This window comes from Salvia miltiorrhiza, chromosome 7 (genome assembly GCF_028751815.1).
Source record: "Salvia miltiorrhiza cultivar Shanhuang (shh) chromosome 7, IMPLAD_Smil_shh, whole genome shotgun sequence".
Lineage (NCBI taxonomy): Eukaryota > Viridiplantae > Streptophyta > Magnoliopsida > Lamiales > Lamiaceae > Salvia > Salvia miltiorrhiza.
The window spans coordinates 43215254-43287342 of NC_080393.1; the positions used below are offsets into that span (position 1 = coordinate 43215254).

General features: G+C 41.0%; 2 protein-coding genes and 2 long non-coding RNA genes across 4 annotated transcripts; 1 reads left to right on the forward strand and 3 right to left on the reverse strand.

Moving 5' to 3' along the window:
* The first annotated feature begins 10075 nt into the window (after positions 1-10075).
* Positions 10076-11186, forward strand: LOC130994567 (uncharacterized). Its single transcript, XM_057919609.1, has 3 exons — positions 10076-10519; positions 10600-10644; positions 10753-11186. Exons 1-3 carry the CDS (start codon positions 10273-10275, stop codon positions 10881-10883), a joined length of 423 nt encoding a protein of 140 aa, XP_057775592.1. The 5' UTR covers positions 10076-10272; the 3' UTR covers positions 10884-11186.
* A 20320-nt stretch (positions 11187-31506) lies between these two features.
* LOC130994252 (uncharacterized) lies at positions 31507-33265 on the reverse strand. The gene is made up of 4 exons (XM_057919291.1): positions 33209-33265; positions 32715-33062; positions 31976-32623; positions 31507-31818 (listed from the first exon to the last, which is right to left on the reverse strand). The coding sequence occupies exons 1-4, from the start codon at positions 33263-33265 to the stop codon at positions 31507-31509; spliced, it is 1365 nt and encodes a 454-aa protein (XP_057775274.1).
* A 24227-nt stretch (positions 33266-57492) lies between these two features.
* Positions 57493-59973, reverse strand: LOC130991185 (uncharacterized). Its single transcript, XR_009091095.1, has 3 exons — positions 59786-59973; positions 58203-58266; positions 57493-57657 (listed from the first exon to the last, which is right to left on the reverse strand). It is a non-coding gene; the product is annotated as an uncharacterized LOC130991185 (long non-coding RNA).
* Positions 59974-68571: 8598 nt separating this feature from the next.
* Positions 68572-71119, reverse strand: LOC130996254 (uncharacterized). Its single transcript, XR_009092464.1, has 3 exons — positions 70876-71119; positions 69294-69357; positions 68572-68748 (listed from the first exon to the last, which is right to left on the reverse strand). It is a non-coding gene; the product is annotated as an uncharacterized LOC130996254 (long non-coding RNA).
* Positions 71120-72089: the final 970 nt, after the last annotated feature.

The window sequence follows — 72089 nt, forward strand, 5'->3', positions numbered from 1 at the left end:
GGTCGCCCTTTCGATCGATACCATGGATGGCGTCGTTGTCTCCTCGACCCATATCCGAGCAATGAGGTCGGTCTCCTCGAGGGTGTAAGAGTAACGACCCATCTTATCGCCTTGGTCCGCCGAAAGCGCATTTTCCTTGAAGGCCTGGGCCTTCCGCCGACCATGTGGATCTGCCGCCACCTCGCTTTGGACAGTCGCCGCCGCTGCCGCGCCTTTGGTCATGTCGGGCTCGTCCCCTAAGTTGAACGTCGATAGGTTGGGATGGTAGTCACCTCCCAGATCACCAGTCCAATTTGGCGAAAAATAGTTCGGAATATTTGGGTCGTTGGGATCCATTTTGATTTGTGGAATAATTTGAGGGATGAAAAATAAGATGAAGGATGAAGGATTGAAAGTGTGGATGAATGATTTTGGAAGAGGATTGAAGGAGTTTTTATAGATGAAATTACAAAAAAAAATGGCATAGAGGCGTTGATCACTATTTTATTAGTAACAAAAACAGCAACTAAACAGTGTAATTGTAGTACGCAAATAGCAAGCAGAGTATCGTATCCACAGGGACTGTAAGACGAAATCACTCTATCTATCTCCTACACAGACTCTCACAATATGCAAGTAAAACGATTATGAAGGTGAATTAAGAACTAAGATTAACTAAATAAAACTAAAGAGCATATAAACTATGATAATTAACTCAAATATATGGAAAACTCTGACCCTAGGGATGTACTTTTACTAAGCAACTACATGCATTTAACCTATTGATTCAATTACCAATTTTAATCCAACCCTGATGAAAGATCACTATACTATCCACAAGCGTCTCTAACGACCACCTATGAACGTAGATTAATTAATCCCTTTTCGCATTCAAGACTCCAAGGAATAATTTAACTCCCAATAGCACATAAAGAATAGCTTCCTATAGCTTCACCTATCGCATTCAAGACTCAAGGCTAACACTATATCATGCATTCCTGAATCGGCTGAACAATTATCGCATTCAAGACTCAAATTGAACAGCTAGACATGTAAATCATTGATCAGATAATTCACAAGAGAACAGGCACCAGGAATCATGAATCATAAGTTGGAGGGCAAATTGATATCAATAAATCATACACATATAATTAATCAGCTATGTACAAACCCTAGGTTCAGATTAAAAGAACTAGCCAAACATAATAAAAGAAAGCAAAAACATAATTAATGAGAACGCAATTGAAAGAACTGAATTAAATAAAACTCTGAATAAAATAATTGTAGCGGCTTGAATCTTCAATCTTGTGGAAATCCAATCCAAGCTGTAAAAACTGGAAAGCAATAATAATCTAAAGCTATGAAACTGAGAAAATAAAGTTGGAAACTGAAAAACTAAAGCTGGGACCCCTAGATAGGTCAAAAGAGGACCTATTTATAGTCTTAGGGTGAAAAACCAAGTTCTAAACCGAAAATAACTTGAAAAATCATAAAAACGCGGAAGGAAACGGAAACACGCCTAAAAACGGCGACCCGTTCGGCGGTCGCCGAACTGGTCGCCGAAAATGGCCTAAAAATCCTCCAAAAACGGCGATCGCCGTTTTTCTTCCTCAAGGCCAAAATCTGAACAGGGAAAACGGCGACCCGTTCGGCGGTCGCCGTTTTGGTCGCCGATTTTGCTCATAAAATCTCCAAAATTCGGCGATCGCCGTTTAGGTCGCCGAATTTTGACTGCTGCGCGCGACGTTTTTGTTTTCGGCCATAACTTTCTCGTCCGAACTCCGATTTATGATCCGTTTGCGCTCACGAACTCGTATCGAGACAATCTACAACTTCTATTTCAGAATATTGTTCCAAATTCGAACTTAATAAATCTGCAAATTCCTTCAAAGTTCGAGTAAGAATCATGTTTCACAAGATAAAGCAAATTAAGCACAAAACAATCATTCAACACTCAATTTCCTATAAAATTAACATCATATGAATATTAAAAACCATGGAAATATGAGTGTTATCAACTCCCCCAAACTTAAGCCATTGTTCGTCCTCGAATAATGGGAAGAATAAAATCAATAACACGAATGGGTAAGAAATCTAGCTCATCGATGCCTCCGAAAAATAAAGAATGATAGAAATCTCAAATCCTCAATAATCAAGCACAAAATTCACCAATAAACATAACCTATAGTAAAATCAACCTCATCATTCCAAACAATTGAATCTCACAAGGTATGTGTATCACTCAACTCTCAATTTGATGGAACGGGACGTGTATACTCTCATCGAATTCAATGCAATATAGATCACTTACCATAAGCTTGCCAATCGTCTACAATCTCCATCGCTAAAAGTGTGCCAGGACTAAGATCAAAAAGGTCTTTTTCTTCGGGTTATAATGTAGGGACATTGGTTAAGGTAGGGAAATATAGACTAAGTGACTCAAATAAATCAAGAACACCAACCTTATGACTTCACAGATCAAGTATGGAATAAATTCCATCTTCCACCCAACTATATCACCATAATCAACACAACTCAAGGGATTTAATCATCACAATGCAGAACTAACCACTCTTTTATGCTCTCCATTTATTTCCAACAAACAAAGTCGATTTTCTAACCAATTTCTCAATAAACACTCGACTTTACATTTTTTTCTCTTTCTTTCTCTTTTCTTTTTTTTTCTTCTTTTTTTTTTCTTTTTCTTGAACAATTTTTTTTTTCTTTTCTTTCCACAACTTTTCTAGAGCTCATAAGAGTAAATAGTATCATAATATCATCCCTTCTTTTTCATGAACCACTATGATATTCACCACACAAAGATTCCCATATACTTCATCACCCCCTATCATCCGGCTAAAGAATAAAAGCTAAATAGGCTCAAAGTGGATAACAAAGGATAAATTTTTTTCGTTAAGGACAGTGTTTGGGAAAATAATGAGGCTAACAAAAGATGGCCTAAAATCATCTCCTAATCCTGGGCACAACAGCAACCTCGACACAGAAACCATGGCAAGTTCTAGAAGATCACCACATGCATGACAAAACTCACAACAAAGAATAAACTGTGTATGATAAACAGTTATGGCTCAAAATCTCACAGATTTATTCAACGTCCAAAATTCAAGGTCAAAATCACTCTAGAATTATGCAAATTAGTTCCAATTATGCTTAAATCATCAAAGAAAATCAAATTCAATTTTTTTTTCACAGAAATCATCATTGGCATCTCACCAGAAATCTAATGGAGTAATAACTAACTCAAAAATAAAACAAACACACACCACCAACCAAGCAGGATAAAACAATAAAGCCAACAAAAAGATAAAAGTGATACACATATCTATTCTCACCCCCCTCCCCCAAACTTATTACAGAACATAAGTTCGAAAATAAGTTTGGAGGGATGATGATATGTGTGTCACTACTCACAGAAAAATACATGCTCCATGGTGGTGGTATGAACAAGGCGCGAGTTCCCGCATCTTCCAAGCTCAACACTGCACTAAACAAAGAAAACAAAGAAACAAAAAGAAACTAAACGAAAGGAAAACAAAACAAAGAAAAAGGTTGGGTTACCTCCCAACAAGTGCTTAATTTAACGTCTAGAGCTCGACGATACCTCATGGTCTCAATGAACATCAAACGCAGCGGGCGTGACAGACCGCCTAACACGAACAGAGACAGAGGACTCATGCGCATCAGCTGCGTGAAAGATAACTCTTCCATTTGGCACATCTATCATAGCTCGCCCCGTAGCTAAGAATGATCGACCAAGAATCAACGGCGGATTTGCATCTTCAGGAATATCGAGGACCAAGAAATCCGTAGGGAAGACGAGCTTGTCAACCTTCACAAAGATGTCTTCAAGCTTTCCTCTCGGCTTCACTCTTGATCTATCCGCCATTTGAATCTCCATCGAAGTCGGCTTGAGATCTCCAATTCCCAACCGCTTGAAAACAGAGATGGGCATCACATTGACACTAGCCCCTAAATCACAAAGAGCCTCGGGAAAGAGCTCTCCTCCAATCTCGCACTCAATGGTGAAACTACCCGGATCTTTCTTCTTCGATAGTAGCTTCATTGGCAGCTCAGTGCCCACAGCTGTCGCCTGCGGGGTTTTCTTATCCTCATCACCCATCTTCTTGGTGTGAACAACTATATTTTCTTCTTTTTCCTTGGGATCCTGCAATTTTGAGAGAGTTTGAGGCTGTGCACGCCGGTTCGATTCTTCGAGTAGCCTCTCTAGCTCATCCACTATGCGTCTATGCTCTGTCTCCTCGGGATTGGCAATTTCTTTCTCATTCTTGCAATTGGAGACCTTCAGCTTGATTTCCTTGGCATCCACATTTTTGCTCGGCTTCACAGCATATTGCTCTTCAAGCACCTCTCTTTTCATCAGCCTACGGGGGAATGGAGCCTTTGGGATGTATTCCCTAAGTGGAATAGGAGCCTTGTGTGGTTCCTCAATCAGAGATTCATGCTCCTTGCTCATCCTCATCTCTTTTGTAGACAAAGTGCCATCAAAAATAGCATTGCATTGGCCCTTAGGATTGACAGTAGTGTTGCTTGGGAATTGGCCCGGCTTGTGCTGCGCCGCCGCTTGGTTGGCAATCTGACCAACTTGATTCTCTAACATCTGTACCTGCTTAGATAATGCTGAGAAATTATTCTCCATGTTAGAGATTTTATTTCCAACATTCACCTCCATCCCAGTCATCTTCATGAGCATCTGCTTCATCATGTCCTCCATCGAATCCTTCTTTGGCTCATTGATGACTCCCCCACTAGAAACAGAAAATCCTGGTGGAGGTTGCACAGCATTGTTTGGGTTTCCATAGGAAAGATTTGGGTGCGGACGTGCTCCTGGCTGAAACTGCTGCTGACCCTGCTGATATGGCTGACCTCTGTTATACATCCCTGGCTGTCCTTGCTGAAAATTCCCATAATTTCTGTCATTGATATAATTGACGTTTCCCAAGCCTGATGGGTCTATCACAGCTTGCTCATGACGTCCAGCATTCAATTCACCAATTTTTGCAGTCAGCTCTGCCAGCTGTGTAGCCATCGCTGCCTGTTGAGTAACCATAGCTGCCATAGGATCAGAAGTGGACGCAGCTGCAACCTTCTTCAATTGCATACGCTCAGATGGCCATTGGTAGCTCGTAGAAGCCATACTATCAATAATGCTCCATGCATCAGAGCTGCTTTTCTGGAGTAGAGAGCCGCCTGCAGCTGTATCCATGTGCATCCTCGTACGCTCCCCGCAGGCATTGTAGAACATTATCACGAGCGTGCCTTCATCAAAACCATGGCCTGGGCACTTTCTGAGCTTCTCCTGGTATCGCTCCCACGTCTCCGCTAGCTTCTCTCCCTCGTACTGTTGAAACTGCACGATGTCCATCTTCAATTTCAACGTAAGGCCAGGCGGATGAAACTTGCGTAGGAATGCATGAGCCAAGTCCTCCCACACGATATTGTCTCCCAGCTGCAGTGTATGATACCACGACTTCGCCTTATCCCGCAGTGAAAAGGGAAAAAGACGAAGACGGATAATGTCATCAGGGACACCATTCATCTTTACCGTGCTACACAGCTCCAGGAAATGCGCCAGGTGCGCATTAGGGTCTTCGATCGCCTGTCCACCATATTGGCTCTGTTGGACCATCGTGATCAAACCCGTTTTCAGCTCAAAGTTGTTGACGTTCACTCGTGGGGGCTCCTGGTACACATACTGTGGTATGAACGCTTCGTTGATGGCTGGTTGTTTCTGAGCCTCTCTCGTCTCCTGTGCATCAAGCAGCTTCTTCAATTGCTCTTGTAGAGCTCGAATTTGGATTTGCTCAGGAGTAGCCATCGTATCTGTCTCAAATTGATCGTTCTGCTTCTTTAGATTGCGCAGGGTCTTGTCGATTTCAGGGTCAAACTCAACGAGAGGATTCCCGTGAGATCTTGTGTTCATATGCAACCTACAGAAACACAACTTATAAAAGTTATAAAAGAAAAATAAAAACAAATAAAACTTGCAATACTATAAAGTCCTATTGGAAATATTAAAGCAAAATCTAAACAGTCCCCGGCAACGGCGCCAAAAAGTTGATCACTTTTTTATTAGTAACAAAAACTGCAACTAAACAGTGTAATTGTAGTACGCAAATAGCAAGCAGAGTATCGTATCCACAGGGACTGTAAGACGAAATCACTCTATCTATCTCCTACACAGACTCTCACAATATGCAAGTAAAACGATTATGAAGGTGAATTAAGAACTAAGATTAACTAAATAAAACTAAAGAGCATATAAACTATGATAATTAACTCAAATATATGGAAAACTCTGACCCTAGGGATGTACTTTTACTAAGCAACTACATGCATTTAACCTATTGATTCAATTACCAATTTTAATCCAACCCTGATGAAAGATCACTATACTATCCACAAGCGTCTCTAACGACCACCTATGAACGTAGATTAATTAATCCCTTTTCGCATTCAAGACTCCAAGGAATAATTTAACTCCCAATAGCACATAAAGAATAGCTTCCTATAGCTTCACCTATCGCATTCAAGACTCAAGGCTAACACTATATCATGCATTCCTGAATCGGCTGAACAATTATCGCATTCAAGACTCAAATTGAACAGCTAGACATGTAAATCATTGATCAGATAATTCACAAGAGAACAGGCACCAGGAATCATGAATCATAAGTTGGAGGGCAAATTGATATCAATAAATCATACACATATAATTAATCAGCTATGTACAAACCCTAGGTTCAGATTAAAAGAACTAGCCAAACATAATAAAAGAAAGCAAAAACATAATTAATGAGAACGCAATTGAAAGAACTGAATTAAATAAAACTCTGAATAAAATAATTGTAGCGGCTTGAATCTTCAATCTTGTGGAAATCCAATCCAAGCTGTAAAAACTGGAAAGCAATAATAATCTAAAGCTATGAAACTGAGAAAATAAAGTTGGAAACTGAAAAACTAAAGCTGGGACCCCTAGATAGGTCAAAAGAGGACCTATTTATAGTCTTAGGGTGAAAAACCAAGTTCTAAACCGAAAATAACTTGAAAAATCATAAAAACGCGGAAGGAAACGGAAACACGCCTAAAAACGGCGACCCGTTCGGCGGTCGCCGAACTGGTCGCCGAAAATGGCCTAAAAATCCTCCAAAAACGGCGATCGCCGTTTTTCTTCCTCAAGGCCAAAATCTGAACAGGGAAAACGGCGACCCGTTCGGCGGTCGCCGTTTTGGTCGCCGATTTTGCTCATAAAATCTCCAAAATTCGGCGATCGCCGTTTAGGTCGCCGAATTTTGACTGCTGCGCGCGACGTTTTTGTTTTGGCCATAACTTTCTCGTCCGAACTCCGATTTATGATCCGTTTGCGCTCACGAACTCGTATCGAGACAATCTACAACTTCTATTTCAGAATATTGTTCCAAATTCGAACTCAATAAATCTGCAAATTCCTTCAAAGTTCGAGTAAGAATCATGTTTCACAAGATAAAGCAAATTAAGCACAAAACAATCATTCAACACTCAATTTCCTATAAAATTAACATCATATGAATATTAAAAACCATGGAAATATGAGTGTTATCAGGCGTTAGATACCAAAATAATAATAATAATAATAATAATAATATAGCCGTTTGAAATAAATTAATTTTTTAAAAAGAAATAAAGATCGACAAAGAGCCGTTATTTTCAAAACAATTAAATTTTCATTTTTTTTAATTCGGCGCGTGCGATGTACGCACCCTTCATTTTGACGGATGAGCTGAGCTCGAGTCGACGATGGCCTACATCGGTCGACTCATCGAGAAATCGACTCGAGTCACCCCGGATGAGTCGATCGATGTAGGTGCTCTTACTACATGTTTCAAGAGCTTATAACATGTAGTTTCTTAATAGCTTATAAGTTGTTAAAATATTTTTGTAAAATTGAACTTATAACCTAACTAGAGAATTTTTAGTTAATGAGAGAAAATTTTTGTTCGAGAGAGAAAATTGAATAAAAATGAAATTAGACTGATATATTATGAAAATAAAAAATTATAGTTTAGTTATTTTTGTAAAATAAGTGTTGATCATAAGATAATGGAAAAATAAATTGGGGTAGATGAACTTATTTTTTTGGGAGCTTATAAATTTTTAGAGCTTCTTTTTACAGTTGATAAACTCTTTAGGAACTTATTTTTCTAAACACTTTAAAGGAAATTATAAACTCATAAACAATTTATAAGTTGTTTTAAAGAGCTCATAAGCTCAGACAAATACCCTCTTAATCTAACTAAATTTATTCATTAGAATAAGATAAGAGTGGATTTTTAAAATGGCCACTTTCATATTGTAAAGATAAAAAATGTCCACTAAGATAAAAAACTTAAAAAATGTCCACTGTTACCAAAATACCCTTCACATTAAAAATTAAAAAAATGTCCACTTTACATCACCCCTTTAAAAAATCCCGCAATTCACAACCCGTGTGAATTCACAACCAAAATTTTTTGGTTGTGAATTTACACTAGTTGTGAATTGAGAATTCACAACCAGTCGAATTCACAACCAGAATTTTTTGTTTGTGAATTCACAACTAGTCGAATTCACATCCAAAATTTAATTCACAATCAGTCGAATTCACAACCAAAATTTAATTCACAACTAGAATTTTTTGGTTGTGAATTCACACCAAACGAATTCACAACCATATTTATGTTGGTTGTGAATTCACAATCAGTCGAATTCACAACCTGAATTTAATTCACAACTAGAATTTATTTTGATTGTGAATTCAAGTAGTTGTGAGTTTGAGTTTTTAAAGTTTGAATTCACAATTAAAACTGTAATTTATTTTGATTGTGAATTTATAGTTTTGGTTGTAAATTCAAAAATATTAAGTTGTGAATTCATCGAGCTACAACTGAACTGAAACACTAAATTCACAACTAAAACTAAACTGAACTGAAACATTAAATTCACAACTAAACTGAACTGAAACATTAAATTCACAACTAAACTGAAACCCTTTTCTATAAAATAATCTTGTAGCCAATCATAATCAAATGGCAACAAAGATGAGTTTTCCCCTCACTAAAAGGTTGTATTCAGCAGCTGTCTCGAGAAAGCATTTTTGCTTAAAATTCATAAAGTTGACAAAACTTGAAAATCTTGCCTCCATTTCAACTCCTTCTCCGCAAATGAAGTTCTTCTATGCAGCTCTCTATCTCTTAACCATTTCCAAATTCTCTTTTGCAACTGATACACTTTCTGCAAACCAAACTCTTGCTGATGGAGAGGTATTAATCTCTCCAGCCCAAACATTCTCTCCAGCCCAAACATTCGAGCTCGGATTCTTCTATCCGGGCTCATCCACAGCCAGATTCTTAGGAATATGGTACAAAGCTACACCAGACATCGTAGTTTGGGTTGCAAACAGACAAAATCCAATCACTGGCCTAAACGGAGGTCCCTCTTCCTGGCTAGATGCAAACTCTACCAGTAACTTCAGCGGCCCGCCTAGCGCCAAGACGGCGGCCAAATCGTACAATGCCAGCGCCACCAACACAATCCACGTCGTCCACTCCGGCAGCCGCGAAAACCACGCCGCCACAATAATCCCCAACACCACCACAGTGCTCTGCTTCACAATTATAGGAATCACATCCGAGAACACGGAGATTGAGTGGCGGCGGCGCGGCGGACGGGCGGCGATAGGGAGAGAGAGAGAGAGGGACGGGCGGCCGCCTCGGATTTGAACCCTAGATCTACCACTCCACGCCGCAGGCGATGAGGCAGGGGCGGCGGTGGACGACGTAGAGGAGGTCGGCGGCGTGCGGGCCTCACGGAGGAGGAAGGTGGTGGCATGGACGGCGGTGGAGGAGGAGGTGAGGAGCTCCGGGCACATGTGGAAGATTCGGCGGAGGTCGGCGACGGTGATGCGTGGAGAAAGAGAGAGAAGAGAATGAGAGAGGAGAAAGATGCGTGGAGGGAGAGAGAAGAGAATGAGAGAGAGAAAGAGAGAGTACATGTATTTAAGAGAGGGTATTTCTGTCTTTTCAACTACAAAGTGGATAGATTTTTTAAAAATAAAATTTGATAATTAATTATGAGCTAAATAAAATTCAATCAAGCCGCCGAATTCCAGCTATGAGAATTGGGTTACAGGAGCCCTATATCCCTACAACAAATCGTGAACCACCAAAAACAAATACTCGTAGCTCTTACAAAAACAACAACCCACACACCCACACACTCTCTCTCTCTCTCTAAAACATGCAGAGGCAGTCGCTGGGTTCGCCGTCGTCGAAGCTGGTGAAAGATGAGCAGCTGCAATCCCAATCTGCTTCATCATCTGCATCATCAAGTGTTGGCTGCGGAGAGGAATGCCGGCAAGAAGAAGAGCTCAAAAAGCTCAAGCCCAAATCCGCCATGCCTCACTCCTACATTCACCTTATCCCTCTCCTCACCCTCCTCTGCTTCCTCATTCTCTATCTCTCCTCCCACAATCCCTCTCTAAACGGTACTCTTCTCCATTAATTACCATCCTATTTTCATCAATTTGCTAGTTTTTATTTAACATTTTGTTTTTGGTGGTTTCAGATTTGGCCGAGTTCAATGGCGTCAAGCCTTTTTCTGACACTGCTGGTAGGGCATTAATTAATTACTTGCTGATTAATTTCTCCTTCCATTGTCGATTGATTTTTTCTCTAGTTTGAAGAAATTTCGGGTGTTTTTGTTGATTTGTTGATGTAGAAAATAATATTTCGGAATTGCAACGGATATTGGAGATTGGGAAAGGCGATATATTGGCCGTACGGAGCTTGAAGAACTTAAAGCAGGAGGCCAAGCACCGGCGCCTCCACCGCAAAATCGCCCATTTTTAGGCCTCCCTCTCTCTCTCTCTCTCTCTCTGCTCAATTTTTTTATTCACAACTCTCTCTCTCTCTCTCGTGACAAATTTACATCATTTGGATTTTAGTTTTCCTCATGGCTCCATCTGGGGGGACTTCTGTCGGTGGCATCTCTCAATTGTGGCTTCTTTCTTCTTCTTCTTTTTTCTTTTTCTTTTTCTTTTTCTTTTTCTTTTTCTCTCCATTTCTAATGTGAATTTGATGGCGATTTTAACTATTTGTACACGTGTATTAATTTTTGTGCCCATCTCTAGTTATGAATTATTGATTCCTCTATACAGGTGTATATAATTTGAGAGCTACGTTATATGAAAAGACAATAAAAATAGTTTTTTAATAATGCGTACGTCTATGGATTATGTTTTGATTGAAATATCTAATTTCTATTTTGCTCATTCATTAGGCATAACGACAACAATAGCTTTCATAGTCTCATGTCACGAGGATAGTTTTATGTATATATAAATAAAGAAAATATGTAAAATATATTAGTAACGTTTTTTTTTTGAGAATAGTAACGTTTTTTTTTTTTAGGTTGAACATTTAGTAATGTTTATTTAGACATCTACTCTTCCTTTTTTTCTTTTTTTCTTTTTCTTTTTAATGTGAGGAACCATCTGTAATCGTCATGGACTCATGGCGGAGGTTGGGGAATTATTGTAATGTAACGAATAGTTTATCGATAGCAATAAATACGTTCATTATCCACAAACTTAGTTCTTTTTTATATTTTACTTGTTTTGCAAAAGTATTTTCTAATTGACATGATATGTGCAACTTTTGATAGCTCTATGTCGTCGGTTAGAAAGAGACACATCAATAATTGTTTTAGTATTCTTTTTACTCTTTTAAAATAATATGGGAATGAATAATGTTATATAATAAAATCCTTTGTGGAGTATATATCTTGGATGAATAACTTATCTTAGAAACTCGAACTTCTGCCAATTTATCTTTCATCCATATAATATCATTTGATCTTATAGAAAAGCATATGGTATCATCTTAATATTCCCAGAAAAAATAAATGAGAGGTGAGGATATAAATATTAGGGGTGGGGTTTGAAAATGGAAAACAGCTGGAATAGGACCGTTACTCAGTGGCAGGCCCTCGTGGTGCGGTTGGACTTTGCCAGCTGGGAATATAAATACAAAAACTTGGCACCAATATTAAGGCTAATTAACGGTTTGCACCCCCAAAAAACCACTAATTTCTACCATTCCCCATAATTTATATTTTGGCTTGAGGTACTAAACATGTATTTAGGGGGTAATATCACTTTTTAATTTGTTTTTTTCTCCTCCATTTTCTTTAAAATTATCGAAAATAGAAGAATTTGCACAAACTAGTTTTATCCACGACCTCACAACGGTTGTGAGAATAAGACAAATGCTTTGAACAAAAAAATAATAATAAAATATTAGTTTTATGATGACCGGTTGTGTCTGCAGGGTGCAGACCAACCTTCAAACCAACTTTTGCAAACAAATTACTCCCTCCGTCCGCGATATCGTTTCCACATTTGCCATTTCGGTCCGTCCGCGATATCGTTTCCACTTCCATTTATAGAAGTAGGGTCCACAAACTTCCACTCACAACAATTGTGGGACCCAAACTCCACTAACTACATATCCACTACTATCCACCACTTTTCTTAAAACTCGTGCCGTCCACAATGTGGAAACGATATCGCGGACGGAGGGAGTATATCATGATACTTGGCATTTTATAATTAAAAAAATACAATAATATATAATAGAAAAAGATAAATATTTAGGCTGAAGTGAGTTATTGATAAAATAAAAGATTGTAGAATTATAAGTTATGTATATAGAAAAGAAAGAAATAAATTTTTTAATAAAAAAATTAGATTGATGTAGGTTATGAATAAAAATAGTTAAGGGAAATTTTATTCTTATAATCTAAAAGCAGGTAATTTGTCAGTGTTTTTATATGGTTGGAAAATTTTGTCTTTTGTATTACAAAGTAGATATAATCATATAAACTACCATTAGCTCTTAAAATATTTCGTGGAAACACTGGAAACCTATATTAAAATATCGGGATTATAATTAGAGTGGATTGTGAAAATACCCTATCTTTTTTAGTAAAATTAAAAATTAGCTACTAAGATAAAAAATTTAAAAAATAGCCACACTTACCATTTTACCCCTTCAAACACTACCCTTTAAAAAAATTTCGCATACCAAGTGGAATTCATAATCAGAATTTTTTGGTAGTGAATTCACGACCAGTTAAATTCACAACCAGAATTTATTTTGGTTGTGAATTCAAGTAGTTGTGAATTTGAGTTTTAAAGTTTGAATTCACAACTAAAAACATTAGTTGTGAATTTACAACTAGCAATAGAGTTGGTTGTGAATTCGAGATTTAAAATTCGAATTCACAATTAACACTAGCAATTCTAGAATTCACAACCAAAACAACTAGTTGTGAATTCAAGCTTTAAAACTCGAATTCAAAATCAAAATTTATTTTGGTTGTGAATTCAAGTAGTCGTGAATTTGAATTTTAAAGTTTGAATTCACAACCAAAACAACTAGTTGTGAATTCAAGCTTTAAAACTCGAATTCACAACCAGGATTTATTTTGGTTGTGAATTCAAGTAATCGTAAATTTGAATTTTAAAGTTTAAATTCACAACCAAAACAAGTAGTTGTGAATTCGAGCTTTTGGTTGTGAATATTTGGTTGCGAATTCAAGTAATCGTAAATTTGAATTTTAAAGTTTGAATTCACAACCAAAACAAGTAGTTGTGAATTCAAGTTTTAAAACTCGAATTCACAACCAACACTAGCAATTCAGTCGTGAATTCATCAAACTGGTTGTGAATTCAAAAAGTCGAGAATTTGAATTTTAAAATTTGAATTCACAACCAAAACAACTAGTTGTGAATTCAGATTTTTTAAAAGAGTAAAATTTTGAAGTAGTCAAAATGAAGCATAAAACACAATTTATGGCCACTCATTGAAAAAACATAAAATTTGGCCATTTTTATTGATTTCGGACGTTTTTACCCTTAATGAGGAGAACCGGGTTGGATCAGGCACGCGGGTCGCGTGCCGGGTCGGGTTAGGCACTTATGGCACTATTAGTGCCATATATGACAACGGAAATCCAAAATAAAACCAAGTAAAATGGTTCTTTTGGCACTTATGGCACTATTAGTGTCATAAGTGCCTACGAAAATCCAAAATAAAATCAATTAAAATCTTGGCACTAATAGTGCCATAAGTGCCAAGGAAAATCTAAAATAAAACCAAGTAAAATCTTGGCACTTATGGCACTAATAGTGTCATAAGTGCCAACGAAAATCCAAAATAAAACCAAGTAAAATGGTCCTCTTGGCACTTATGGCACTATACGTGCAGCATAAATACAGAAACAACAACAATAGAATCAAGAAATCATGATATAAAGAAGATGAAGCACATGAAACAAAAAAACAAACAAAAACTCCTAAATGAATCATCTAAACCTTAAATGGATAATCTAAACCCTAAATGGAATATATAAACCGTACGAGAAAGTGTTTAAAATGGTCCTTTTGGCACTTATGGCACTAATAGTGCCACAAGTGCCATACATGCAGAACAAATACAGAAACAACGGATAGTTATGTTTTAATTGTGTGGCTCCACTAAAATTTAATATTATTAAATGTCTTAATTAATGAAATTAAAAAATTGGCTTCATCTTCTTCCGGCTTCCAAAACCAGACACCAAATCGACGTTGCCACCTTTACGCCCTCTCTCGTCCTTACCCCCGCTCCAAAACACCGCCAGCCACTACGTCCCTCTCTCATTTTCTATCTGTTTTTTAGTAATCGCTGCCCGCATATGAGCGGCGGCGCCACCTCCAAACCCTAGATCCGCAAATCCAGCCCCCCATTTTCCTTCAATTTCATAACAACAGCAGCCCAACACTGTCGTCGCCGTCATCGCCTTCTATCCCACTCAACACACATGCATCAAGATTCACGACGACCTCTGCTCCTCCGCCCCTAACGGCGTCACCTGCGACTACTTCTCCAAAATAAGACACCCAAACCAGATGCGAGAGGGAAAATCGGCGGCGCTCGCGGCGGCAAAGCCCTAGCGCCAAATCGGCTGCGGCGGCAAAGAGCAAACCCGCGCCGCCGATGAGGTGGGCGGCAGAGCCTTCAAAGAGAGAGAGAGAGAGAGAGAGAGAGAGAGAGAGAGAGAGAGATAGATCTGCTTCAGTGAGCAATGAGGGTGTTGTGTTTTTGAAAGGAGAAGATGTGAGAGACGAGAGAAGAAGTTGAGAGGGTGACGGGCGATGGGTGGCTGGCGGTTGTGGCTGATGGCTGTGCTCTCTACTGGGGAAGAAGGGGGCAGCGTCAGTCTTGGTGTGTCTGCGTGTGTGACTCAGTCTCTCTCTTCTCAAACTCAGAACATGCTCCTCGGTCCTCTCTCTCTCTCTCGATCCGCCTTCAGCCGAGGTGTCTGCCGCTGCCGCTGGTAGTCCGGCGAGTCAGTAGGTCATCACTTTTGTCCTTCATCACTCTCAATCTATTCCTCCCTCTCAATTCACAGATGAATACAAAATAAAAAGGGAGCATTGATTTCCTCCCCAAATCAGAAATCACCGCCGCCACCTATGGAGGGACGACGAACGGTCGCTGGTCGTCGCTCCGTCCGACTCGGATGCCCCCTCCATCCGTCTCTTTCCCCTTCAATTGTTCTTTCTATTTCTCAGTTTCAAAGCAAGGAACGCAAAAGAAAAGCCCTAGTTTTCTCTTCCAGATATATTGCCGCCGCCGCTGTAACTGGATGGCCGGTGAGATTCGCCGCTGCTTTCGACCTTGCTCACTCCCAGCCACATCTCTCTTACCGATTGAAGAAACGACGAGAAGCGGTGGTGAAGGCAGTGGCCGTGCCACTCGGCGACGGCGCTGTTGAACGTCGGCGGCCACAGCAGGTGCTGAGATAGAGAGGGGGGTCGATCGCGAGAGAGAAGAAAGTATTGAGTTTTGTGTGTGTACTGAAAGTGTATTTAGTGTGTGTCAAATTAGGTTAAATGATAGTGGGTATTTTTTAATTTTAATCTAAGGGGCAATTCGGTCTTTTCGCGTAAAAAGTGGGTAAAATTTTATGTTTTTATCCTATATGCTAAAATTTATTTTTGCTATATGAAATTGGGTATTTTTATATATTGACACTTATAATTACTCTGAACTATACTCTCTCCTTTCATGATAAATTTTCTAAGAAAATGTGACGCAAATTTTAAAACGAAATTATTAACAGTATATAATCTAAACATCTAGTAATATGAATTCTTTTTTTTTGAACATCCCAAAAGAAAAGTATGAAATTTTATCATGGAGAGATAGCAAGTATCAATTTTTAATCAATTTTGATTTAGCATAAAAATTAAAGGGTTGATGATTCCTTTACTCCACTCTCAAAGACAAAAAATAAAAAATATTTAATAGAAGAAAATTATAGAAATTATTTATTTTGAGCTTCAAAGGATAAAATTGCTCTTACTTGAATAGTAAACTTCTCGACATGCTTGACTAATGCAAATCGAGCATTAATGGTAAATGCACTAATGCTCGACCAATGCAAGTCGAGTATGTCGAGCATTGATGTATTTATGGTAAATACATTAATGCTTGATATACTCGGCCTCTGCGAGTCGAGCAATTGAGTAGTAGTGACCGAGCATTGTTAAAAAATGCAGTAATACTCGACAAACTCGACCATTGCAAGCAGAGCAGTCGAACGTCAGTGCGAAATGCAATAATGCTTATGTTTATCAACAACCAACCAATTATCTAACCATCTTCAATATTTAATTAATTTCTCCCTCTTCCACATCATTAATATTCATCTCAACCCAACCAGTTCTATTTTTGTTGAGTTATCAATGACCAGCCTAACCACCTAATCACAATATTGCGTATAATTATTTTATTATTACTTTTAATCGTAATAATTTTAGTAATATTAAATATAAATTAAAATATTGTAAAAAAATTAAGAATGAAAAAAATAACAAACTAATAAAACTTCAAATCACGACAAACTAAAAACAAAAATTACAATAATCCAAACACAAAATTGAAAGAAAAAAAAACATACTAAGCATTTAATTACCATCGCTAAACTTTTGCCATATACTCCTTCCGTCCCATAAAACTATGCGTAGTACGGGACGACGCTGATTTTAAGAAATTCTATAAAATGTAGTGTGAGTGGTAAAAAATTCCCACGTTGATTGTGATGCTTAGTGGAAGAATTATTACTATAAATGGACTATGCATGTTTTTATGGGACGTACGAAAAATGAAAACTATGCATGTTTATATGGGACCAAGAGAGTATTTCGATCAAGTCATGTAAGAGCGTTGTGACAAATGTTATATGTAGAGAGGAATTATATGGGACCAAGAGAGTATTTCGATCAAGTCATGTAAGAGCGTTGTGACAAATGTTATATGTAGAGAGGAAAAATAGAAGAATTTGAAGATGTGTTGAAATATAGCAAGAGTGGTCTCTATCTATAATAGAGAATGAAAAAAAAAACCTTTTGACATTTTTATTTTATTTTAATATTTTATATAAAATATATAATAAATTTATCTATTTATTTAAACAAAATATCCAAAATGAGTATAATAGAGATAAGTGTGTCACTATCATTGGTATATTTTAGAGAAGAGAGAGTGACCATGGTGGTCTCATTTCTTGGCTAGTTGAACATCTCTAAATCTGCGCATTTGAATTATTATTATTTTTTAAATTTCATTTGTCTCTGTGATGGATGACACGGTGACATGCACCTGTCATATGCTACGATCAAAATACCTGTGTATGCCCTAGACGAACAGTACATGCTCCTATGCCCAAAATTAACTGGCTAGTCTTAGTTGTAAGTATAGGGTCGAATCCTACGAGGAGTGAGGAACCACTTTGTTTTCAGTGTACAAATTGGGGTGTCACAATTCTCAACCTGTTTATACCTGCACAATCAAACTAGACAAAGATAAAATATAACAAGGAGTAAGATTTAAGTTAGGTCCCGACTATTGTCGATATTTGGTTTCGGTCATAAGCATACTAAAGATCCGTCCATGCTCTGTATGATCTCTAGGCATGGCCCAAAGACATTGGGGTGTTTCCAGAGATTACACTTCACACTTGGGATGGTTGAGTCCCTTGTAGTCACTTGGTACGAAGGTCACACATTCCCCGGTCACAAGGCAGTGCTTCACTTTTCCTTAGGCAGTAGTCATACCCGTTATCCGCCAAGTATGACCCTCACTAACCTCTCTCCTGAGGTCCCCGGTTCCGCACCTTCGAAAGGTATATCTCCTGGGCTATTTGATTTATGCTTAATTGTGCTAAATTTTGGGGTTTGAATGCGTATATTTTTAGTTAATCTTCTGGAAATTGGTGTATTTTATGGTTTATTTGATGCTTTGCAGGAGATTTAGGTTTTATAGATGGAAGAATGCAATTTTGGAGATTTTTGGGCTAAAAATGGCATTTTTAGCATAGCTCTGTCGCCAGAGCTGAGCTGCGAGCATAGCTCTGTCGCCAGAGCTGAGCTGACTTGAAAACCCAGAGCTAACCAGAGTTGAAGGCCCGCGCCAGAGCTGCGAAGATAGCTCTGTACCAGAGCAGAGCAGACATCTCCAGAGCAGAGCAGAGCTAAGTGCCAAAGTCAACCACCAGAGCTGACTTTTCAGCTCTGTACTTTACAGAGTCAAACGCCAGAGTAAAACGCCATAGTCAAACTCCAGAGTCAACTGCCAGAGCTGACTTTTCAGCTCTGTACTTTACAGAGTCAACTATGCCAGAGCTGACTTTTCAGCTCTGGACCTTCCAGAGCTGAGTTACTATCGCCAGAGCTGAAGAAACTTGCAGAGAACGCCAGTTGGACTTATCTTCTCTTACACGATTTTATTCCTTTTAGAGTCCAATTTTATATGGCAACTTTGATAGTGATCAAGAGGGATTTGAAGTCTATAAATAGGGCTTAGTTATTCATTGTAAAGATAATTCTTTTGCCTCCAAGCGTGTAGTTAGATAATTTCCTTTGCCCTAATCTCTAGTTTCCACCAAGTTAGCTAAAGCTTAGGTTTATTGCTTTTCTAGTGTTAGTTCGATTATTGTTCTTAGTTAGTTTAGTATAGTTCTTTTAATTCATGTTTTAGATTAGTTCCCGTTTAGAGTTGTAATTACGTGACAGATTACTTCTCGAGACGATTTACGGTATTTCTTTAATCAAGTTTATTTATTTGCTTTTACCTGTGTTTTCTTTAAATTCTACAATTTAAATTATTCACTTTAAATTATGCAATTTAGTTTCTGCCTAGTTAGATTAGATTAGAAGTTTTAATTAAATTTATTTAAATTTGATTTGCCTAGTTAATTCTTTACTTTAAGTTCATTTAATTCTTGCCTAGGGTTTAATAGTTTCACGCCTAGATAATTTTAAGATTAAGTTTTTAGTTAAGTTTAAATTACAAGCATTAGTTAATAATTCCTTTTTGCCTAGTTAAGTTTAATTCACGTTAATTTACTTTCCATGTTTTAGTTTAATTATCTTAAGTTTACAGCTTTCCTGTGACATAATTAATTGCCCTTAAAGATCTTCCTTGAGAGATGACACTGGGTCAACTTATCACTGCTAGGATGTCCTTGTTCTATTGCAAGTCAATCTAGAGGTGTTTAGGTTGAGTCACTATTCATTCCAACCAATCATTTGATATACCTACGGATGTGTCGGTGCTTTCCTCGATCGATAATCATGGCTTTATGCCTCATCACAGTTGGTGGGTAGTTACTAGAGAAGCCAAAGACCAACAAAGGACAGTGTATCCCATCAATCCTTTCCTTACCTTTCGGATCTACAACACATTTTGTTGATGTTGCTCAGCTACTCGGCCGTGGGCATACCGGTTGTCACTCTCTGGTATGCCTAGCCTTTGCTTGACATGGACAACCTTTTACCGAACTGAGATCACCCGTTAGGCCCCTACTATCCATGATTCGGCACAAGTCCCTCCGGAACTACTAGACTCAACCGAAAGCAAAAATGCCTCACGAATGGTTTACATATTGAGAACATTCACTCAAATCTCACCAAGGAGACTACTCACTCATAATGAAATACACAAACATAAATTGAAATGAACTCATGATACAAAACAAAATGCAAAGTAGTAATAGATAGTAAACAATAAAATACATGGATAAAAAATGCCCGAGATCGTCGTCCTTGCGATGACAAAATACTTAAATGATAAAGTGTTTAATAAACTAAAACAAACTTAAAATTAAATTGTTTCTGGAACACAATGAGTAATGAAACGGGGATCAAAAGTAAAACAAAGTTCTAAAGTTCGCAAAAAGTCCTTTCCCCGCTGCATTTCCTTCTTCTTAAATACTGCAAATTGGTGGAGGGCTAACCCTAGCTGTGTTGGCCTCCATATCTTCATTTTGATCTTCTTTTCTTTTTCGGCTCCTTACTTGATTGATTTGATTGAAGATCTGATTGAAGTCTTTCTTCCAGCTACAGATTGAGTCAACTCTCCAAGTTCTCGATCCTTCTAGGCCTTTCCATTCTCTTCTGATGAGGAGTAATGTGTGCAGAGCAGAGAAGGGACATAAATCAGAAGAATCATGTGGAAAAATGGCCATTGCCAGAGAAGCCATCGCTACCAAAAGAGTCATCCTCGTCAGAGGAGTCACCTTCGCCAGAGGAAGTATCCTCGTCAGAGGAGTCATCTTCACCAGAGGAGGTATCCTCGTCAGAGGAGTCATCTTTGCCAGAGGAAGCATCCTAGTCAGAAAGAATATCCTTGCCAGAGAAGTCACTACCGCCAGAGGAGACGCCTTCGCCAGAGAAGACGTGTTTACTAGAAGAGGCATTTCCACCAGAGATGTCAGCATCACCAGAGAAGACGCCTTCGCCAGAAAAGACATTGCCATCAGAGGAGCCAACAAACGCGCGGGAAGATCTCCCTCATATTATCAAAATTACCAGCGTACCCTTCCATCACGCAACACGCATGCACCGCAGATGTTTTTACTATTTTACCCCTCCGCTTGTAAATCTATAAATAGGGCCCGAGCTCGTGTACTGTGACTTACGCTATCTCATATTTTGAATACAACTGCTATTTTCTCTTGCGCAAGATTTCCGATCAGCCACTTTTACTCTTCTCGACTAGGTAGAATTCGCGATTTCCCTTTATAGATTTAGGTGTTGGTTTCGCAAACACCAACTGGCGCCGTCTGTGGGAAAGCTACTGAATTAAGACGTGAGGTCGCGGTTGCCGACGTACGCAGATCTATAAATTCAATCGGATTTGCGGGCGTTGGCACCGATTGGTCCGATAATCCGGACATCCAGCTGTTTTTAATCGGTTAATTGTGTTTTCTGGGTTAATATGTTGTTAATCTGCTGAGTTCTGTGTTGATTTGTGTTTTGGGTGCATGGGGAAAGGTGGCGACGAGCGTAAAACATGAATCAGGGGAAATTTACGTTTATTTACCGCTTGTTTGGGGTAGTTATCTGCGAATAAAGGGTTCTCTTGTAGTATTGAGGTTTTCTTCATCGATCTAATGTTTTGCATGAGGGAATCGTAGTTGGGTGCTCTGTTCCGATTGTGTTCGTCGTTTCCTTACGGATTCCCGATATTTTGGGTTTACGTTGCTGGTATATGGTTGTTTCGCGTATTAATACGATAATTGTGGTTGATCTTCGTGTTTTATCCTGTTTTTGGTAAAGCATGCGGTTATTACTGTTAATTCCTGGGTTTGCATCGATAATACGCCGATTAGTACTTTGCTTCTTTTGTGCTCGGTTTCGCGTTGTTAATCCGTGGGTATTCTTTGTTTGCGACCGATAATTACCGTTACTTCTTATGTTTTGGTGACTAATCCTTGCTTTGTATCGTTGAATCGGGGGTTTATAGACATTTTTCGTTTAAAGGAGGGGGTTTATGGGGGTTTTCCATGCTTGTCGTGGTTGATCTTCGATTTCGACGATTAAATTGGAAGTTCTGTTCTGTTCCTGATATATTGGGGTTTCTTGCTGTGGATCTTTGGGTTTTGTGGCTAGCCTCCGATTTCAAGGGTATTTATTGTCGTTGATGCAAGAGATTTGCCTCAATAATATGATAATTAAACGCTTCGTCTTAGTGGTGGTGAGATTCATATTATTGTTTTGTGGACGATCTTCACTTATGGGAAACTTTTATTCATGTTCTCCATGTTTTCCTTGACTAATCTTCGTATTATGGTAGTATTTTACATAATTCTTTTTGTTATCATGTTTAATGAATCGTGCTAACATGTCTTCCGGTGGTTGCTCTGTTTGTACTTGTCTCTGGGTATCTCGCGTTTGCTGGATTTTACTGAGGGCTCTATTTTCCTCAATCTATACTCTGGGTTTATTTTCCAGAGTGTAGAATTACTCGGAACTTTTTAACGGTCTTTGTACCTGTGCTCGGGATTCTTTATTGGATTTCTTATATTGGGACTCCCGTCGGTAACGGAGGGTTTGCTCTTTTGTCCTTGAGACTTTTCTCACTTTGCTTACATGTAGGTACTATGGGATCGTCAGAAGCTCACCGCAACCTGGAGAAAGAGTTCGACTCCGCTGCTCTCACCACTGAGGTGCCTGCCTCCTTGTTCGCTGGCCTACAGAGTAATGCTACCCTCACTGCCCCACCGGGGTTTCAGGCTATCTCCGCCACTCCGTTGACAGGGTTGAATACAAGCTTCCAGAGGACTGCTCTGGTGACGCCAGGATCAGAGGTGCCGAGCTTGGCCCCCACATCTGGTGGGGGATCGATTAACTTTGGGATAGCAGAGCAGATGATGGCCTTACTCAGTTACGCTAATATGCGCCAAGCGATGGGAACACCAATGCTATCTATGGTTCCTACAGTAGCTCCCCTGGTAGGAGCAGTAAACCCGCAGGGCACTGAGGCCCCACCTCCAGCTGCTCAGGAGATAAACACTTTAGCCATCAACAAACAGGCTGCGATGCCTCTGGAACTGCAAGGGGACCCTGCTGATAGGGAAGTGGAAAGAAGACCAGAGGGGAGTCGGGTCAGACTCAACAGTGTTGTGAGAAAGGAAAGGGTTGACGAGTCTGATAGTCAATCCGTTTCCCTTGTGTTCGAAGAAGAGAGGCCAAAGGAGAAGGCACGGTTGAAAAACCAAGTATCCCAGCTGAAACACCAACTCCAGGATCTGGAGGAATCTTTGAGGGAGAAGTCTCGGAGAGATGACAGAGGTCAAAGATCAGAGAGGTCGAACAGAGGGGAGCGTTCGTACGGGGTAGAGAAGTCCCACCGTCAAGAGAAATCCCGATATACGGAAAGATCAGAGGAGAGGGGGCCAGAGTATTCCTCTGGCAGACATGAATATAGAACTCACAAGCGCCACGCTCATGACACACCCAGGGACAGAAGGGAGCAGGGGAGGCAAAAGGGGGACAAGAGGGCTAAGATTTCACGACATCATCCCATCAACAATCCGTAGTCCGTTCTCTGATGATATCCTGGCAGATACTTTACCCAGAAGTTACAAGCCCATCTCATTGGATTACGATGGCACTACTGATCCGGAAGTGCATCTCAATCGATTTGAGGGATTGGTCACATTACACATGTACACTGAGGGCATTAAGTGCCAAATCTTTTCCACTACTCTCACTGGACCGGCTCAGTTATGGTTTGGGACGCTGCCCCCAAATTCCATTCACTCTTTCGAAGAATTACAGATTCGTTTTTTGCGTCAGTTCGCGAGTTCACGAAGGGTAGGGAAGTCAGCCCTTTCGCTGATGGATATTAAGCAGGAGCAGGGAGAAACGCTACGGGAGTACACAGCAAGGTTTAACCTTGCCGCTCTGGAGGTGCCAGAGGCAGAATCGCAAATCAAAAACTGCGCCTATGTCAGAGGACTCAGGCCGGGGATCTTTTTTGACGAATTACAAATTCGACCAGCAAGGGACTTTGATGACATCATGGCAAGGCTGCCGGGTTATCTACAGTTAGAGGATGCCAAAATGGCGAGGAAGGTGGAAAATGAGAAACACAGGGTCAAGAAAGCTGAGGAAGCACCCGAAAGACAAAGACATCAAGATAGGGCCCCAGTTCAGAGGGTTGCCTCCGAGAGTACTCCCACCCCAGGGAGGAATGCCGCCCCAACAACAGCGCACTGTGAATGAGGTTACGCGGTTCACCGAGTACACGCCCCTGAATAAACCACAGGACGAAATTTTTCACTTAATAAAGGATCAACCATTCTTTCGGGCACCGGGAACCTACCGGGCTGGGCCGCCACAGGAGGGGCCTAATAACAAGTTGTGCGAATACCATAACTCCTTCGGGCATTACATGAAATATTGTGGACATCTTAAACATCAATTGGAGTTACTAGTACGTCAGGGATACCTCGACCAGTTCATTGATAGAGGAAATGAGGGTCAGAGGCGGAATGATCAGAGGGATCAAAGAGATCAGAGGGATCAGCGAGATCAGAGGGATCAAAGAAATAACCGTGATCACCGACAAGAGCAGGGGAACAACAGGGATCGCAGAGCGGATGATAACCGCGATAATCGCAGAGAGGGGGCAGACAGGCAAGTGCCTCCTCCTCCCCCGTATAGAAGGGAAGTTCACATGATTTGTGGGGAGAACGGGATGCCCACATCAAACAGGGCTAAAAAGCAAGTCGTCAGAGCAGTCAAAACAGGGTATTATCCTAAAAAGGTCATGGAAGTCACCAGTGCGGCAGAGGAACCGGCGATTACTTTTGGGACAGAGGATATACGTACACTAATGTACCCGCATGATGATGCGCTGGTCGTAACGGCAGACATCGCCGGTTGCATTATCCACCGTATTTTCGTGGATTCGGGTAGTGCTGTAAACATCTTATATAAGGAATGTCTTCAAAATATGGGAATTGATGCCCGTATCGAGCCGACCAACGCCCCGCTGTTTGGGTTCGGGGGAGAGATGGTCATGCCTTTAGGGTATGTGGAGTTGCCGCTAGTTCTTGGCAATACAGTCACAGGCACCAAAACAAGGATGGTGCGGTTCTTAGTAGTGGATATGCCTAAACCTTCATACAACGTCATACTGGGCCGGCCCGCTTTGACGGCGTTCAGAGCAGTTATTTCTTTGTTTCATCTGAAAATGAAATTTCCCCTCGAGGGAGGAAGAGTGGGAGAAGTCTGTGGCGGTCAAACGACATCAAAAGCATGCCATGTACAAATGCTGACACAGTCAGCGGGGCAGAAAAGAGAAAGACTGATAGAGGGGGCGGATAGTCGGAAGAAGGGGAAGGTAGGTGAAGTGCATGCCCCAGCCGAGGAGCGCCAAGAATTGACAGATTTACTGCAAAACAGAGATTCCATAGGAAAAACCGCGCTGGTGTCCACCAGTGATGTGTGCAACATGATCGAGTTATTTCCAGGGAAAGAAGGTTTCCAGACTAAGATTGGATCGGCCATGAGTGATCAGGTCAGAGAGGAGCTCATTGGTTGTCTTCGGCGAAATGCGGATGTGTTTGCTTTCAGCACCGCAGATTTAAAGGGAATTGATAGAGGGTTGGCGGAGCACTGCCTCAATGTGGACCCTAAGGTCAAGCCGGTGAAACAACGGACAAGGAATTTCGGAGCTGAAAAGGATGCTGCCATCAGAGAGCAGGTCTATGAACTATTGAAAGCTGGACACATTGTGGAAGTGCAATATCCAGAATGGATCTCAAACGCGGTGATGGTACCCAAGAAAACAAACACCTGGAGGATGTGTGTGGATTTCAGAGACCTAAACGCTGCCTGCCCAAAGGACCACTATCCTCTGCCGAGGATTGACCAATTGGTGGACTCTACTTCAGGGTGTGCTCTGCTATCTATGATGGATGCATACCAGGGATACCATCAGGTAAAAATGAACAGGGGAGACATCGCCAAAACGGCTTTCGCTGTTTGTTGTGGGGTATATGGATGGAGAAGTATGCCTTTCGGCTTAAAAAATGCGGGAGCTACATATCAACGGATGATGGAGAAAATTTTCAAAGAGCAATTGTCAAAGAACATTTCAGTTTACGTGGATGATATGCTGGTGCGAAGTGTCAGGGCAGAGGATCATGTTTCCGATCTGGAGGAAATCTTCACAGTAGTCAGAGATCACCGACTCATGTTAAACCCAGCCAAGTGCACCTTTGGGGTCACGACAGGGAAGTTTTTGGGATATAAGGTCACGCCTGCAGGGATTGAGGTTAATGCCGAAAAGGTCAAAGCAATTTTGGAAATGACACCGCCTAGAGGGATCAAGGAGGTGCAGACTCTGAATGGGCGTATCACTGCCCTAAGTAGGTTTATATCGAGATCGGCAGAACGGAGCATGCCGTTTTTCAAAGTGTTGAGGAAGGGAACCAAGTTTCTGTGGACAGAAGAATGCCGAGTGGCATTTGAAGATCTTAAAGCATACCTAGCAGAACTACCGACTCTGACCAAACCAGTTCCGGGAGAAACGTTGTATTTATACATAGCTATGGGGGAGGAATCAATCAGCTCGGTGTTAATCAGGGAGGAGGGAAGTCATCAGAGACCCATTTATTTTGTCAGCAGAATTATCCAGGGCCCGGAGCTTAACTACACAGAGATCGAGAAGGCTGCTCTGGCGGTCATGATCACGGCAAGAAAGCTGAGGCCTTATTTCCTTTCACACAAGGTAGTGGTGCGCACGTCTTTACCTTTTAAACAAGTTTTGGGGCGCCCGGATTTGTCGGGGAGAATGGTCAAATGGGCTGTGGAACTAGGGGAATATGATGTAGAGTACGAGCCACGAACGGCAATCAAGGCGCAGGCATTGGCAGACTTCATACAAGAAACAACTCGGCGTCCCGTGCCAGAGTTCTGGGTTGCTTTCGTAGATGGATCAGTAACAAAAGAAGGGTGTGGAATTGGGGTTTATATCACTTCGCCGGGTTATGGGACATACCAGTTCGCCATCAAATTCACCTGTCGGTTATCTAACAATGAGGCGGAGTATGAGGCCGTGGTCAGAGGGGCTCACATCCTATCAGAGCTTAAAGCTGAGTGTGTCATTATAAAGACAGACTCCCAGTTGGTTGCACAACAATTCTCGGGAAGTTACAGTATCAAGGATCAGAGGATGAAGGCATACCATACCAAAATAAATGAGATGAAAGAAAAGTTCATGGAATTCAAGCTTGAACAGATTTCTCGGGAGGAGAACACGAAGGCCGACTTACTGGCGCGCATGGCTAGCGCAGTAGAGCAAACTTGGAGCGACGAAATTATTTTACTCTGTGATACCAGAGAGATGGAAACTTCGCAGGTGTTCTCGGTAGAGATCAGAGATGATTGGCGGGCTCCGATCATACACTTTCTGAAGACAGGGGAACGACTAAGCAGAGAATCCAATCAAAGGGCCCGCTATGAAAATTACTGCCTAATCAACGATCAACTCTTCAAAAGATCTTTTACTCAACCTCTGTTAAAATGCTTATCGCCAGATGAAGCTAACTTTGCTCTGAAAGAGGTTCATGCAGGTTGCTGTGGTGGACATACGGGATTTCGGGACCTGGTACGCAAGATCATTCGGGCAGGGTTTTATTGGCCTCATATCAACAAGGAAGCCAGGGAGTTCGTCCGCAAATGTGAAGCTTGCCAGAGGCATGCCGGCAGAATCAACATACCAGGGGAGCCCATGGGTGTAATGTACGCTGCTTGTCCGTTTGACAAATGGGGCATTGATATAGTTGGGAAGTTGCCTACAGCACCTGGCGGGAAATGTTTTCTCATTGTGGCAGTAGACTATTTTTCTAAATGGGTCGAAGCTGAGGCTGTGAGCAAGATTGATGAAGTTACAGTAGAACGCTTTATCTGGAGGAATATCTGTTGCAGATTCGGAGTGCCACGCATCATCGTGTCTGATAATGGGACACAATTTACAGGGCAGCGGGTGGCGGATTTCTGTGATCGTATGGATATTACACAACGATTTGTCTCCGTGGCTCATCCACAGGCAAATGGACAAGTGGAATTGGCTAATAGGACCATATGTGAGGGAATAAAGAAGAGGCTGACGCAGAGCAGAGGGAAGTGGGTGGAGGAGCTTGACACTGTCCTTTGGGCCTATCGAACCAGTCCAAAAACGGCGACAGGGGAGGCACCATTCACGCTGGTATATGGATCCAATGCGGTGATACCAGCGGAGGCACGACTAGAATCATACCGGATTACCACGTACGACACTGAGCACAATGAGGAGCTCCGCCGAGCAGAACTGGACTTGGTGGAAGCACAGAGGGAGGAAGCCCGTGTCAGAGCGGCCAAGTACAAAGGCATCATCAAAGCGGGATATGACAAACGGGTCAGAGTGAGGAAATTGTCAAAGGGCGATTTGGTTCTTAAGCGGGCTGATGCGTTGAAGGCGGTGGGCAAGTTCGAAGCCAATTGGGAAGGGCCATACATAGTCACGGAGGTCTTGGGCGGTGGCGCATACATACTAAAGGATTCAGATGGCAGAGATCTTCCTAGGCCATGGAATATAAACACGCTTAAAAAGTTCTATGTGTAACTGCTGCCTAGCAGGAATGATCATTTGTAGACCGGATACTCTTTTTCCCCACAAGGGTTTTAACGAGGTCCGGGGCCATAATATCAATAAAACAGATATGTGGTTCTAGGGAATTCCCTGGTGTTGTTTTATTTACTTTCTTTTATCGTTTTCTTACATTACAAATGCTACTTAACATGTTCATGCAGAGCATTGCACATGTCACCAGAGGGGGGAGTAGGGTGTATACCCGTAATCCTCAATTTACAAATTCAAAATACAAACTGTTTCTCAACAGGTCAGGGGCGAAACAAACACAAAAAACTGCTCCTCAGCAGGTCAGAGGGAAAACAAACATCAGGGATGAACACCTTTTCTTCTACGATCCAACACTCCGAGTTCTTCTTCGTTACTGGGACATGCCCATCTCTCAGACCTACTTCAACTCCACTTTATGTCTGCAGAATATCAAGGAAAATAGCAAGTCAAAATGCTACAAAGAAGAAATACAGAAGAGGAACAAACCAAGGGCCAGATCTGAGGAACCAACGCTCAGATCTGAGGAATCAACGCTCAAATCGGGGAAGTCAACGTCTAGATCTGGGAAGCCTGGTTATAAAACACTCAAGCAAGGGAACTCCACTCGTTACAACCACAAAGTTAGAGATCTACACCAGAAGCACAGGGGAAAAGGCGGAGCCCTCAGGGATGTGAGTGTTTAGAGGGGAAATTCCCTTACCTGAGTGCCTTACAACCGATCTAGGGAGGCAAAACATCAACAGATCCAGGGTTTGAAGGATCGGAAGAGGATATATATATATAGAGGCGATACTGGGTTTAAAAAATGGGCTAAGGGGTAATGGGCCCGCGTGAGCTCACGGGCCGGAGAAGGGAGTAAGAAATAATTGGGCCAACATGTTCATAACAGAGTATTGCACATGTCACCAGAGGGGGGAGTAAGGTGTATACCCGTAGGTCCCAATTTTTAAATTCAAAAATTGCTTCTCAAGCAAGATTAGGGCAAACCAGAGGAATCACGCTCCACCATAGCAGAGGGGTCACGCTCAACCAGAACAGAGAGGTTGCTGACAATCGTAAGCCGCGAAAGTTGGTTGTGCCACTCGGGTCCTCCATGCTCCGCGCAGAGGTTGCTGACAATCGTAAGCCGCGAAAGTTGGTTGTGCCACCCGGGCCCTCCATGCTCCGCGCAGAGGTTGCTGACAATCGTAAGCCGCGAAAGTTGGTTGTGCCACCCGGGCCCTCCATGCTCCGCGCAGAGGTTGCTGACAATCGTAAGCCGCGAAAGTTGGTTGTGCCACTCGGGCCCTCCATGCTCCGCGCAGAGGTTGCTGACAATCGTAAGCCGCGAAAGTTGGTCGTGCCATCCGGGCCCTCCATGCTCCGCGCAGAGATAGCACTTAATCGTAAGCCGCGAAAGTTGGTTGCACCCCCCGGGTTTTCCATGCTCCGCGCAGAGGTTGCTTTAACCGTAAGCCACGAAAGTTGGTTGCACCCCCCGGGTCTTCCATGCTCCGTGCAGGGTGTTCCTGACAATCGTAAGCCGCGAAAGTTGGTTGTGCCACCTGGGCCCTCCATGCTCCGCGCAGAGGTCCCTGACAATCGTAAGCCGCGAAAGTTGGTCGTGCCATCCGGGCCCTCCATGCTCCGCGCAGAGATAGCACTTAATCGTAAGCCGCGAAAGTTGGTTGCACCCCCCGGGTTTTCCATGCTCCGCGCAGAGGTTGCTTTAACCATAAGCCACGAAAGTTGGTTGCACCCCCCGGGTCTTCCATGCTCCGTGCAGGGTGTTCCTGACAATCGTAAGCCGCGAAAGTTGGTTGTGCCACCTGGGCCCTCCATGCTCCGCGCAGAGGTCCCTGACAATCGTAAGCCGCGAAAGTTGGTCGTGCCATCCGGGCCCTCCATGCTCCGCGCAGAGATAGCACTTAATCGTAAGCCGCGAAAGTTGGTTGCACCCCCCGGGTTTTCCATGCTCCGCGCAGAGGTTGCTTTAACCGTAAGCCACGAAAGTTGGTTGCACCCCCCGGGTTTTCCATGCTCCGTGCAGGGTGTTCCTAACAATCGTAAGCCGCGAAAGTTGGTTGTGCCACCTGGGCCCTCCATGCTCCGCGCAGAGGTCCCTGACAATCGTAAGCCGCGAAAGTTGGTCGTGCCATCCGGGCCCTCCATGCTCCGCGCAGAGATAGCACTAAATCGTAAGCCGCGAAAGTTGGTTGCACCCCCCGGGTTTTCCATGCTCCGCGCAGAGGTTGCTTTAACCGTAAGTCACGAAAGCTGGTTACACCCCCTGGGTCCTCCAGGCTCCGTGCAGGGTGTTCCTGACAATCGTAAGCCGCGAAAGTTGGTTGCACCCCCTCTGGGTCTTCCATGCTCCGCGCAGAGTGTTCAAAGCTTGGATGGGAAGCAGCTTGGATGGGATGCAGCTCGGATGGGAAGCAGCTTGGAAGGGAGGCGCAAAATCATGGACAGAGAAATTAACCAAACCCTCGTAAGAGGAGGCGGTAAAATCCCTATCATAAGGGTCAACCAAGTCCTCGTAAGAGGAGGCGGTGAAGCCTCCACCATAGGGGTCATCAAAATCCTCGCCAGAGGAGTCATCAAAATCCTCGCCAGAGGAGTCATCAAAATCCTCGCCAGAGGAGTCATCAAGATCCTCGCTAGAGGAGTCGTCAGAATCCTCGCCAGAGGAGTCGTCAGAATCCTCGCCAGAGGAGTCGTCAAGATCCTCGCCAGAGGAGTCATCAAAATCCTCGCCAGAGGAGTCATCAGAGTCCTCACCAGAGGAATCATCAACAAGCAACAAAAACAATATAAACAATAAAGACAAAAGAGGCGAGGAAGGGAAGGAAATTTCATTAAAACGTGCCCGGAGGGCAGAGCTATACATCAAAAATTAAAGGTAAATGTTCAGCTTATACAAATCTAAGAGTTACAAAAAGTCCTTTTGGTAAAGACAGGAGCATTAGGAGGGAGGGACAGAGGCAGCTGGGGCAACAGCAGAGGAGACAGGAGCAGAGGCAGGTGGAATGGGGGAAGGAGCACCACTTGCAGAAGCGTGGCCAGAAACGGTTTTTTCTGTGAATACGGGCAACAGGCCAGTCTCCACCACTTGGGGAAGACGAACTCCCAAATCCAACAACTTTGCAGCTTCTTGCACATACAGATCCTCATTTTGGTACAGGTCGAACAGCTGTTCCACCGCAGCGGAGGAAGAGGCAGAGTCGGTGAAAGCAGAAGCCGCTAAGTCAGAGGGCAGAGGGGGCTCTAGGCCGAACTGAAAAAATGTTCGGGAGCTCTCGCCAGAGGGATCCCGCAGCCGGTTCACAAAGCGCGCCAGGGAAGCAGAGAACGCAGGCGCATACACGGGAGCAGAGGGCAGCGAGTCAGATCCAATCCCAAGAGAAAAGTAGGGAAATGGCTTTCTCTAGCACAGGGTACCACCACTCTGGCTTCTCTGGAGAGTGCTCAGGGATTCCCATCCGCTTGTTTATTTCCTCGTCCTGGAGGTTATCCATCAGGGCTCTGAAATTCAAAGTGGCAAGTTGCTCTGGGGTGGCCCCTGCCATCTCCAATGCCTTGGAAGCTGTTTGCTCTATCACATAAGCAAAGAGGGGTCCGAAATCCTCCAAGTATTCGGGAGTCTTTTTGAAAGACTCCAGAGTGCCTTCCAGCATCACCCCCAGGAAGTGTTGACCTCGCGGAGACAAGAAGTACTCCAGGCGTTGATCTCGGGCCCCCAGGACATACGCGCGGTTATGAGCTTCCACAAGTATCCTTTTCCAGCCCCGCCTGGCTTCCCTGTAGTCTCTTTCATAGCCAGCTTTGAACCGGGCCAAGCTTTCATGGCTCTCCTTTGTGGCCCTCGACAGTTCGGAGGCCAAGGACGCTCTTTCCACTTCCACCTGGGCTAATTTATCTTTCAATTCAGCAACCTCTGCTTCAGCTTTACTCAGACGCTCCACCACTCCAGCGACAGCATCATCACGCTTGGCCACGTCCGCTTGTTCCGTCTCTCTCTCTTTCTCTGCCATCTCATAGTCATGGATGCACTTAACAGCCCCCCACATCCCCGACTCCACCTGCAAGAAAATAAAATGGGTTCCAACAAAACAATAAAAGGTTAGTAATTTAAAAGTTTTTCTTTAACAAAAAGCATAAGATGCAGGATACCTGAAGAGCCAACCGGCAGAGATGGGTAGCTAAAGCCGATCGGGTCAGCTTCTCCATTTTCTCTTGGTCCTTCGAATGGACTCGAGCTATCACGGCATCAATCAATTCCTGCCCCGATAAACTCGAAATCGGCCCAGGGACAAGATCCTCTGGTTCGTCAGCCGGGGGCATCACAGCTTTGCCTTTACCCCTTCCACCGGCCGAGGGGAGAACCTTTGAACCACTAGCCGACTTCTTAGCTGGCCCCTTGCCTTTGTCCCCAGCAGAGGGAAGAATCCTTACGCCGCCAGCAGATTTCCTTGCTGGCTCTGAAGATTTACCAGCCTTTTTCAGGCTCGCCTGTCTCTCCTTCTCACCCACAGAGATCAGGGAACCTCTCTTCCTCTTCTTTGTAAGATCAGCAAGGGTGGCATCGGGAGCCGAATCAGGTGAAGGAACCTCATCGGTGATATCCACGACTTGGATATCTTCTTCACGGGTGCCAGCGGCATCACCAGCGCTGAAGTGCCTCCCCCTGTGAACAAGAGCCCCCGCATCAACTTCCTCCGCATCAAAGGGGCGCGAGGCTTCCACATTCCCCTCTGGGATTTCAACTACAGGGGGAATGGGGATCAGTGCGGACCCAGTAGGCTGTTCCGAGGGACTTGTTCCGGAAGCAGAACCGCTTGGGCCATGTGCTCCGCTGCCAGCAAGAGAAGGGGTGTCAGGCAAATTGTCCCCACATTTCGATCTCCAAGACATATCTGCAAACCAAAACTTCACATCATTAAAAGCAGGGTAACAAAAGCTAATGTGTTTTCTAATGTATATTTTTTACCTATTGATCTCTCTGGATACAGGGGAAACAGACCATTATATGCCAGAGAGGAATTGTTCTCGGCCAGGTACCTACAGTCTAGAGGCTGGGCCTTATTCATAGCATTAAGGTGAGCTATAATGTTCTGGTCACGGGTAGAAGGGACTTCGGAAGAGGCTGGTTTATAGGTAGTGCGACTTGTATGCCATTCCAGCTCCGAAGCACCATAATCGCGCCAGTTGCCGAGAAGGGTGCGCACATAACAATAATATTCCAGGAAGCCTTTATCCAAGGAATTCAGGGAGGAAAGAAAAGTAGTAGGATATTTAGGGTGAGAGGCAAAACTGTACAAAGGATTGCCTTGCATGCGAAGGGTCTGGGTCTGACAAAATAGCTTGGCGGTGTCCCCAACGCCGTTAGCCCGGCACAAAACATGGAAAGCATATAACCTCCGGATAGCAGAAGGAGCGACTTGAAAAAAGGGGATGTGAAAGTAATTACAAACGTCAACCAGCAAGGTAGGGGGAGGAAGCCTTAAACCAGCATCTATCTGTGCTTTCCAAATAACTATCACCTTGGGATGACGAAGGCTTTCAGGAGGCGTTGAATCTTTAGAGAAGGTCTCGAACTTCAAACCTGCAGGACGCCTACATTTGCTTTTCAATTTTGCCACCTCCGCGACACCAAGGCGGGATGGAGGAACACTTTTGGGGGGTTGGCAGGGGCTTTTTCCCTTTTTTCTTAGATGGAGAAGGAGGGGGTGCAGTTTGAGATTCGTCAGAAACAGAAGGGGAAGGAAGATTTTCAAGATCTTGCCGCGATGGGGAGGAAGATGAAGGGTCTCGGGCAGAAGGAGAGGGCGAGCGAGAGGGTTGAGGGGCGGAGGTGCAGGCCATGATGGGAGATGCCAACCCTAGGGTTTCTAGCACGCTCAATCAGAGCACCAACAGTTATACCACTACACTACGATTAAACACAAAATTGCAGTGAAGAGGATACGCGAGTTACCTAGACCAGAGAAAGATGGACGGTAAAACCTGGAGCGGAAGGGTCGTGGGAGAATGCCGGAACAGTGAGGAAATCGCCGGAAAATGCAGAAAATTCGCTCGGAAAACTTGGAGAAGAAGAATAGTGAAAAAATGGGAGTTCGAATCGGCTAAGTAAGATTGTACGCGGGTAACCACCAGCACGCGGATGAACGGCACGTGGCATACGGAAGAAATCAACGGATGAGAATTTTTACGGAAAGGCGAAAGGACGCAAAGGTTAAAAAGTAACCTCGGGGTACGGGAAAAATACTGTAGACTGGACAGACATTTAATGCGGATGACGTCATCCACGCGGGCGAGTCCTCTGGCTAGTTGCACCACTCCAGAGTGAACTAGCCAGACCAGGGGGTGGGAGCAACAAAAACGCCAGAGAACAATTTACAGGGCTTATCTTTACTCTCTCATAACTGCAAAATGCTTATGTCTTTGTGATTTACAGGGATCAAGGAAAACAACAAAGCGTTGATGCTAATAATACACCACTGGTTGAACACGAAGAGTACCCGGTTCAACCAGACTAGAGGGGGGAGTGGTTGATGAGGAGTAATGTGTGCAGAGCAGAGAAAGGACATAAATCAGAAGAATCATGTGGAAAAATGGCCATTGCCAGAGAAGCCATCGCTACCAAAAGAGTCATCCTCGTCAGAGGAGTCATCTTCGCCAGAGGAAGTATCCTCGTCAGAGGAGTCATCTTCACCAGAGGAGGTATCCTCGTCAGAGGAGTCATCTTTGCCAGAGGAAGCATCCTAGTCAAAAAGAATATCCTTGCCAGAGAAGTCACTACCGCCAGAGGAGACGCCTTCGTCAGAGAAGACGTGTTTACTAGAAGAGGCATTTCCACCAGAGATGTCAGCATCACTAGAGAAGACGCCTTCGCCAGAAAAGATATTGCCATCAGAGGAGCCAACAAACGCGCGGGAAGATCTCCCTCATATTATCAAAATTACCAGCGTACCCTTCCATCACGCAACACGCATGCACCGCAGATGTTTTTACTATTTTACCCCTCCGCTTGTAAATCTATAAATAGGGCCCGAGCTCGTGTACTGTGACTTACGCTATCTCATATTTTGAATACAACTGCTATTTTCTCTTGCGCAAGATTTCCGATCAGCCACTTTTACTCTTCTCGACTAGGTAGAATTCGCGATTTCCCTTTATAGATTTAGGTGTTGGTTTCGCAAACACCACCTTCCGTGATCACCCATCGAATCTCCTTGATTTACTTTCCAAATCTGGCTTTGGCTGGCTGCTTCTCCCGGTAGTGGTCGAACGGATAGCTTCTTCGGTTCTGCTCATACCAGGTGGTACACTTCAGGATTCCCACATCTCAGATAAGATTATGAGGGGTACTACGCCTCGGCTCTTTACTGGTAAACATGACATATGCAATTTGGGCTGGTAATGCATATTTCGACCACATTTCTTCATTTTGCCCCTTGCTGGACCTTCTTTCCTCCACAATATCATTTTTCCCCGGTACAACCTAAACTGACATAAAAAAAGGAAAAAAAAATAGGGCCAAATGGCCCAAAAGTCGAAGATGCATCACTCGGTTGCCTCAAATGCACCAATAAACTTAACCTAAGGGTAAAAAAGTCTTAAATAAGTATAATTTAGATGAGTATTTTTAAGGTTTTGTTATTAAGAAGGAATATATATCAATTTTGCTCCAAAACTAAAAATCATATATCTAAATATACAAACATTTAACTATTCTGATTTTTCACTCAATTGTCCATTTCTCGTTAATTAATGATAAATGTTGGGTCCTGGTGGGATACTGAACTAGTGTATGGGGGGAGGCTATTTAAAAAAAAAATTGAAACTGATGTGAACAGTGAAAGGAATGATCAGTTTAAGAAAAGGTTCAAGGCTGAGACTGATAATGAGTCAGTCAGTTAACTTCAGTGTGAAGAGCTAGTCGACAAACTGAAGTTCAAATAAAGGTAAGGGTTTAGCCTTTTCAATTTTAAAATCAGCGTAGTATTAGAAATCTTACTGACTGTATTCAAACTTGTCATTAGAATGATAACACTTAAGCAAAAGCGATTTTGAAATAGCTTTTAGTGAAACAGAGTATCAATTTTTAAGATTTGTCCTTTAGATTATCAGTATTCGGTATATAGCAGAATTAGTGCACAGATATGAACTGAAAAACTGAAAGTAGTAAAGAACGCAAGATTTTTACGTGGTTCGGAATACTGATTCCTACTTCCACAGTCAGTTGATCACACTGACAATTGATTCGTCTTCGAATTTTGGGCCATTTGACCCTATTTTTCTGTTTATTTGTGTCAGTTCAGGTCTGTCCAGGGGAAAACGAAGTTGTTGAGGAAGGAAGGTCCAGTGGAGCGGAAACGGAAAGAATGTGGTTGGAATGGGCATTACCAAGCCCAGATTGCTATGTCATGTTTACCAGCATGGAGCTTCGGCCGCAGTACCTCTCCAGTCTAACTTGGGGCATGGGAACCTGAAGCAACCCACCTGGTATGAATCAAATCGAAGGAAGCAATCCGTCTGACCACTACCATGAGAAGCAGACAGCCGAAGCCAGAAAAGGAAAGTAAATCTCGGGGATTTGGAAGAAGCAAAGAGAAGAATGAGGAAAGAGCTAGAAGCATCGGAAGAAAGGGAAAGGTTGACTACAGCAAGCAGCTGGAAGCTATCTTCAATCAGATCAATCACAGATTGAGCTAAAGAAGGAAAGAAGATCTCGATGAAGATATGAAGCTGGCGCAGCTGGGGTTGGACCTTTACCATGCAGCAGTATATAAGGAGGATGTGTGCAGCGTGAAAGGACTCTTGGCCCTTTTGAAACTCTGTTTTATTTAGTTTACTACTTTGATCCTGCCGTGTGTGGCATTCAAACAATCTACATTCCAGTATTATTTTCTATTTTCGTTTTGTTTTTATTCGAACAAGATTCAAGGCTCGAGGCCGTAGGTACCATTTCTATTAATCAAGTATTTCCTTTTTGTTACATGATGTGTTTTATTCATTTTGCATTTATGAATTCTGCTATGTGTGAGTAATCCCTTAGGTGAGGTTTTAGGGGTAAATAATTGTTGTCAACATGTAAATATTCGTGAGGCATTTGTTCTTTCCGTTGAGTCTCGTGGTTCCGGAAGGATCTGTTCGAAACCATGGGCAGTAGAGGCCTAACGGGTGATCTCCGTTCGGTAAAACGTTGTCTGTGTCAAGCAAAAGCCAGGGTATACCAGGGCGTGACAACCGGTATACCCAAGACCGAGTAGCTGAGCAGCGTCAACAAAAGGCGTTGTAGATCCGGAAGGTGGAGAAAGGATTGATGGGATACACTGTCCTCTCCTCAGTCTTGGGCTTCTCTAGAGACTATCCATCAACTGTGACGAGGCATAAAGCCATGGTTATCGAACGAGGAACGTAACTTCTGCGCCGTAGCATGTCTATGACTGGTCGGCTAACAAGCCGGAAATGGTTGTGTCCAGGAGGCATGTGTCACTCAAAGTGCAGAGTTGGGGACCTCGGGAGAGAAGGTTGGTGAGGGTCATACTTGGTGAGTAACGGGTATGATTACCATCTAAGGAGAAGTGAAATACTGCCTTGTGACTGGGGAATGTGTGACCTTCGGACCAAGTGACCACAATGGGATCAACCATCCTAAATGTGAAGTATACCCCCTTGAAACGCCCCAATGTCTTTGGGCCACGCCTTGGGTTTATATGGATCATGGACGGATTATCCGTATGCCTATGACCGAAAAGAATGTTAACAACAGTTATGACCTAACCGAATAACCTCACCCCTTTGTTATTATTGATCTTGTTAATTTCTTGTGCAGAGTATACAGATTGAGACTTGTGACACCTCAGTTTGTCGTTGGAGAACAAAGTAGTTCCTCACTCACTGCGGGATTTGACCCTACACTTGCCACTAAGACTGAGTTCTTGTTGTGAGACATAGGAGCGTGTATCGTCTGTACTAGGCATACACAAGTATTTTGCCCGCACCGCACGACGGGTGCGTGTCAACAATCGACTAGGCTCGTGCTTACGGGTGCACAACAAACCTTCTACTAAAAACTCTTTTCAGTGCCAACACACTGAGTTGGACTTCTCTTATTTAGCTTACTGGTGCTAAGTAAACCACACGCTTAGCTTACGGGTGCTAAACAACCTAGTGTTCAGACAACTGTCTAGAACACTCTCTCAAACGCTCTTTTATCTCTCGTGAAAAAGGGTTCGAATTCTAACTAGGATTACTGAGAACAGGCTCTCAGTAATCAATTTCTAGGCTAATGATTTTGAAAGTATATGCCTAAGAAAATTAAGAGAATGTATATTATCAGTTAGACTGATAGTTACAACAGAGAGTATCTCTTCTTTGATTCAAACTGATTGCAGTGAAGTTGATGAGTCTTGAGTTCGACAGAGTTTCAGCTTGTGCATTGAATCGGTAAAGAATGAGGTTGATCCTTGATCTTTATTTATAAGCAGCGTCCTGAGAAAGATCTGTTGGAGGAGGTCTATCTTCAGTTCATATTCAAATTTGGGCTTAGGTCCTCAGTCCTAAGCTGAAAGTAGGTAGCGTCATTTCTTTAGTAGGTGAGGGTGTTGCAGTATAAAGCAACACTAAAAGGGAAACCCCGCACTCCGAAGGACGATTCTGCAGATCTTCGTATTAAATGCAGTTGTACTTGGAGTTAACTGCTTACTTTCCACTTCTTTTGAAACGTATGAACCACCCTTAAACTGAAAATCAGTTTGGGACAGAGAGTAAGTCTGAGGTTTCAATTGATACTTTACTTCAATATCAGCCTTTGCTTTATCCGACGTGGCATGTATCAGTGTTTTCCTAGCACGGATACTGCAATATACATATCATTTAGTACGAGTCAACAGTCTTGAGTCTCTTGGTCTTTAGTTTAACTGGATCTTCAGTCTTCAGCCTAAAGATCTTTAGTTCTTCGGTTCTTCAGTCTTCAGACTTCAACCTTCAGTCTTCGCCCTTACACTTTAATCTAGCTAAAAACATGGACCTTAACAGTTGAGTGCAGAATTACTCTAGTCTAATAAAAATAAACTAAGTGTTTTAGAATCATCAAAACAAGGGTAGGATATTTCTATTAATTTTCCAACAATTTCCCCCTTTTTGATGATGCCGAAACCTCACAGTAATTCCTACGGCAAACACTGAAAGCAAGTTCCTATAGAATAAGGGAAAACAATTCCCCCTTAACAATATAGTTCTAAAACCTACAAGAACTCAACCAATAGAGTAACGACATTCAAGACTAAATAACACCACAACCTGCATATCAGAGCATGAAACAAAACAAAACAGAGCCTGGACAAAAAGATATTGTCTTCAGGGTGATTTGAGATGAAATAACTTTATTGCTTCAAAAGCTGACAAAGCAACAGTTTCTGAGTGATATACATTATCAGTTTTTACATCATGAAGAAAGCAGTAAATTACAACTAAGGATTTTGACCATAAATCCCAAAAACTGCATTCTTCACCATGGTCATCTGACAACGCGCCCGTCGTGCGGCGCGTGAAAAATACTTGTGTATGCCCCAGACGGACAGTACATGCTCCTATGCCCACAACTGGACTGGTTAATCTTAGTGGTAAGATAGGGTCGATCCCACGAGGAGTGATGAACTCCGCACTTTGAGTGACACATGCGTCCCGGACACAAACATTTTCGACTTGTAGGCCGACCGGTCATAGGCATGCTACGGAGCAGTAGTCACTTTCCTCGTTTGATAACCATGGCTTTATGCCTCATCACAGTCGATGGGTAATTTCTAGAGAAGTCCAAGACCAAAGAAGGACAGTGTATCCCATCAATCATTTCCTTGCCTTCCGGATCTACAACGCCTTTCGCTGACGCTGCTCAGCTACTTAGTTGTAGGGTATGCCGGTTGTCACGCCCCGGTATACCCTGGCCTTTGGTTGATATGGACAAATTTTTACCAAACGAAAATCACCCGCTAGGCCCCTACTGTCCATGATTCGGCATAGATCCTTCCGGAACCACTGGACTCAACCAAAGGCACAAATACCTCTCGAACAATTACATATCGACAATAATCATTACCTTCCCTCAAATCTCACCAAGGGAACTCCTCACACATAATAGAAAACATAAATGCAAAATAGAATGGACACACAAATTAAAGGAAATTCGAAATACTTAATATCAAAAGCACCTAAGGCAACAACCTTGTCTTTGTTCGTCACAACGGAATTGAAATACGAAAAATCAACAAATTGTTTGGTGCAAAAATGTAAAAGAACATAAAGTAAATTATTTTCTTGGTGAACTAACAAAAGTCTAAGTCTAGAAGAACTCTAAAACTGTAATACCCCATTTTCCTCGAGCTAAGTTTAGAATAATTTTTGAACTTAGATTTAAGATAATTCACGTCGGATTGAGAAAAAGAATTTATTTTAATTCCAACAAAAATGATTTACAAAAGCATTTGTAAATTTAGTTATTAAATTCATATGCATTGCATATTTATTTGATTAAGCATTCAAGCATTCCATGAGTTGGGATTTATTTTCTTTTGGGCCTTATGTTTATTTACCTTTGGTTGATAAATGAGAGCCCAAACCAATCTTGACAAAGCCCAATCCATCTTGATTCCTAGATATTTTTCTCCATCTCCACCGCCTCACTATTCCCCCTCTTCAAATACACCTCCGCTGCACTCTCTCTCTCTCATTCACGCATTTCTCTCTCTCTTTCCAACCGAAGAGAACTTCAAGAACAATACCCAACGAATTCAAGAACAGCAGCCAACGATTCACCCAGCAATTCAAGCCAAGGTTCCACCTTTAACTCCCTTGCTTCGCCCTTTTACTTTTCAATTTAGAAACCCATATTCATGTTCATGTTTTTGTGTGTTTATATGTATTTTGCTGCATAAGTTTTGAAAGAATAGATAAAGGTAGAGTCTTGTTTTCATGCTTGCATACTTTGGGTGTCTGTGTTAAGAATGGAAGAAAGGTAGAATTTTGTGGACTTGGCTGTGTGGGTAAATCAGTCGTAAGGTGTTCAGAGGTTGGGGGTGAAGAGCAGAGTAGCGAGAGTGCAGAGCTGGAAATCCAGAGCTGGAAATCCAGAGCTGACCATCAGAGCTAACGGTCAGAGCTAACCGTCAAAGCTGATCACCAGAGCTGGGAAAGCCAGGGCTGGAAAGAGCAGAGCTGGGAAAGACCACCAGAGCTGGGAAAGCCAGGGCTGGAAAGGTCAGAGCTGGAGGACAGAGCAGAGCTCGAAGCCAGAGCTGACCATCAGAGCTGACCGTCAGAGCTGACCATCAGAGCTGACCACCAGAGCTGACCACCAGAGCTGACCACCAGAACTGAATGCCAGAGCTGGATGACAGAGCTGAATGCCAGAGCTGAATGCCAGAGCTGGAATGACAGAGCTGAATGCCAGAGCTAAAAGGCCAGAGCTAAAAGGCCAGAGCTGGAAGTCAGAGCTCGGAGGCCAGAGCTGAATGACCAGAGCTGAAAGGCTGAATGCCAGAGCTGGAATCCAGAGCTGAATGCCAGAGCTGGGAAGCCAGAGCTGGAATAGCCAGAGCTGGTAGAGACCAGAGCTGGTTAACGTAACAGAGAAGAACGAACTAGAATTTTGGTTTTTTTTAAAACACTTCTTATATGCTTAAGTATGAAATGAGCCATGCATTGCATCATGTTTTAATTGGTTTTATTTATAATTCCAATTACAAAAGAAGGATGGGTAAGAATATTGTTGGTGTTCTTAACTCAAGAGAAATGTTTTTAATTATTTATTCTATAAATTTTGAAAACCCGGCTAAGTGAATCATAGAATGTTAAGTACTTTACCGTGACTTAAGATTAGATTCAAGGAGACCTATTAAGAATAGATTTCTTGTAGGCTTTGAACGTCAGGAGGATTAGCACTGCTATTCCGATTCAGAGATAAGGTTAAACGACAGGCTTTGCCTATACAGGTGGGCTTACTTTCCAAATGTATAAAGTATGATTGAGTTATTAAGCTCTAAATGTTTCAATGAAATGCAAATTATTTATTCAATGAAATGCAAACTGTTTATCCAATAAAATGTTTATGTGCACTCTGCTCTGTTTAAGGCTCGCCACAACGAATCAATTGAGGTTCTCTTATGGCCTAACACGTTATTTGAGAATTGTGTACACTCGTTAGCTGACTCGGTGGGTTGATCTCCATCGGGCACTAACTAAGAGGCGTTATAAGGGTGCTTGCTGGATGTGTTCCGAAGCATGTAATGTAAGGGCCTGCCTGGGTAACGTCCCGAGGTCAAAGTAAACTTGTCTGGGTTACGCCCTCAGTTCAAGTAAATGGGAGAAACGGATCCGTCGGTGGCTAAAAGGTCCGGGATCACAGCGAGTAACAGAAAAGGGAGTGTGACATGTGCGCACAAAAGAAAGAAATGTTTTAACATGCTTAGAAGTTCTTTCATTTTAAAACCTTCTAAGTCATGTCAAGTATGATTGGATAAACTGTCTTTATTAAAATATGAAATGTTTCAGAAAATGCATGCCCACTAAGTACATTAGTACTTAGCCCAAAATTTCTTTCAAATGTTTTCAGGTTGGCTGGCTGGTGCTGACGGGACGGAGCTGAGGCTAGGGTTAAATTCCTATGTTAGACTTCCGCTGTAGCAATTACTCATAACAGTCTTTTGTTTTCCCAACTTAAGATCTTCATGTTAAATTTCAAATGATATACCTGTCCGAGCTTAGACTCTTCACTACTAAATTTATGCTAATGAATGTCGGTTGTCAGAAGCATGAAACAAAACTTGTGATCCAAAGGGGCATAGCCCGACTTTCTATCCTATTTCGGCTTTTAACAAGGTTTTTCCCTTGTTTATTTCTATGAATTATTGACACCTCGATTATATTTATTCCTTCAAGAATTGGGGTGTGACAGAGTGGTATCAGAGCGTGATTTTCCTTTCATGTTTCTGATAACCATAAGCTTTTTGATGTTGAGTCTAGAATAGTATCTCTAGACTTCTAAGAATGTCAGTAGCCCTCAGCTCACCGTCACACTGCCGCAACCAAGGTACGATAATAGTTTCAAAATATACATATATGTATTTCAGATGTTATGAATGTTTCCAAGAAAAGAAAAAGTGTGCGCTTTCAATGAATGATGCTATGTGAATTGCTTGCCGCTTTCCATATGCTATAAGTTATGATTTGCTAATCGCTTTCATATTGTTTTTGAGTCTCTGACTCATATAACTAAGCAAGTATCGTGTTTGGGACAACCCGAGCCCTTAACGATAGTGTCGTGTTTGGGACTACCCGAACCCATAACGACTCAATGAATGTTATTTCGTGTTTGGGACTACCCGAGCCCTTAACGAATTAATGTACGAATGGTCGAGTTAGATTCCTTGAATCTTTCCGACAAAAGCAAAGTTTTTAAGGAATTGGACATTTATTGTCCACGTGTTTTTAAGGTTTCAAAAGAAACAAATGAATGAATGAATGAAGAAAGCTTTATGTTGTCGTTTTAGGCTAGCTGCCTATACGATTAGAATGATGGGTCCTCTTACAAACCGTTTGAGTACCACCCAAGAATGCTTTGAGAATGTTAATCGTGATAGCACCGCTTGATCGATTTAAGTAAAGACTGGTAAGATAGAAATGTTTAACATAGATATGTTACAACATAGAGGCAACGCCTTAAGACTAAGGATTCACTTGAGCTATTTCAATAGCGGTGAGATTAAGTTTTCACATAAGAACTTATGTTGCTTATGATTATGATGTTAGTCGTGATAGCTTTGCTAGAACGGCATAGAATGGACTTTCAAGGTATCAATGATTGATGATGAAGTACTTGTCAGTAAGTGTTTTAAGTTAGAAGTTTGACCAGAGCCTTACATGAATAAGAAGTTGACATGATTGGGGGCGAAGCTCCCATTTGATTGAGTGATTCGTTTTGTTGGGTCTGGCCAGCCCACATGACTAAGATCTCGGTGATTGTCAATTAAGATTTTTGATCACAAGGTAGAGCATCATCCCAATATATAGAGACTCGCGCTATATAGTTGTCACAATAGAATATCCTTTTATCACGATAAGTATAGTAGCGATTAGAATTACTCAGTTTGTCATTAGTTTTCAACCATTAGAACGATGCACTAAGTATCAAGCTGTCTTTTGGTAATCAAAGCGATTTCTAGAATCCCAAGCGAAGAACTGGAGCAGGTAGTGAGTATGATGAAGTTTTCAACCAGCTGTGGTCCACATGGTGGACAATAATGAGAAATGCGTAAAGGAGTTCGTAAATGAATCGCGTCATGAGATTTTCATTTCCCCTAGTAAACCAGGGAGATATTACGAAGGAACAAGCAATGAACGAGACTCTCACCACCGAGTCACTACAACAATTGGAGAAGGAAAAAGTTCACGCACAAATAAGAAACACCACCCCAAGATGGAGGTAAAGAAAAAGGAAATGGATTGAAAGCAATGGAACTTAACTTAAGGTATAACCCAACCCCAAGGCTAGTAGGCTCAAGCTAAGAGAGTGAATGCTTTGGCTAAAGTGCCAGAAGCTACAGCATGAATAAAGTTGGAACGCCACCACAATGGAAACTTAGAAACCCCCATTAAATAACCATTTGGAATTGGGAAAATGAGTTTACATGGCAGAAGGAGTGCCATTAATCCTCGAAGTAAAAGTTACGAAGACGATGAGAAAAGTTTGATGTTAGAATTCCCTGGTCAATTTGAGAAGGTGCATTAGGACGAAGGAAACAATTAAGGAAGTTCAACAGATTTGAGAGTACAAAGATATTTTTCCCAATGAATTTCCAAATTTTCACTAGACCTAGTTTCATGCAACATAGTATGTCACTATGGGGAGCACTAATTCAAGATGTCAAAGAAAAGATGATACACCAAGGATGTGTATTGATTATCAGAAGTTGAAGCAAGCTCATAAGAATAGATATCCTCTTTCGAGGATAGACGACCTGTCAAATCAGTTGAGATGAGCCGGTGTGTTTTCCAAGATTGACCTAAGATCTGGTTACCATCAACTCAAGATGAAAAGAGAAGACATCCCAAAGACAGCGTTTCGAACGCGTTATGGACTTTATGAGTTCACAGTGATGCCCTTCGATTTAACCAATGCCCCAGCAGTTTTCATGGACCTGATGAACAGAGTTTTCCATCAGTATCTCGATAGTTTTGTCTTAGTGTTTATCGACGACATCCTCGTATACTCTAAGACCGAAGAACAACATGAAGAGCACTTACGCATCGTACTCAAAACCCTGCGCAATGAGAAATGGTTTACCAAATTCAACAAGTGTGAATTTTGGTTATAGGAAGTTATGTTTCTCGGTCACATAGTGTCGACTGAAGGAATTAAAGTAGACCCCGCCAAGGTCGAAGCAGTCAAGGAATGGAAGGCACCATCAAATGTCAATAAGATCAGAAGTTTTCTCGGTCTAGCAGGTTACAACAAAAGGATCATCGAAAGATTCTCGAAATTGGCTAGGCCAATGACTCGGCTTTTAAGAAAAGGGACTAAGTATGTTTGGTCTGAAGCTTGTGAACGAAGTTTTAAGGAGCTCAAGATAAGGCTAACTACTGCACCAGTGTTAGCAATACCAAAAGAGAATGAAGAATTCGTGGTGTATACAGATGCCTCGAAACTAGGATTGGGTTGCGTATTGATGCAAAATCAGAAAGTGATAGCATACGCGTCTCGTCAATTGAAGCCCCATGAGCTGAACTACCCGACTCATGATTTAGAACTAGCAGCTGTCGTGCACGCTTTGAAGATTTGGAGACACTACCTCTATGGAGTTAAGTGTGAGATCTTTACAGATCATAAGAGTTTGAAGTACTTCTTCGAGCAAAAGGATTTGAACTTGAGACAACGAAGATGGCTCGAATTAGTAATGGATTATGATAACACCGTTAGTTACCATCCAGAAAAAGTGAACGTGGTAGCTGATGCTCGGAGTCAAAAGACGAAGGCTAAGCTAGAATATTTCAGCACCCAGCAAAAGGAACTGATTCGTGACTTTGCCTCCCTCAGTTTGGAGATTGTTCATCCTCCAAACACAGTATCAGGTTGTGTAGCTGCCTTGATAGCTAAACCTGATTTGAGAGAAAAAAATTGTGCAAGCACAAAGAGAAGATTGGTTCTTGGAGAAGATGCGTCTTGCTGCAAGAACAAATGAAACAAAAGGATTCACTGAAGCCAAGGATAACGCACTTGTGGTTGGTGAAAGACTGTGTGTGCCACATAAGGAGGAATTAAAGAACAAAATTATGAGCGAGGCTCATGATACCCCTTACACTGCACATCCAGGCAGTACAAAGATGCACCAGAATTTAAAGAAAATTTTCTGGTGAACACGAATGAAAAGAAATATAGCGTCATAGTAGACCGATTGTCAAAGTCAGCGCACTTTCTACCAATTCAAATGACATTTGGATGGAGAAACTTGCAAAGTTATATGTCAAGGAGATAGTACGCCTTCACGGTGTACCTGTATCTATCACGACAGATCGTGACACCAGATTCACATCGCGTCTCTGAAAATGATTTACAAGAAGCAATGGGCACTCATCTAAACTTCAGCACAGCGTACCACCCTCAGACTGACGGGCAGTCAGAAAGAACGATTCAGATTCTAGAAGATATGTTGCGAACGATTATCGCAGACAAATGTGGAAGTTGGGAGGATTTGTTACCTCTTATAGAATTTGCTTATAACAACAGTTATCAAGCAACAATTGAAATGGCTCCATATGAGGCTTTGTATGGCCGAAAATGTCGATCACCACTTTACTGGGATGAAGTGGGTGAAAGAAAGTCGTTAGGTCCTGAACTGGTCCAACAGATGGTTGAGAAAGTCGACCACATTAAGCCAGGAATCAAAGAAGCTCAAGATAGACAAAAGTCTTACGCCGATAAACGCCGATCGGAGTTAGAATTTAATGTTGGGGATCGAATTTTTCCTCAAAGTTCCTCCCTCAAAGGGAGTTATACGTTTTGAAAAGAGGGGCAAGTTACGACCCCGTTATATAGGACCTTTTGAGATCCTAGATAAGTTAGGCCTTTGTAGCCTATAAGTTGGCTCTGCCATCAAGCGTTGTGGATGTATACAATACGTATTGCATCTCGCAATTAAGAAAGTATGTGTTTAATCCAAAGCATTTGATTAAGCCAGATAAAGTAGTCCTAGCCAGGACCAAAGTTATGAAGAGAAATCAGTCCAGTTACTTGATCGCAAGGTTCAAGTTTTACGAGACAATAATTTTGTTCTCGTCATGAAGTGGAACCATCACAGGATGGAAAAGGCCACAAAAGAGATGAATGAAACGAACGACTAGTATCCCGAGCTAGATTATCAAGGTATGCAATTCCGAGGACGGAATTTTTATAAGGAGGGAGGGATGTAATACCCCGTTTTCCTCGAGCTAAGTTTAGAATAATTTTTGAACTTAGATTTAAGATGATTCACGCCGGATTGAGAAAAAGAATTTATTTTAATTCCAACAAAAATGATTTACAAAAGCATTTGTAAATTTAGTTATTAAATTCATATGCATTGCATATTTATTTGATTAAGCATTCAAGCATTCCATGAGTTGGGATTTATTTTCTTTTGGGCCTTATGTTTATTTACCTTTGGTTGATAAATGAGAGCCCAAACCAATCTTGACAAAGCCCAACCCATCTTGATTCCTAGATATTTTTCTCCATCTCCACCGCCTCACTATTCCCCCTCTTCAAATACACCTCCGCTGCACTCTCTCTCTCATTCACGCATTTCTCTCTCTCTTTCCAACCGAAGAGAACTTCAAGAACAATACCCAACGAATTCAAGAACAGCAGCCAATGATTCACCCAGCAATTCAAGCCAAGGTTCCACCATTAACTCCCTTGCTTCGCCCTTTTATTTTTTAATTTAGAAACCCATATTCATGTTCATGTTTGTGTGTGTTTATCTGTATTTTCCTGCATAAGTTTTGAAAGAATAGATAAAGGTAGAGTCTTGTTTTCATGCTTGCATACTTTGGGTGTCTGTGTTAAGAATGGAAGAAAGGTAGAATTTTGTGGACTTGGCTGTGTGGGTAAATCAGTCGTGAGGTGTTCAGAGGTTGGGGGTGAAGAGCAGAGCAGAGTAGCGAGAGTGCAGAACTGGAAATCCAGAGCTGACTACCAAAGCTGGAATTCCAGAGCTGACCATCAGAGCTAACGGTCAGAGCTAACCGTCAAAGCTGATCACCAGAGCTGGGAAAGCCAGGGCTGGAAAGAGCAGAGCTGGGAAAAACCACCAGAGCTGGGAAAGCCAGGGCTGGAAAGGTCAGAGCTGGAGAACAGAGCAGAGCTCGAAGCCAGAGCTGACCATCAGAGCTGACCGTCAGAGCTGACCATCAGAGCTGACCACCAGAGCTGACCACCAGAGCTGACCACCAGAGCTGACCACCAGAACTGAATGCCAGAGCTGGATGACAGAGCTGAATGCCAGAGCTGAATGCCAGAGCTGGAATGACAGAGCTGAATGCCAGAGCTAAAAGGCCAGAGCTAAAAGGCCAGAGCTGGAAGTCAGAGCTCGGAGGCCAGAGCTGAATGACCAGAGCTGAAAGGCTGAATGCCAGAGCTGGAATCCAGAGCTGAATGCCAGAGCTGGGAAGCCAGAGCTGGAATAGCCAGAGATGGTAGAGACCAGAGCTGGTTAACGTAACAGAGCAGAACGAACTAGAATTTTGGTTTTTTTTAAAACACTTCTTATATGCTTAAGTATGAAATGAGCCATGCATTGCATCATGTTTTAATTGGTTTTATTTATAATTCCAATTACAAAAGAAGGATGGGTAAGAATATTGTTGGTGTTCTTAACTCAAGAGAAATGTTTTTAATTATTTATTCTATAAATTTTGAAAACCCGGCTAAGTGAATCATAGAATGTTAAGTACTTTACCGTGACTTAAGATTAGATTCAAGGAGACCTATTAAGAATAGATTTCTTATAGGCTTTGAACGTCAGGAGGATTAGCACTGCTATTCCGATTCAGAGATAAGGTTAAACGACAGGCTTTGCCTATACAGGTGGGCTTACTTTCCAAATGTATAAAGTATGATTGAGTTATTAAGCTCTAAATGTTTCAATGAAATGCAAATTATTTATTCAATGAAATGCAAACTGTTTATCCAATAAAATGTTTATGTGCACTCTGCTCTGTTTAAGGCTCGCCACAACGAATCAATTGAGGTTCTCTTATGGCCTAACACGTTATTTGAGAATTGTGTACACTCGTTAGCTGACTCGGTGGGTTGATCTCCATCGGGCACTAACTAAGTGGCGTTATAAGGGTGCTTGCTGGATGTGTTCCGAAGCATGTAATGTAAGGGCCTGCCTGGGTAACGTCCCGAGGTCAAAGTAAACTTGTCTGGGTTACGCCCTCAGTTCAAGTAAATGGGAGAAACGGATCCGTCGGTGGCTAAAAGGTCCGGGATCACAGCGAGTAACAGAAAAGGGAGTGTGACATGTGCGCACAAAAGAAAGAAATGTTTTAACATGCTTAGAAGTTCTTTCATTTTAAAACCTTCTAAGTCATGTCAAGTATGATTGGATAAACTGTCTTTATTAAAATATGAAATGTTTCAGAAAATGCATGCCCACTAAGTACATTAGTACTTAGCCCAAAATTTCTTTCAAATGTTTTCAGGTTGGCTGGCTGGTGCTGACGGGACGGAGCTGAGGCTAGGGTTAAATTCCTATGTTAGACTTCCGTTGTAGCAATTACTCATAACAGTCTTTTGTTTTCCCAACTTAAGATCTTCATGTTAAATTTCAAATGATATACCTGTCCGAGCTTAGACTCTTCACTACTAAATTTATGCTAATGAATGTCGGTTGTCAGAAGCATGAAACAAAACTTGTGATCCAAAGGGGCATAGCCCGACTTTCTATCCTATTTCGGCTTTTAACAAGGTTTTTCCCTTGTTTATTTCTATGAATTATTGACACCTCGATTATATTTATTCCTTCAAGAATTGGGGTGTGACAAAAACTACTATCTAATTGCTTTTACGTGGTTCATAAAACACTTCCTACATCCATGGTCGGTTGATCAGACCAACAATCTACTCTGCAAGTGCTTAACTGGTGCACTGCAAACCAAACTGTGTGCTTGTCGGGTACACACAACCGTACCACTGAAGATTCCACTCTTCAGTACCAACACTTCACTCGCTTTGGATTTCTCACTCCTAGCACGACCTTGCACTAGGATCTCACGAAGTCAAAGTACCTTCCTGAACTTCTTTTCACTCGAACACTCGATTCTATCTCGAAGGGAGGTTTGAAATACTGCCAACTAAACTTCAAAGAACAAGTTCTTTGGAGTTAGTTTGACCTAGGCTTCTGGGTGAACAGAGGTTTGCCTAAGGTCTAAGAGAATGTGTGTAATCAGCAGTGACTGATTTTTGGCTTTGGAATTCTCTTCTTCGATTCAAGCTTTGGGGAGGTTAAGCTTTTGGCTGAGAAACTATTTTGGCAGAGTTTCAGCTTATGTTGTTGAATCGGTGAAGATTGAAGTGATCCTCGAGCGCTTTTTATAGGAAAGGTCTTGAATAGATCCGTTGGCGGAGAACGTCTTCAAGATTTCTTCCGTTGGAGAGCTTTTCGAATTTGGGCCGAGGCTTCAATCTTCGAGGTTCCTTGTTTGGTGAGAACGGCTATGTTGAAGAGCAGGAGATGTGACGTCTCTGATAAAGTAGCCACCAAATAGGAATGACCTTTGCAGAGAGGGATGATCCTGAGATCTCTGCATTTAATACGGTACGTGGCTTCCTTTGAACGTTGGAGGTTCAGTTTGAGGAAGAATGTTTAACTGATACTTGACTTTAGTATCAGTCCGCTGAATCCACGCGGCACGCATTAAGTAATCAGTTCCGAACTGATTCTTCAACTGATACTTCAGTTGGTATCTTCAGTCTTCAGTCTTCAATCCTTCATCCTTCAGTCTTCAGTCTTCAGAACTGCTAACTAAACTAGAAACGAACTCTAACACTTGAGTTCAAAAGGTTCCAGTCTATTACAATTAAGTCATATGGATTTTGGTATCATCAAAACAAGGATTATGATATTCCATAAATTTCCCAACACTAATAGACGACACGCTTGCGTCCGTCGTCTATAGCGTCCCTAAATAGACTACACCTTGATTTATGACAGATGATTTTCTAACAGATGACAGGTTTCGCTTGTCATCTATTAGCAATTTTCTTGTAGTGTATTTCAAGTAAAGTCCATTTAGAAGATTGTTGTGATGAAGCATCGTGGACTTCTTGTCTTACTTTTTTTAGTTTTTGTATTAATCGTGACCTATATCCACCAAATATGCTTACTCAGGTACCAATCTTAGTGACATATATTAATTGTGATGAAATAGCTAAAAACAACTTTGTTTGACAATGTGAGGATTTCTTTTACTTTGCAAAATCAGTTAGGCACTTGATAGTTTATTGAATTTCGTTCAGATTTGACTTCTCTAAGATTGCAGTGTAGTTTAGGAGAGAAAAGACGACTTCTTATTGGAACATTATAATGCATGTAATAATCGTGACATTGAATGAACTACAACTAGATAGAGATGTTGTGAGATTACAAAGTGATGATGATGATGATGATGATGATGATGATGATAGATGGCTAGATAAATATAGTAATGCCAATTATTATATTGAATCAGATAAGTCTGCTGCAACAGAAAATGTTGATGATGAATCTTACAAACATGTGCTTAATTCAAACAGAAGAGAAACTTTGTTGTTAGGCTTTGCTGTTTTTCTCTTCTTCTTTATCTGGTAGAGAGAGAGAGAGAGATAAAGTGTAAGCTAAATTTATATATAAAGATTTCAGTTCTATTACAACGAAAATGAGAATGATTTATCTATTAGCTAACCTATTTTTTGTGTTACTTTGGTTTTAGGCCAAAGCAAATATCACTATGGATAGTGGATGTACATCTTCTCGTTGTTTGAGTTTTGAAGATATCAATGAAAGGAATAATGATTGTGATAATATTAGTGATGTGGTTGATGACAATAATATGAATCAGCCGGTCAATTTTATGTGATTGAACAATGATGAAGATAAGCCAAAGATTGGTATGTCCTTTGACACTGAAGATGATGGTATGTCCTTTGACACTGAAGATGATGCTTAAGAGTTTTACTTGAAGTATTTGAAACGTATGGGTTTTAGTATAAGAAGGAGCAAAAGCCACAATGACAAATTTGGCAAATTAGTTGACAGGATCTTATGTTGCACTGCCGAAGGGAAAAAAACAAACGACAAACGTGAGATTTATGTGAAGAAAGCTCGTTCACAGACTAGATTTGGTTGTCAAGCCAAAATGAAAGTCAGTAGTCGAGAAACTGGAATGTTTCGTGTGGTCGATCATAATCATTATTTTTCAAGTCAGACACACTTACATAGAAGTCATAGAAAGATAGCTTCTTATGCCGCAATACAAATTCAAATGGCGAATGATGTGAGCATCACACCTAAAGCATCTCATCATCTTATGGTGAGACAAGTAAGAGGGAGGGAAAATTTAGGTTTCATTCCTGAAGATTATAAGAATTATCTGAGATCTAAAAGAACGAGAGAGACCAGAATAGGTGATACTGGAGGAGTATTGGAATACTTGCAAAAGATGCAATTTAATGATTCAAATTTTTTCTATGCCATTCAAGTTGATGAAGATGACTTGATAACCAATATTTTTTGGTCTGATGCGTAGATGGAACGGATTACTCAAATTTTGGTGATGTGATTTGGTTTGATACAACTTATAAGAAGAACAATGAAGGTCGTCCTATTGCACTATTTGTAGGAGTGAATCATCACAAGCAGACTGTGATTTTTGGTGCTGCATTTCTATATGATGAAACATCTTTAACATTTGAGTGGTTGTTTGATACATCTACTAGAGCTATGCGTGAGAAGAAACTGAAAACCATTCTTACGGATCAAGATGCAGCAATAGCGAAGGCATTGGCTTCTACATGGCCTGAAACTCATCATCATTTGTGTCTTTGGCACATTTTTCAAAATATTACAATCCATTTAAGTGGTATTTTTTCTGAATTCAAGGATTTTTCTAAAGACTTTGGGGCATGTGTATATGATCTTGAAGAAGAAGCAGAGTTTATTGCAGCATGGGGTGAGATGCTGAAGAAGTATGCACTTGAAGATAATGATTGGTTGAGGCGTATGTTTAATCTAAAGGAAAAATAGGCTTTAGTCTATGGACGACAAACCTTTTGTGCTGATATGACTACCACCCGAAGAAGTAAAAGTATGAGCAATGTCGTGAAGAGGTATGTCAATTACAAGTACAAGTTCTTAGATTTTTTTATTCATTTTCAAAGGCTGCTTGAAGATCGTCTGTATGAAGAAGTAAAAGCTGATTTTAGAGCAATCACAAGCATCCCAAGTTTTTCGTATCCAGTCGAGATTTTGAAGCATGCAGTTACTATTTATACCCCTGAGGTATACAAATATTTGAGCAGGAGTGGTATACCCCTTAGCTTGAAATGTCTCGAAAATGGAGAATTACTAGTGAAATATAGAATTACTCCTCACAGAAAGAGACATCACCATATACTAACATTTGAATTATCAAGTGAAAAAATTAACTGTAGCTACAGAAAATTTGAATTTGCTGGGATTTTATATGCTCATTGTTTGAAAGTATTCGGTATGCACAATATCAAGAATATCCCAAATGAATACATCTTGAAAAGATGGACGCGGAAAGCAAAGGTTGGATTCTCTGGAGATGCAAATATCAACACGTCAGAGGTGCATCCCAAAATACTTCAAAATGTACGATACAAAGAGTTGTGTTGTATGGTCAGTTGGTTATAAAAGCATCAGATAATGAATATACTTATAAAATTGTTAAAGATGGTATCTTGAAGATGTTTGATATGGTTGATAGAGGTGAAGAGTTAGACCAAAGAGCAGATTGCACAAATTTAGCATTAGATGCGGACGAGTTGCAAATCACTATTGGAGCCAAAGGTATAAAGTTTAAGAATAAGACAATTTCAAGCAAGAGACTTAAGAGTGGCTTAGAAAAAGGTAAGGGAAAAAGAAAAACAGGTAGGAAAAAATGCCACTTTTAACCAACATCACAACTTCACCTCCGGTATTATCTTCTAATCTCGAGGTTATTTTTGTTTGAATTTATTTAGTTTTAAATCATTCTTAAAATGTATTGAAACTACTAATATATTTTTTTATTTATGGGATAGGGCGTAGAAGAAAATTTCAACACTATTTCTAGTGTTTGTGATATACCTTATCAAAGGCTCAATGCAACTGAGGTTAATTTTAGTAACGTCGGTATTTATGTTAATATATTAAATCTAGCAATAATCGTTGCTTTATTTATTTATGCTAGGAGTTTGTTAGAAGTTCAGATCAACAAAACTCTGGTGCATTGTCATTTTCAATGAATAAATATTTTTTCAAAGGTCGTTATCAATAGTTAAATTTTAGAAGCGTTTTTAATTATAAATTATTAGTATAATAATTGTTTTTTTTTTCTATTTTGAATTCATGTTATTTATGTGCTCCATTATTTTATTGTTGTTGTTGCAGGCTCAACAATCACTCAACTTCAATTATTTGGGAGCAGATAATTTACCGGAAACAATAGTTTAAGTAAAGAAGTTTATATTGGTGATACTACTCAAGGATGATAGATATGATTCCCCAATTCTATAATTCATTTTCTTGTAGTTTGAGGCTTGAGATTTGAGATTTGAGATTTGAGTTTCGAGATTTGATGATAATCAAGATTATTGTTTGGCTTTGCCTGGAGCTTGAAAGATATGATTCCCTAATTCTATAATTCCCTTTTTGTAGTTTGAGGTTTGAGATTTGAGTTTTGAGATTTGAGATTTGAGATTTGAAATTTGAGTTTAGAGATTTGATGATAATCAAGCTTATTGTTTGGCTTTTCTTGGAGCTCGATGTATTTATTCCTTTTATGTCTTTTCTTTTATTTTATTTCATGTGTGTACCATGTGAATAAATATGTGACTTCAAAAGCAAGCAGTCTGTTTTTGGTTCATGTGTGGAATATCAGCTAAGTCTGGGGACTTTATAGCAAATAGAGTAAGTTTGTTGAGGGGGTTAGTTACACAAGTTGATATCCAAGTACTTGCTATCTTGGAGTTTAATCTCAGCCGTTCACTTTGAACATGTGAGATTGGTTTAGATGCTTATATATAAGCTTGTAGTGTGTGTTGTATATTCTCTATTGTTGTTTTCATTTTTCCAAGATAAAAGTTTTCATAACTTAGATCAAGGTGTCTGCAGTGATTATCTTCTCGGTGACAGAGAGTGAGTTGCTAATTGTTCTTGTAACTGTGTAAACGTTCTTTTGCCGTTGATCAATAAAGTTTGTTGCTCTGTTTCGCCGTGGACGTAGGCACTTGTGGCCGAACCACGTAAATTCGTCGTTTTTCTTCTTCTTCTTCTTCTTCTTCTTCTTTCTATTTAAAAAAAAAGAATAAAAGACGTCATCACTATCTGTATACTGAATCAAGTCGTGTAGATTATTAGAAAATTAAAAACACTCCAAAACCTGTTATATGTTCTGCCATAGTAGAGTTAAATGTTTGAGTATAAGGCAAATATAATGTATTGTAGGCAGCATCAAGAATCACAAGAATAACCAGCCTCTGGCATTCTGGTCCACATTTCTTCTGGTGCATTTAGGCGGTAGTGAGCGTTGGCGTTGGCGTTGGCTTTCAAATGTGTTTCTGCTACATATATCTTCAACCAAACACTACCGCAGAACCAGTTGAGGCTTCCCACGCTGCTCATGTTTGTTTTGGGGTTCATCAAGTACTATGAGAGAAAGAAATCTCTGTATATGGTCAGCTTTAACAACCTCAGCGCCTCCATGCGCAAGAAGCTCAACCCTGGTCCTAATTATGCCAAGATGATGGGTATCTTCTGGAAAGCATTACCTTTTTACCAATTCAAGAAACATAAATGATATGTTCCACACTCTACGATGAGTATGAAATTGAGCTTTGAACGATAAAAAATTAGGCAACAAAAGTCGTCTGATGTATTATTTCACTTTAGGAAATGTCTCACCCCAATTCTTGAAGGCATAAACTATAATCGAGGTGCGACTAAAATAATAGAAATGAACAAGGAAAGAACCTTGTGAAATTCAACTAATAGGATAAAAAGTCGGGCAACGCCCTTTGAGTGAAGAAAGATAGAAATCAAGTGATACTAATCAATCAACAACATTATAAACCTTAGGATCACAAGTTTGGTTTCATGCTTCCGATAACCAGCGTTAAATAACATAGAGCTAGAAGTTGAGAGTTTAAGCTCGATAAGAAACATAATTTAGAATTTAACATAAAAGTCCTAAGTTAGAGAAACATAAGACAAATAAAGCTACTGCAACAACGGAAGACAAAATACGGAGTTGAACCCTAGCCTCAGCTCTGCCCCGTCAGCACCAGCCAATTAACCTGAAAAATATTTGAAAGTATTTTTGGGCTAAGTACTAATGTTGTCGCAGCCCGATTCCGACACTGGTAATAGCGGGGATCGAGTATTGATACGACTATTTTAAAGGAATAAAAGACAAGATGTATAGGTCAAACATCAAGCGGAAGCTCACATCAAAAGGTGTTAAGGAAATCATCATAAATGAATCCAAGGGTAAAATCGTCAACATCGTTATATCTTTTTGATTATCAGGAATTTCACGAACAAAAACAAAACAGGTATAGCTCATTTTTCATAATGAAGAATAATATGCAGAGTATCGCAGCAAAAGGCGAATCGAGTATATGTATGAAGACATATAACCGTAAGTGTATTGCTTGATTTTCAAAGGAAATTAAGTATCTTAAACATCAAACTCTATTTAACATAACTTCATATCAAAACTCTATCGACAAAACAGACATACGATAGAGAAAGAAAACGTCAACCCGAAACATTCTCCACCAGCACCGCACCATACTCCCCCTCCGCTTATCCTGCACGTTTAGAAATACATGCAGGGCGTGAGTACATAAATACTCAGTGGACATATCGCCGAAAAACAAAGCTGCTCATAGAGCTATAAATTGAACTTGCCACAATTCAGCAATACACAGGAATTATATCTTAAAAGAACCTATGCAAGCAGTTTTAACCATAAACATCATAATTAAGTGTCTGCAGACAAGTACTCGACATGTATGTACCACATCTACAACTCTTCATCATCATTAAGGTACTGAGAAGTAGGCCTCCTTCTCAAGCACCGTGACCGGCCGACCCGAAGACGGCTCACAGTCACCTCAGTGTACACTAGCCCTGGCAAGATAGCTATCAACTAACTGCCTAGGACCCGATCGTCTCATCTCAACTCATCAGTAGAGAGTAAACATACAAGCTCAACATTATCATAAAAATATTGGCAAGTCAATAATTCTCAAACATCATCATAATCTCAAAACATCAAAACATCTCATAATTTCATCATTATTTAAAACAGTTTAGAAAAGCTCTTAAACTGTATACTCAAAATAATGCCCACCTGAAGACCTTACTCAAAATCTCCCGTCAAAGTGGAGTTACTTACTTCCTTGCTCTTCTCGTGTCTTCAGGGATCATCACCATCATCGAAAGTTTATGTCATAAAATGAATCTCGATTAGAAACTCATTGGCTAACTCTCAAGCCTTAACTCATGCTCTATCTCATATTCTATCTCCTTACTCAACTCTATATAACTCTCCACTCATCTCACATCCTTAAGTTTAAGGATAGGTTTCAAGAAAATCATGGCTCTAAGTCTCGATTTATCTCTCATATAAGGTTCGTCTAATCTCATTCAAACACATAGGCCACAATCACATAAGGCAGATAAGAAATCACAAACAAACATCATCAAAACATGCTCTGTTCTAACACTGACCCAATTTCAAAATTTAAACTGTTCTGACTCCGACATCTCCTGGACTCGAGACTCATACCAAAAGAAAGGTCTACGAGTCTAGTTTCATTTAAAAAAAAGTAGAGTCGAAAACTGCAAGTGGTTTGAGAGATATGATGTTTTTACCATGATCTACCATTTCTGGCAGTTTTATGTAATCGAAAGTTACAATTTTTGAAAAATAGTAAACGTTGTCAAACTGGGCTCAACTTTGGTGTATATCTATCTAACACAATACGGTTGATACCATAAAAATTTGGAAAGCTAGATCACATAGGAAGCTACTGAAATGAATGACTTTTTCCCCTGTTTTCTGAAATTCTCGGTAATAATGCACAGTTTAGGTTTTGCATTTTAAAGAAATATCAAACGAAGTTGAAATGACTTGAAATTTTACCAGGGTACTCAAGACTCATGTAGGGACTCTCTATAAAACTTTCAAAGATATTTGACATCGACAAACCGTCGATCACAGTAGGTCAGTAAGGCCTACGAAATTTCTCCAAAATCTCATCTCAAACTCTTTATATGCTCAACTACATCAAAACGATCGAGCGATTCAAAAAAAATATACTCAACCTCGACTCTTCTCATCTCATATCATTCTCGAACATCAACTCAAAGCAAAAGCAAATCTCACTTTAACTCAATTAAATTCCCATGGCAAACCATAGCCAATATCCTCAACATATACTTATTTCATGCTCAAGATTATATACTTAAATGATTTCACACAATTAATCACATAGATTTATTAATCACCCTAGTTTTTATTAAACTAAAACTTTTGAAATACCACTTAATCATGTATAACCTATTGATCAAATCATAGATCTAACATCCTAGGTTACCAATTAGCACAAATCAACATCATAAAACAAGATCCCATATACATACACATATATGTCATCTTCTTCCTCAACTAATACTTTCATTTTTCACTTCTCAACCTCAAGCTTCAATCTCATCCATTATTAATCATCTAGATCTTCTCATAAACTCAAATCCATCATCATATAACTCAAGCCAAATCAAGAAAATAAACAACAAAATTCGTAGGGTTTCAAGCCCCTAATTTTTGAAAATTTCCTAGGAATAAGTTTGGTGATTTTCTAGCTCAATCATGATCATATACTCATTCATATATCATTAATATGATCAAATAAATAATCTAAGATCACTTACTCAAGGATTTAAAAGGTGATCAAGACTTTGCTCCAACTTTGATCTTAGCTCTAGCTTCTTGAATTTGATGAGATATGATAGTGTTTGATTGGATTGGATAGTGGATTATCTCATAGTAGTGTTTGATGAAGCTTCTCTAAGCTTTCTTCAATGGACATCAATGGAGGAAAAGAGAGTATAGAGAGAGAGAGGGGAGGCCGAGAATGGGGAAGAGAAGGGAGGGGGTGTGCGTGAGTTATTTGTAGAATTAGGATAATGACTTGCTCAAGAATTTAATCCCACTTGAATCAAAGTGTTATCCCAACATTTTCACTTTATAATAAAAGCTAATTAATGCATGTTCCCCTTAACTCCTACCTCCTAATCCACTTGCCATTTAAGATAATGAGCATGTGGTAAAAACAAAATATCTCAAGTGTAGTATTAGTGGAATTAATACACTCGATCTCGATCTCAGATACTCGATCTCAGCTCTGTCACCAGAGCAGAGCAGAGCTAAAAGACTCGGCCAGAGCAGAGCTAAAAAGCTCGCCAGAGCAGAGCTCACATCCAGAGCAGAGCTCGCAAGTCAGAGCAGAGCCCACATCCAGAGCAGAGCTCGCAAGTCAGAGCAGAGCTCACATCCAGAGCAGAGCTCGCAAGTCAGAGCAGAGCTCACATCCAGAGCAGAGCTTACAAGTCAGAGCAGAGCTGACTGACTCGGCAGAGCAGAGCTAACTGACTCACCAGAGCAGAGCTAACTGACTCGGCAGAGCAGAGCTCGGCTGACTCACCAGAGCAGAGCTAACTCGGCCAGAGCAGAGCTAACTGACTCGGCAGAGCAGAGCTCGATTTCAGCTCTGTCACCAGAGCAGAGCAGAGCTCGGCTCAACATCAACTCTGCTTCTAGAGCAGAGCTCGGTTTTCAGCTCTGCCTCCAGAGCAGAGCTCAGCTACGCCAGAGCTGCCACCATTTTAACGAAAGGAAAAGAATTTTTAACCTCATCAAAAAAATACAATAGCTCAAACTATTGGAATATCTCATCTCATCATAAACTTATTTATATATATCTCAGTAAAATATTTCTCATAAAAAAAAACTGATATGCAAAATAATAATAGTTGTATGCCATTTCCCGATTTAAAAATAATCTCGTTCTCCAAAATCTCGAAAATAATCCGTGTTAAGATAACACAAAACAAATCACACTCACATCATCATAAACAAATAGTCACGTAGAAAATCACTCAAACCATCTCAGATAAAACACGGATACAATTCTTATTAAAGCAATCAGCAATCATCTCTCAGATCGACTCTCCATTCTATAGGGTTTCTCACTTACTTATCTCAACTCTATTCTTCTTCAGATGTTCCTATTAGCAATAGGACAATTAATCTTACAGATACCTCTGTATCCGTCATCGGGAAAAATAAATTATGCTTTTTTTTATAATTCAATCAGCATCTCTATCTTCATCATTGATTCTATCAGACTCATATCTCCATCTAGAAGAATAACTCGTCTCATCAAAATAATGTAACTCTAATGCTCAATATTTCTATTTATCATCATAACTCCATCTCATCTTAATTATAATCTCATATCTCAGTACTGTAGTACTCTCTGTAGTGTCTCGACACTACTACTACTCATAAAAGTACGGGGTGTTACATCCTACCCCCCTTAAAAAAAATTCGTCCCGAAATTTTAGTTATTCATTTTCGGGAAAAAGCTCGGGATATTTCTCTTTCATCTTTTCTTCAAGTTCCCATGTTGCTTCCTCTTGCCCATGATGTCTCCATTGGATTTTCACCAAAGGAATTGACTTGTCTCTCAGCTGCTGGATCTTCCGATCCAGAATAGCATCGGGCCTCTTTTCGTAGCTCAAGTCCGACTCTAGGGACACTTCTGAATGACGTGTTTTGGATCAAACACGTATTTATTTAACTGTGAAACATGGAAAACGTTATGAACGTTCGCGAAGCTCGGAGGCAACGCAAGTCTATAGGCAACAGGGCCTACTTTCTTGAGTATATCGTATGGTCCAATATATCTCGGTTTGAGTTTTCCTCTGGATGGGGAAACTTTAAGAAAGACTTAGTTTCCCACATCAAAATGAATCTCTGTTCGCCTGGTGTCTGCATAAGACTTTTGGCGATCTTGTGCTTCTTTAATTCTCTGTTGAATCTGTCGCACAATGGCGATCATCTCTTCAATAGCTTCTGGTCCAAACACTTTTTCTCTCCCCAACGTCATCCCAAATAAAGCGGGGATCTATATTTTCGTCCATACAAGGTTTCGTATGGAGCCATGTTAATAGTCGATTGAAAACTGTTATTATAAGCAAACTCGATCAGGGCAAAACTTGCTCCCATTGACTTCCTCTATCTAACACAACAGTTCTAATCATGTCTTCTAAAACTTGTATAGTCCTTTCGGACTGTCCATCCGTCTGCGGATGAAAGGTTGTACTAAAATTCAGTTTAGTACCCAACTCTTTTTGCATGCTCGTCCAGAAACATAAAGTAAATCTGGAATCTCGATCCGATGTAATCGTCATCAGTACTCCGTGCAATCGCACTATCTCTCGGATATAAATCTGAGCTAACTTGTCAGATCCATAGGTAATCGGGATTGGTATAAAATGTACACTCTTTGTCCATCTATCTATGATTACCCAAATAGTTGTGTTTTCTCTTTTTGATTTTGGCAATCCAGTCACAATATCCATGGCTATATGATCCCCTTTCCACTCAGGAATTTCTAATGGGTGTAACTTGCCATGGGGTCATTGATGTAATGATTTCCCTTGCTGGCATGCCAAACTTCTCTCAACAAAGGCTGCTATCTCTCATTTCATTCCTTCCCACCAAAATCTCGTTTTTAAATCTTGGTACTTCTTTGTACCTCCTAGGTGTGCTGTGTAAGGGGTGTCATGAGCTTCACTCATGATTTCATTTTTCAGCTCTTCTCTATCAAGCACACACATTCTTCCATCAAATAATATGGCATTATCTGCCGCTTCTTGATAATTCTCCATCCTCTCGGTTCAAATCTTCATTCGTAACCTCTCCATCTTTCCATCATCTCTTTGAATTGTGATTATCCTTGACCGTAGGTCAGATGTAATGTTTAGTATAGAAATCACTATTTTCGTCGTTTGAGGTGGTATCACTACCTCAAATCTCAATCTCTCGAATTCTTTGATCAAGTTTTCTTCTTGCGTGAGGAAAAATCTTAACTCTCCTTGATTCTTTCTACTCAATGCATCAGCGACAACGTTAGTTTTTCCGGGGTGATAATTTTTCCCACAATCATAATCTTTCACCTACTCTAGCCATTTTCTCTATCGCATGTTTAGATCTTTTTGCTCAAAGAAGTATTTGAGACTTTTGTGATCGGTGTATATCTCACACCGTACTCCATAAAGATGGTGTCTCCAGATCTTCAAAGCATGCACTAGCTGCTAACTTTAAATCATGCGTCGGATAATTCATCTCATGCGGCTTGAGTTGCCGTGAGGCACTTGCAATAACTCTTCCATCTTGCATCAGTACACATCTTAGTCCATTTTTCAGCTCTGAAAAACTCAACTCACACTCGTTCGTCCACTCAAATTTAATTTCTTTATTTAGCAGGTGCGTCAATGGCTTAGTGATTTTCGAAAAGCCCTCAATAAATCTTCGGTAATACCCTGCTAATCCCAGAAAACTGCGGATTTCATGCGGTGTAGTCGGTGCTCTCCACTCCACCGCTTGAACTTTTGCTGGGTCTACTTCGATTCCTCTCGCAGAAACGATATGGCCAAGGAAATTGATTTCTTTAAGCCAAAACTCACATTTGCTGAACTTAGCATATAGCTTTTCAGCTCTCAATCTCTCTAACACGATTCTCAACTGCTCTTCGTGTTCTCGTTTACTCTTTGAGTAAATCAGAATGTCGTCTATGAATACTAACACGAACTTGTCCATGTATTTGTGAAAGACTCGGTTCATGAGATCCATGAACACTGCAGGGGCATTCGTCAATCCAAAAGGCATGACTATGAATTCATAGTGCCTGTATCTCGTACGAAATGTCGTCTTCGAAATATCTTCCGATCTTATCTTCAGCTGATGATACCCCGTTCTCAAGTCAATCTTTGAAAAAGTGCTCGCTTTTTGGAGTTGATCGAATAAATCATCGATCCGAGATAACGGATACTTATTCTTCAGTGTCACCTTATTCAACTCGCGGTAGTCAATGCATAACCTCAAACTACCGTCCCTCTTTTTAATAAAAAGAATTGGTGCTTTCCACGGGGAAACACTAGGTCGAATGAAGCCCAAATCTAGCAATTTTTGAAGTTGCAGCTTCACTCTTGCAACTCTGCCGGGGCCATTCTATATGGTGCCTTTGACGTCGGTGCGGCTCCGGGCTCAAGATCAAATGTAAACTCGAGCTATCGATCTGGGGTAATCCTGGTAAAGCTTCAGGAAAAATGTCTTTGTATTTTCGCATGACTGGTACGTCATCTATGTTTGTTTTGGACTCCTCACTCTGATTCAGGTATACAACATACGCGGTTGTATCCTTTCTCTGCAAAAGCTTTCGGCTTGAAGCGCCGAAATTATTGGCGGCTTTCTCCATTTTCTCTCAACGCCAATAAACGAAGTAGGCTCTTGGCCTGAAAAAAAAAATGAAACGATATTCGTCTCTCCTTGCATTGTATCGTCGCATGGTTCTCCTCTAACCAATCCATTCCCAAAATAATATCTATGTACCATATAGACATCATCCTTAGGTTTTTAGCCTTGAGCTTAATCGATTCTAGCTCGAATTCTAAGTCAGGACATACGAGTGAGACCGTAGTGGTTCTGCTAGATTTCTTCGATTCTTGTCCTGAGCCTTCTGCTTAAGCGCAACACTCTCTGATGATGGGATTGATTCGCCTGCGGGGCTGGCGGCTGCTTTCCTTACTGACGTGGTCGATAGGCAAGCTGCTGTCGCGATGGCGGCGGTAGCGGTAGGACTCCTTCCATCGCTTTGAGCTGCGGTTGGCACTAGTTTGGCCTTCCTCCGCCTCCACTTTGCTGGCGATTTGGACGCTGGTTGAGTAGTACCCGTCCCCTTGACAAGTGTAGCGGGTATTTTGTCCCATTTTCTTTTTCCTTCTTGCCCCCGTCCAGAAAATAGATTGCACGTTCGAGTGCTCTTAACTGTTTTGGGGTGCTGAGGCTTAAAACACTTTCTCTGGCTACATTGCCAGTTCTATCTCCAATGCTTTATTTAGTGTTTCAGTACACATAACCGCACTCCGACTCGTTACATCGTCTCGTACCTCTTATCTCAAACCTAATCGAAATAATTTTGACATCTTCTTGTTCATCTCGACTCGATATGTGGCATACCGAACCAAGTCGCGAAACTGACGTTCGCATTCAATTACAGTTTTATTTCTTATCTCATATCATCAACTTTATTTCCTTCTTCGATCGGTTTTTCTTTCTCGGCAAAAGTCTAAGGGGACATATTTCAGCCTTAGAATTAATTCCCATTGCTCACGAATTATAAGACTCTTACTCAACATCATATTATTTCCTTAGTTCTCATAACTCAACGTCAAAGACATATCTCATGTCTATCATCGTAACATCAGCTCAAAACTCTACTCAAACATAGAGACTCTCTGATCATCGTCGTATAGACATATAAGAAAATCTTCTCTTTCGAGAACTCTTACTAATTGCGGGGCATAACGGAAATAAAACATCCCGTACTACGACGACGATGCTACTTCTATACTAGTCGTCATCTCAGTCTATTATCGTGGAAAATGTCATCTGTTCTAATTTGTCATCTTGATCTCCTTAAATCTGCTATTGCCTGTTCTGGCTTAGCATTACTTCTTCTCATCCTCGAAATGGTTAGCTTTCTACATACTTGGCTAATATATGAAAATCCATAGTCGAACAGTTGTGCTCGTCTCGTAATAATATTCTACGACTGCTCCCATAACTCGTGTTTTCTTCCAAATACTCTTCTAGTTATGCCATCCTAGTTACCTAGACATTCCTAACTCTTGTCGGATGTGGTAGGGACTAGGATGTGATGAATAAAAATGTCTGATCTTGAACAAGACGAGCTCAAGTAATGGAATGATTCCATAATAGCCAGTGCTATCTCAAGGATAATGAAGAAGTTACAATCAAATGAAGATCAAAAGCTAGAATAGAAACTAAGATAAAAACTGAGATATAATATGATGGGAGTAAATCAATACTGGAAGTAGAAGCAATCCACTAGGTGGAAAATGAATAAATTGTCCACTGTTAAATCAAGGGGTAAGGATTTCCAATACAAATGACTCAGGCTCGAACACAGTGGATCTGGAAAAATTTCTCAATAGCAAATAGTTCATCTCATGTAGGAGTTCAAATGGATGCAGAAAAATTTTAAAAAAATGACCAAGCGGGATAGGAACTCAAAAAGTCTACTCTCATTATTACTCTTAGCGATGTTAAACGCGGTCCCGGTGAAAGTACCTCTATTACGAAGTACAATTGGTCAATAGTATCTATGCATCCCATGAGGTCTCCATAATACGTTCGCCCTATTAGGGTTGTGTCTATAAATCGCGATGAAATCTCTAAATTCTCATCTCAGTTCTCTATATCTCAACTCAATTCTATATTTCTCATATAGAATTCTCATAGTTCTCGTTATCTCTATCGTTTATCTAACATCATGCATCAAAATATCAATCTCAAAACTATGATGTGACATAAAGCTTTCTAGTCATCACTGTCATCTCTATATCATAGGAAAAAATTGCCTCTCTTTTGAGGTCTTACACAAAAGCGAAGGTTCTCTGTGTACAAAACGCCCTATACTATAATGATGCTCTCGCTATGCAAGCATCATAGGGACTAAGCGTCATATATGTTCTATACTATGCTTCTAGCTATGTACATCGGCTATGCATTACTATATATATATACATATACATCTCTAGATAGTCTCGGTCGTCATCTATCAATCTCCTATCTCGTCATCACCTGATATCCTACTCCTAACATCATCAGTCGGAGCATCCTTACTCGGCTCCGACTCTTCCTCCTCACACTCGTCTATGATCCGATACGCGCTATCGTCGCTCGGCTCATCCTCGACATCCGTATCATACATCGGATAGTAAATCGGCACCTCAGGAATAGAAACCTATGTCTCGGTGCCGTCGTCCGCAACTTGATGCCATAAAGGCTGGGTTCGCCCGCGTCCAACTGTCATATCCGGAGTCTCCTCGTCCGGATCCTCCTCATCGCTGTCTGACCTCGCAGGTCGAGATCCTCCCTCTTGGGCGCCTCGATAAGGTGCATAGTGGAGCTGGTGCGTGTAAGGCTGTAAAGCCAAAACGTCGGAATTTAGCACTGGGGCAACTCTCAAATCGGATGGCCCCGATACTCGCTGAATCTGAGGCTCTGTAAAACCAATCGGCGGTGCTGACCTGATAGGTAGCACTAGTAAAGGTGCCGTCACCGGGGTCAACTCCCATAATGGTAAGTCGGCGCTAGGATATGTGATCATCGCCAAATACGAAAACGGATCGTGCTCCACAACCGGTGAATACGTCTCGAAAACTATCGGATCTGAAACAGTCTGCTCAGGTATAATCGGCATCGGCTCACTAGGGGGTGGTGGTGCAACCGGGTAAGGCTCATCTGGCAGTGGGGGTGCAACCACTAACTCTCCACCCTGGACTGGCCCAGCGGGCACTTCGTACGGCGGTGCAGGGGAATCGCCGAATGCAAAATAACGATGGCCGAGCGTCGCGATTAAACCGCTAATGTCACCATACCTCACTCTTCCCAACCACGTAGTGCCCACGAATAGGGGGACGAATGTTGTCGCCCAAACTCCCCACGTGGGTGGTAACCGCGGAATTAGAAGATCGATAGCTTCCGCTCCGTCGATTCCGTAGGGAGTAACCCTCTACCTGCGTCGATGGTAATGCGCTAGAAACTCTCCTAGCGTATTGTCCTCATCTGGCTCATACTCTCTAAACCAGCGTTCCGTTGCTTCTTCAACAATACGCTGCATCCTGAGAACAAAAATATCGTGTTTCTCAAAAGTGGATACGAAACTTACTTGGTATTCCACCACAATCATCAACATACTCTCTCTCATTTGGTCCGGTGGAGCAACGGCTATACTAGCCTCAACATGACTCCCAAATATTCCTCAACTCATGGTTCTCATCATGCTCAGATAGTTCCGCCATCAAACATCACATAACTCATTAGTGAGTCAACTCAAAACTCAGCATGAAAACGGAAAAGAAAACATCAAAAGCTCTTACCTCGATAAGTCGGAGGAGATGGGGTGCTGGGGTTCTGTTTCGACCGACTCTCAAACCAGTCTAAGAACTCAAATTAGACTAGTACTCAACTCATAAATAAGAGCAAATAAAAGCTCAACTCAATCAAGCATTTAACTCAGAGCAGACGACCTGCTCTGATACCACTCTGTCGCAGCCTGATTCCGACACTAGTAATAGCGGGGATCGAGTATCGATACGACTATTTTAAAGGAATAAAAGACAAGATGTATAGGTCAAACATCAAGCGGAAGCTCACATCAAAAGGTGTTAAGGAAATCATTATAAATGAATCCAAGGGTAAAATCGTCAACATCGTTATATCTTTTTGATTATCAGGAATTTCACGAACAAAAACAAAACGGGTATAGCTCATTTTTCATAATGAAGAATAATATGCAGAGTATCGCAGCAAAAGGCGAATCGAGTATATGTATGAAGACATATAACCGTGAGTGTATTGCTTGATTTTCAAATGAAATTAAGTATCTTAAACATCAAACTCGATTTAACATAACTTCATATCAAAACTCTATCGACAAAACAGACATACGATAGAGAAAGAAAACGTCAACCCGAAACATTCTCCACCAGCACCGCACCATACTCCCCCTCCGCTTATCCTGCACGTTTAGAAATACATGCAGGGCGTGAGTACATAAATACTCAGTGGACATATCGCCGAAAAACAAAGCTGCTCATAGAGCTATAAATTGAACTTGCCACAATTCAGCAATACACAGGAATTATATCTTAAAAGAACCTATGCAAGCAGTTTTAACCATAAACATCATAATTAAGTGTCTGCAGACAAGTACTCGACATGTATGTACCACATCTACAACTCTTCATCATCATTAAGGTACTGAGAAGTAGGCCTCCTTCTCAAGCACCGTGACCGGCCGACCCGAAGACGGCTCACAGTCACCTCAGTGTACACTAGCCCTGGCAAGATAGCTATCAACTAACTGCCTAGGACCCGATCGTCTCATCTCAACTCATCAGTAGAGAGTAAACATACAAGCTCAACATTATCATAAAAATATTGGCAAGTCAATAATTCTCAAACATCATCATAATCTCAAAACATCAAAACATCTCATAATTTCATCATTATTTAAAACAGTTTAGAAAAGCTCTTAAACTGTATACTCAAAATAATGCCCACCTGAAGACCTTACTCAAAATCTCCCGTCAAAGTGGAGTTACTTACTTCCTTGCTCTTCTCGTGTCTTCAGGGATCATCACCATCATCGAAAGTTTATGTCATAAAATGAATCTCGATTAGAAACTCATTGGCTAACTCTCAAGCCTTAACTCATGCTCTATCTCATATTCTATCTCCTTACTCAACTCTATATAACTCTCCACTCATCTCACATCCTTAAGTTTAAGGATAGGTTTCAAGAAAATCATGGCTCTAAGTCTCGATTTATCTCTCATATAAGGTTCGTCTAATCTCATTCAAACACATAGGCCACAATCACATAAGGCACATAAGAAATCACAAACAAACATCATCAAAACATGCTCTGTTTTTACACTGACCCAATTTCAAAATTTAAAATGTTCTGACTCCGACATCTCCTGGACTTGAGACTCATACCAAAAGAAAGGTCTACGAGTCTAGTTTCATTTAAAAAAAAGTAGAGTCGAAAACTCCAAGTGGTTTGAGAGATATCACGTTTTTACCATGATCTACCATTTCTGGCAGTTTTATGTAACCGAAAGTTACAATTTTTGAAAAATAGTAAACGTTGTCAAACTGGGCTCAACTTTGGTGTATATCTAGCTAACACAATAAGGTTGATACCATAAAACTTTGGAAAGCTAGATCACATAGGAAGCTACTGAAATGAATGACTTTTTCCCCTGTTTTCTGAAATTCTCGGTAATAATGCACAGTTTAGGTTTTGCATTTTAAAGAAATATCAAACGAAGTTGAAATGACTTGAAATTTTACCAGGGTACTCAAGACTCATGTAGGGACTTTCTATAAAACTTTCAAAGATATTTGACATCGACAAACCGTCGATCACAGTAGGTCAGTAAGGCCTACGAAATTTCTCCAAAATCTCATCTCAAACTCTTTATATGCTCAACTACATCAAAACGATCGAGCGATTCAAAAAAATATACTCAACCTCGACTCTTCTCATCTCATATCATTCTCGAACATCAACTCAAAGCAAAAGCAAATCTCACTTTAACTCAATTAAATTCCCATGGCAAACCATAGCCAATATCCTCAACATATACTTATTTCATGCTCAAGATTATATACTTAAATGATTTCACACAATTAATCACATAGATTTATTAATCACCCTAGTTTTTATTAAACTAAAACTTTTGAAATACCACTTAATCATGTATAACCTATTGATCAAATCATAGATCTAACATCCTAGGTTACCAATTAGCACAAATCAACATCATAAAACAAGATCCCATATAGATACACATATATGTCATCTTCTTCCTCAACTAACACTTTCATTTTTCACTTCTCAACCTCAAGCTTCAATCTCATCCATTATTAATCATCTAGATCTTCTCATAAACTCAAATCCATCATCATATAACTCAAGCCAAATCAAGAAAATAAACAACAAAATTCGTAGGGTTTCAAGCCCCTAATTTTCGAAAATTTCCTAGGAATAAGTTTGGTGATTTTCTAGCTCAATCATGATCATATACTCATTCATATATCATTAATATGATCAAATAAATAATCTAAGATCACTTACTCAAGGATTTAAAAGGTGATCAAGACTTTGCTCCAACTTTGATCTTAGCTCTAGCTTCTTGAATTTGATGAGATATGATAGTGTTTGATTGGATTGGATGGTGGATTATCTCATAGTAGTGTTTGATGAAGCTTCTCTAAGCTTTCTTCAATGGACATCAATGGAGGAAAAGAGAGTATAGAGAGAGAGAGGGGAGGCCGAGAATGGGGAAGAGAAGGGAGGGGGTGTGCGTGAGTTATTTGTAGAATTAGGATAATGACTTGCTCAAGAATTTAATCCCACTTGAATCAAAGTGTTATCCCAACATTTTCACTTTATAATAAAAGCTAATTAATGCATGTTCCCCTTAACTCCTACCTCCTAATCCACTTGCCATTTAAGATAATGAGCATGTGGTAAAAACAAAATATCTCAAGTGTAGTATTAGTGGAATTAATACACTCGATCTCGATCTCAGATACTCGATCTCAGCTCTGTCACCAGAGCAGAGCAGAGCTAAAAGACTCGGCCAGAGCAGAGCTAAAAAGCTCGCCAGAGCAGAGCTCACATCCAGAGCAGAGCTCACATCCAGAGCAGAGCTCGCAAGTCAGAGCAGAGCCCACATCCAGAGCAGAGCTCGCAAGTCAGAGCAGAGCTCACATCCAAAGCAGAGCTCGCAAGTCAGAGCAGAGCTCACATCCAGAGCAGAGCTTACAAGTCAGAGCAGAGCTGACTGACTCGACAGAGCAGAGCTAACTGACTCACCAGAGCAGAGCTAACTGACTAGGCAGAGCAGAGCTCGGCTGACTCACCAGAGCAGAGCTAACTCGGCCAGAGCAGAGCTCGATTTCAGCTCTGTCACCAGAGCAGAGCAGAGCTCGGCTCAACATCAACTCTGCTTCCAGAGCAGAGCTCGGTTTTCAGCTCTGCCTCCAGAGCAGAGCTCAGCTACGCCAGAGGTGCCACCATTTTAACGAAAGGAAAAGAATTTTTAACCTAATCAAAAAAATACAATAGCTCAAACTATTGGAATATCTCATCTCATCATAAACTTATTTATATATATCTCAGTAAAATATTTCTCATAAAATAAAACTGATATGCAAAATAATAATAGTTGTATGCCATTTCCCGATTTAAAAATAATCTCGTTCTCCAAAATCTCGAAAATAATCCGTGTTAAGATAACACAAAACAAATCACACTCACATCATCATAAACAAATAGTCACGTAG

Excerpts from the sequence above, each read along its gene's own strand:
- LOC130994252 (XM_057919291.1), bottom strand. The coding sequence starts at position 33,265 with ATGCGGAGGAAGTTGATGCGGGGGCTCTTGTTCACAGGGGGAGGCACT. Across the intron at positions 33,063-33,208 it reads GGGGAGGCACTTCAGCGCTG|GAGAGACAGGCGAGCCTGAA; the intron begins GTGATGCCGCTG and ends GTGGGTGAGAAG. Across the intron at positions 31,819-31,975 it reads AGCCAGAGTGGTGGTACCCT|TTCGGCCTAGAGCCCCCTCT; the intron begins GTGCTAGAGAAA and ends ACATTTTTTCAG.
- LOC130994567 (XM_057919609.1), top strand. The coding sequence starts at position 10,273 with ATGCAGAGGCAGTCGCTGGGTTCGCCGTCGTCGAAGCTGGTGAAAGAT. Across the intron at positions 10,520-10,599 it reads CCACAATCCCTCTCTAAACG|ATTTGGCCGAGTTCAATGGC; the intron begins GTACTCTTCTCC and ends TGGTGGTTTCAG. Across the intron at positions 10,645-10,752 it reads GCCTTTTTCTGACACTGCTG|AAAATAATATTTCGGAATTG; the intron begins GTAGGGCATTAA and ends TTGTTGATGTAG.